This window comes from Onychomys torridus, chromosome 7 (genome assembly GCF_903995425.1).
Source record: "Onychomys torridus chromosome 7, mOncTor1.1, whole genome shotgun sequence".
Lineage (NCBI taxonomy): Eukaryota > Metazoa > Chordata > Mammalia > Rodentia > Cricetidae > Onychomys > Onychomys torridus.
In genome coordinates, this window is record NC_050449.1 from 32,571,750 (window position 1) to 32,643,838 (window position 72,089).

Genomic DNA, 72,089 nt, shown 5'->3' on the forward strand with positions numbered 1-72,089 from the left:
TCTGTTTGTTGTCATTGTATCTCCTGTAGTCTCCATCATGAAAAGGAAATAATTATTTGACAGGCATATATATTTGTCACTTAATTTATGTCTGCATAAATACACACATTATATATACCTGAGACACAAAGAGGATTTCATATTTGATTTCAAATAGCAAATATGGCCAGTTTTCCACATAAGCATGCAGACAACTTAATATTACTTTAATTAATATAGGAAAACTATTCAGTTTTCCATTATCTCCAGTGATAATGTCTATAATAACAAACAGCAAAAGAGAACTACTTCATACATGTGTATATATATAATGTGTGTGTGTGTGTGTGTGTGTGTGTGTGTGTGTGTATGACAGCCTTAATAAAAATCTCATTTCACATTTGTATATTAAGGATACTCCTGACAAAGAAACAACAGTTAAAGAAAAAGAATACTTGAATTTTAAAGAGAGTAAATGTGGGGGTACATGGGAGGATTTAGAGAGAGGAAAGAAAAGGTAGAAATGTGGTGATATTAAATTTGTGCACCTCAATAAAACTTATCTGGGGATCAGAGAACAGACCAGCCACTAGATTAAACATAGAGGCAAGGCTGTGGTGGCACACACATTTAATCCTAGCACTTGGGAAGCAGAGATCCATCTGGACCTCTGTTATTTCAAGGCCACACTGGGAACAGAGCCAGGTAAGGTAGCACATGCCTTTAATCCAAGCACTTGAGAACTCATGCCTTTGCTTGGGAAGCACACACACCTTTAATCCCAGGAACTGATGGCAGGAAGCAGAAAAGAATATAAGGCATGAGGGCCAAGAACTAGTGGCTTTTAAGTAGTACAACTGAGACCCTCAGGGGTGAGGACTCAAAGGCTTTCAGTCTGAGGATTCGTGGAAACTGGATCAGCTGAGGAGTTGGTGAGGAGAGGTTGGATGTGACGTTCTTTTCCTCTGATCTCTCAGTTTTCACCACAACATTTGCCTCTGGGATTTTTATGAATAAGACCTTTTAGGAATTTGCGTTACATAGAAATAATATAACTATATTATAATCTCAAAAATATTATTAAAATAGAACATGAAATAATTTATATATGCTTTTTTTATTTCTCCTTCCTCTAGTATTTGTTAAGAACATTCTACTCCTACTTATTTTGAACTTTACAATCATATATATATATATATATATATATATATATATATATATATACATATATATATATACATATATATAAACACATATACATGTGCATATATTTTCATATCTGTACACATATATAGACATATAAACACATAGGCATGGAGAGACACATTTAAAACCTTATATTTTATGAAATGGATGTGTAACTTTAACTATATGTCATAGGGACCCATTTCACCTCTGTCTCAGCACATTAAGTTGAAGATAATTGTCAGTTTTAGCCTTGGATTCCATAGAAACTACATGCTCATTGCAAGAATAAATACATATTGACTCAATTACTCACTGTCTCTGAATAAACATTGGATCAGACATTTACATCAGAGAAAGAACCAATTGTACACCATTTAAGCATTTGTAGGACATAAATGACTATGAGATTCTACCAATATGCTATGTGTACACAACAAAATATATGCAAAATGTGTAACAATGTGAAAGTTTGAGCTTGGCATATAGAATATTTACATTCTATATAATATAACTTTCAAAGATATATAGTTAAAAATCATCCCCAAATTGAATTTGTAGAAATGTCTATTATTGAGATCAACATGGAAATTTTCCATCAGTTGACAGATTTGCTTTTTCTGTGATGTCAGTGGGACGTTTCACCATTAATTTATATGGGTCCTTGATAAGGGAAGAGACTAATTTATTATGCCTTTTGTAGAAAATATGCATGTGTGAACACTGAAATCACAGTAAACATAGAGAACTCAGCCTATAGTTCTCCAAGTGTGTTGCAGAGTGGTGACAAACATCTTTCTCAATTGGAGTCACTACTGTCAAAGATCTATGTGGAGATACATGCTAATGGTACAATTGATGACAAGGAAGTTGGTATGTAATATTTCTTAACAGTTTTTTTTATGTATTGGTCTCTTTGCTCCTCAAGAAACAATTGGAAACTCAAAGAGAAAATTATTTCCTCCTTGGTAATACACTGGCCCCAATGCTTAGAGACTATGTTTACACATAGTTTGAAGTCAAATTTTAAAAGTTGTAAAAAAGAGGAGAGTTCCAATAAAAGATAGTCCAGATCAAGTTGGCCTGTGGGCATACCTGTAGGAATCAGCTTGATTATGCTAATTGATGCATATGCCACTGTGGGTAGCACAATTCCATTGATTTGGGTCCAGGACTGTGGAAGAATGGACAAAACAAGATGAATATAGAGATACATGCATTTGTTATTTCTTTGCTCTTGAATATGATAACTAGCTGCCTCTAATTCCTATTATACTCACCCACAATGATAAGCCTTTGTACCTTAAAGTTTCCTTTTGTTAGTATGTTTTATAAAAGCAACTGAAAGGACACAAAGACAAAATGGTGTAGTGCTTAAGGTACAGATAGAGTGCAAAATCTAAAGGGCATAGAGACTGCCATTGTGTCCAGGGTCTCAGTGTGTTCCTTGACTTCAGAGAGCCACCATAATCAAGGAATGAAGACATCCCAAGCATTTTAACCAAACAAGAAAATTTGTGATGGTTTCCAAAGTTTTGGCATACCTCATAACCTCAGAGTGAAACCTGAGGTGGCTTCTAAAATCTCAGAGTGTTCAAGGACTCAAAGGATGACTTGGGATAGGGGATGGAATCTTTTCAAGCTCCCTGACCTCAGAGACTCACTAGCAGTGAGTGCAAAAGACTCAGCCTTCACCTTGACCTAAGAATGTACCCAGGGTAGGATCTGAAGTGTCAGTGGACTCTTCAGAAGGTGAGTGGCAGTGTGGGCAGAGTTCTTGATATATTTCCTGATATTCACATCTTGTTTTGAATACATTGATCCACTCTTATTATTAGAAGAGTTGATGATTTCCATCACTAGTCAAGTAAATGTACTTGCTAAGGACCCATGAGAAATGAATGAATTCAAGTTTCTAGAACTCATATGAAAAACCAGGTGTGGCCATGCACATATTATATCTCAAAGATTTTGGGCCTGGCCACCAGCCTACCTCTGTGATTAATTAGTGACACTGTCTTAAAAGACAAGATGAAGGATGATAGAGCAGGACATGAAAGGTCTTTCTGTGCCCTTCATGCATATATACAGCCCCACACCACAAATATGTGTATAACACGACATACCCACTTGTACCCATACATACAAAACTTTAAAAAGTAGTCAAATGGTTGAGATCCATGTAATTATATCATTGGCTGATTCATTCTTTCTTTCCTTATCCCCCTGCCACTTTGTGTTGCTCATTGACTCCCAGGCTCCATTTGTGATACAAAATATCTACACAACTGTGGTATAAACTCAGTATCTAAAAGTAAAATTTGGTAGAAATTTGCCCACACTCATTTTCTGTTTGACAAAAACAGACTTTGTATACAGTAATGTTCTACAGACCATAAATTATGTACTATCCTACTTTGCAGAAAAAGTTTGACAATTCTTACTATAGTGTGTGAACTATACTTTGATTCAGTATTTAATTTATTTTGTTTCTCCAGTTTTTAGGGAGTATTGCATTTTTGATATTGTCTCATTATGTAGCTCAGTTTACCCTGAAAGTTTTTGGACATGACACCTGGCATGGAATTTATAATCATTTGGAGGTGATCTCAAAAGATTCAGCCTATAAGAACATGCCTCTTCACCAAGATTTAAATGATTCATAATGTATTTTACCAAATATACTGACATATAGACACAATATGGATGGCTATATGAAACCAATGGACAATATTTAGATAATGTGAGAGTCATTTTCTGGGCCATAAAGTAGAGTCCCAAAGACCACAAAATATGTGCTGACTCTTATAGTATGAACAAATATAAATCAAGGTAGCAAGGTAGAATGATATTGTACTAGTTATTGTGTCTTCTGCAACTGAAAAGATGTGACAAGCATATACCCACTGTAATCTCATCTTTAATTTATTACCAGTACAACATCATGGCTGGTACCTGACAGATAGGAGAAGTTATAGTTTGCAAATTTCCAGAATTTCTGTGTCGAGTATTCTTAGTAGCACCAACACTATAATTTAAGCACAGGATTTAAATACACTTTGAATTTAGAGCATTTTAAACTCATGATGAAATAATTTGGCTATAGCCTTTCATCAGTCCAAGAGCTCATTTATGTATGAAATTTCATTATTTCTCTTATGCATGGTAATATTAGTTTGACATAATAATCCAGGAAATGTCATAGTTTGTTTATCCTCCATAAGTTAACAAGAAGAACCATAGGCAAAGAAATATAAAGTACCTTTTCCAACTTATTATATTAGTGAGAAGGTATATACTGAGGATTCAAACACAGAAAATGCTACTATGGGTGAACTATTGTTCTTTACATCTGAAGGGGTTACCAAGCAGTAATTAATGCTCATGTAAAACATGTGGAAATGTACAACATATAAATAGTGGTTTTGGAGGCTGTAGAGTAGCCAGCCGAGTGGCAAAGTATTTGTCTAATATGTACAAGGTCCTGTTGTTCATCCACAGACTAGCAAACCAAAGATAATTAATATTCTAGCAAAATGATTAAGGGAGATCATGCATAAAATGTGTTACAACATTCATTCAAATATTTTGATAAAATAATAAAGCCTTGGGAATGGGCTTTTGAAATATTATCATTAAAATATAAACAGAGATAAAGAAACAAGAAATAAATTTCTTTATGATAAGAAAGTATTGAAAGATGGGAGTTTAATATCGGCTCAAACATGAAGAATGTAAAATCCCCAAAGAGAAGTTCATGTCTGGTTTAAATATTCAATCTCTAAGGAAATAAAGGTACATCATGGTCTAGCATATAAATGTAATCACCTCATTGCCTGCTTTTATGTATGTGATGTACTTGTTGAAGAGACTGAGAAGCTTGTTACCTTGGTCATTTCAGTGGAAAAGGAAATGATCCTGTATGACTTTTCTTGAGTCTCACCAATTGGCGTGTGTGACAAAAGGAACAGTGACATTTTTGTAGATAAGATAGAAGCTTATGAATTATGAGCAACAGACCAGAAGGCAACCTGTAATGAGATTTTTTTTTTAACATCAAGCTTTTAAAAATCAAAAGAAATAAAGGCTCAGAGCTCAATATTACCCTCCACGGAAAACTGATTAATAACAAAAATTAGGTATCAACAAGTTTTTTGTCTTAAACTGGGTAAGTTTTAAAATCTATTCCTAATCATGTTTTACTTTTTATTTAAGATGATTATTATCATTAATGTGTAAAAATAACATGATAAATAAGTATTTTCTATTTTGCACTTAAGTTGTATCCTGTAGCAAACACAGGTATAGACTATAATATCCTCAACTGTTGTAATAATGCTGAATTCAGATACCCTAGAAACTGTTTATAATATACAATTGAATTTCCTTTCCGTTTAGCCCAGGTATCAGACTGTCATTACACAGGGGCCAACAGCCATAGTCCTTGGTTTCAGTTTACACAACTCTTCTAGACTGTATATATACAGAATTTTATGGAGAATTTTTCATCAAGTGTGCTGAATTTTAGGTTCACATATGACTTCGGGTTGAGAAGAATCTGAGTATCTTGATGTACTCTTTTCTCACCATTTTGTTCAATCCTAAGATACAAATGCACTTCCTGGAAAGATGATCAATATGTCCAGAGAATAAGTAGACGCTCCATTTGTGCTATCTTACCGAGTGATCTGCTTCTCCATGGGCAGATCTCATATTGCTTTATATTCATGAGGATTTTTGAGACCTGGAAGTAGCTTAAGCATTCCCAGACTCTGGTTCTTTCATTTTTTTTTTTTTATTGAAACAGAGTTCTTGATATTAACTTCACACAGTTCACACTGTGGTCAGCACCAAGTTTTTATAATTTCTAACAATGTTGAGGGCAACCTAAAGGAATAAAGAGAAGAGAATATAAGGAATTCTGTCCTTGACAATTCCATTTCACCTTTCTCTCTAGGTTAATTAATCATATTAACACAAAAGATCCCCAGGCTCAGTAATGGACACAGTGGACACAGCTATGGATATTTTCAGCTATATATAACTGAGATTCTAACATGGGGAAGTGATTTCCATTTCACTTTATGATGGTATGAGATGGTTTCACTAATATCAGTTTGTTCTTTGCAGACACTTCTTGTATGTCAGCTTGGTGAGAGTAGATATTATTGAAAGATCTGTGAGGTTCCTGTGTCTCTGCAGATTACTGAGAGAAGAATGTCTCTGGCGAATGGCTCTTCAGTAACCGAATTTATTCTCCTGGGCTTAACAGACCAACCTGACCTCCAAATGCCTCTCTTCTTCATTTTCCTAATAACATATTTAATAACTGCAATTGGAAATCTGGCCTTGATCATTTTAATTGTGTTAAATTCTCATCTTCACACACCCATGTACTTTTTCCTCTTTAACTTGTCCTTCATAGACCTCTGTTATTCTTCTTTGATCACACCCAAAATGCTGATGAACTTCATGCTAGAGAAGAACATTATCTCTTACATGGGGTGCATGACTCAGTTCTACTTCTTTGGCTTTTTTGCAATTTCTGAATGTTATGTGTTGACAGCAATGGCCTATGATCGCTATGTGGCCATCTGCAATCCACTATTGTATAGTGTTGTCATGTCTCCAAAGAAATGTTCCTATCTTATGCTTGCTTCATACTTCATGGGGTTTTCTGGTGCCATGATCCACACTGGTTGTGTCCTGAGACTGACCTTCTGTGATGGGAACACCATCAACCACTATTTCTGTGATGTCCTCCCTCTGCTGCAGCTCTCCTGCACCAGCATTTACATCAATGAGATAGAGCTGTTCATTGAAACAGGAAAAGACATTATTGTGCCCACAGTCATCATCTTTACCTCTTATGGCTTCATCCTTTCCAACATCCTCAAAATATGTTCCATTGCTGGCAGGTCCAAAGCCTTCAGCACTTGCAGTTCCCACATAATAGCGGTTTCTATGTTCTTTGGATCAAGTGCATTTATGTATCTCAAACCCTCTTCAGCTGTATCTATGGATGAGGCAAAGTTCTCTTCCATATTTTACAGCATTGTGGTTCCCATGATGAACCCTTTAATCTACAGCTTAAGAAACAAAGATGTCAAAGTTTGCCTTGAAAAAAACCCTGAACAGAATGTTTAGTCACAACCCAATCTCCATATAGATACAACACAGACTGGTTCAGTATGTGTACTTTTGGTGGCAGCTTTATTTCATTGTGATTTCTTCATATGGAGATGGAAATTGGATATTGAATTGTTTGTAATTTTTTTACAGTAGACTATTCATATTTTCAATATGTACAATTTTTACTCATCATTACATCATCAAACATATTTTTGTTAATTATAATTATGATATTGAACAAAAAGTTTGGGTATTTATACTTCATTGCCATCATATGTTTGTGAAATTTATACTTCCTTGCAAGATCAATCATATTTGCTACTTGAAACAGTCACTTGATATCTCTTTTTGTCTATTTTCTTGTCTTTGTCCACTGGGTGAGAAAATCTTTTAGATGTCTGTGTTGAATACATGTATATATTTCCATCCTGACTTTTAAAACATTTGCATTTCATTTGTAAATACTATGTGTAAACACTCATCTGTCAGCTGTGTGACATTAATTTAGAAATATAAACTCACACATTTACATTTTAAAAAATATTTTCATTATGTGAATGGGATACTGAAGCTCAGGTAAGTTAACAATTTACAAAATCATACAAGGATCCTTAATCACGGTATGCATCTTCAGACCCTTGATTTCATGCCTACCTCTTTCCCCCCAATATATATTTAGTTTTATTACACCGAAATGAAATATGAGGCAACATGTCTTCCTTGAAGTTGGTCTGTTGTGTTTTGCTTTAGGATATTTATATCTACTGTGCTTTTGTCACATCATTATTTTCTCATGACACAAGTTTATGCTTCCTTTTCTGGGAAAGGAAGATGGCCACTGAGTCTGTGGATGATTGGATTAAGTAAGAATCTGAGTTCTCATACAAAAATGTACAATATGCTTTAGGGAGCTTTTAGCTGAGTGAGCAGTGTGTTGGTAGAGAATGGATTGTACAAAGTTTACTTACTATGAAGAAACTATCACAAGATAGAAAGTAATTTGTGAGAACAAATGTACTGAAAACAGCCTGTAAGAGCAGAAACCTAAAATAAGAAGCAGTCTAGTAACTCTTCTCCATATTTGTATTTTTAGATTTACTATTAACTGAAAATGAATGAATGCATTAATAACTTCAGCTGGTCTACTAAATAAATGGAAACAGTAAAGAGTGATCTATGTCATCCTTCTTGATTTTGATACCTATACTGTAGTCTTCGGTTGAACAGTAGATTTTTACATACCATATCTGGTTTAATCCCAGGTCACTGCTATTGCAGCAATAGGATCACACCATTTAGGAACATCTACCCCTCTCCTCTGGAACACATGTTCCCTAATTTGTCCTCAAGACATTGCCTGTGATAGTTTCAGACATTAGAAGACACCATTCTATGGCCAGTTGTGTTCTTCCTACTTTCTTTTCATATATGTGGTTTGAAAGAAAAATGGCAAGGACCCATTTATGTAGTTAGAGTTTTCCTGCCTGGCCCAGTCAGGACAAATCTCTCTTACCCGCCAGTCCCATAGTCGCTCAGACCCAACCAAGAAAGCACACAGAGACTTATATGATTTACAAACTGTATGGCTGTGGCAGGCTTCTTGTTATCTACTTTTTCTATCTTAAATTAACCCATTTCTGTTAATCTATACTTTGCCACATGGCTTGTGGCTTACCAGTGTCTTTACATGTTGCTTTTCATGGTGGCGGTAGGCGGTGTCTCCCCCCAACCTTTTACTTCCCAGAATTCTCTTCTCTCTTGTCCCGCCTATACTTCCTGCCTGGCCACTGGCCAATCAGAACTTTATTTACACAGAGCAATATCCACAGCACATTTAGATCATGAATCTATAAAATACATGTAGAGATTGCTTCCAACAGAATCAGGGAGGGGCCAGGAGAAGTGGGTGAAGCCACATTCACAGAGAACAGAGAAGGCTTTGAGGTGCTGGCGGTACTCAATTTATAGAAATACATGGTGCCTTTAAGATAATTGCCCTATGAAGATTAAAGTGTACATTATTTATATTTATGTTTATATTAACAGTGACTTTAACACTCTAATAAGATACCTACTTTGGTCAGGGTCTCTATCAAGTAAATAATATTCTGACCCCTAATCAAAGACACAAAATAACACTTCAGTATTTTGGATTGTTGTCCAAGGATAACTGTCTCATCTAAGTAATGACCCACTGAGAAAATAAACTGAGAAATCTAGATTTCCACCAAGATATGAACTATTCATTTTAACAGATATAAAATTCTACATTAAATATGGTTCTGTTGAGTAAATGTCAGTCATTGTTCTGTACATGGTGTGCTGGCTAGTTTTATGTCAACTTGATACAAGCTAGAGTCATTTGGAAAGAAGAAATCTCTACTGAGAAATTGCCTTCACCAGACTTCCCTGTAGACAAGCCTGTTTGAATTTTTCTTTTTGGTCTGATGGTTAATGCAGAAAGGCTTTGTTCACCTTGGGCAGTGCCACTTCTTGGCAGGTGTTCCTGGGTTCTTCTATAAGAAAGCAGCTGAGCCAGCCACGAGGAGCAAGCTAGTAAGTAGTGATCCTCCTTGGCCTCTGCTTCAGCTCCTGCCTCCAAGGTCCTTCCCTTATTACTCAGCAACAGATTGTTATCTGGAAGTGTAAGATAAAGTAAAACCTTTCCACACTAAGTTGCTTTTTATTTAAATACGTGTGTGTGTGTGTGTGTGTGTGTGTGTGTGTGTGTGTGTGTGTGTGTGTTTAGCCAGTAGCAGCAGTGATTACTTTTATTGGGGACTTGGGTTTGCTTTCTAGCATCCACATGGAAGCTCACAGTTATCTTTTTTTTATTTTATAATTTAATTTAATTTTACATACCAGCCACGGATTCCCCTGTCCTCCCTCCTCCCCACCCCACCCTCATCCAAGCCCACCTCCCATTCCTATCTCCTGCAGGGCAATGACTCCCCTCAGGGACCTATCCTTAGTTCATGATCTGGCTGTTTGGAACTTAGGGCCTATGCAGGGATACTTTGCTCAGCCTGGGAGGAGGGGACTAGACCTGCCTAGACTGAATCTATCAGGTTGAGCTAGTGTTTATTCTTATCCTCTTGAGTTCATTTTTAATGTACTTGAATTATTCGATAAAGAAATTGAGTTTTTTAAATCCTTTGTTTTACAGAAAGAGAAACATAGCATGTACTCACTCATAAGTGGATACTAGATGTAAAGTAAAAGATAGCCAGACTACAACCCATAGCTCCAGAGAAGCTAGATAGAGAGGAGAACTCTAGGAGGGACTGACTCGTGGATTGCCCTGAGAAGGGGAAATAGATGAGATCTCCATGAGCAAACTGGGGTTATGGGACAGACTGGGAGAGCAAGAAAAGAGACACCATGATAGAGGGAGACATCAAGGGAACAGTGAGAAAAAGAATGCTAGGGAAGTTCCCAGGAATCCACAAGGATGACCCCATCTTAGACCACTAGCAATAGTGGAGAAGGTGCACAAACTGGCCTACTCCAGTAATTACATTGGTGAATATCCTAAGTGTCATCATAGGGACTCCATCCAATAAATTATGGAAGTAGATGCAGAGATCCACAGCCAAGCACCAGGCTCAGCACCAGGAGTCCAGTCTAAGAGAGAGAGGAGGGATTGTATGAACAATAGGCATCAAGATCATCATGGGGAAATGTACAGAGACAACCAAACCAAACTAGTGGGAACTCATGAACTGTGGACCAATAGTTGTGGAGCCTCCATGGGTCTAGAGTAGGTCCTCTGCAGTTGAATGAAAAGTGGTCCTAGACTTTTAATTCAATGTAGATAGATTTAAAGATGATAGACACAAAGCTAATGGTTTTTATAGTTCTAATTCTATTACATTTTTAAAAAATTTTTGGTTGTGGATTAGTAGATCAAAATATATTCTATATTCAAAAGTAAAAAGGTAAAATCTAAAGTGAAGATCCATAGCTTCAAAATGCCTACTCTAACTGTTTAGAATTTTATTGAGATATATGGACTTTGGGTTCGGTTAATTTCAGTGTGTTATTTGTTTTATTCTCAAGGTTTTGTGATAAAGCTATTATTTTTAATTTTGAAAAATAAAGACATTGATAATATCAGATGATGATAGATAAATAATAATAAGATAAATAAGTGTATCAGTTTCTAAATGCCTGAAAACTCTAACAAGATACATCCAAAGTCAATATCTACTTTTTCCACAAATATCCAAGTATAAAACCCTTCATGGAAGGATAAAGCAATATCTACACTTTGTAGAACTGGTAACTGTGGAATTCCATCTAGATCATGTAAAACATGATAATTCCGGTGATGCATCAAAATTCTCAGTAAACACCACCCTTCATTATCATTGTCTATTATGCTAAAATGTATATTAGCATTTTTTTACTATATTTGCTTATACATTCTTTTATGTGGTGGGTGGCAATGGAATATTCCTTTCATCCATTTTCTTTTCTTTAATACACATTCTCAAGGTTTCTCACTACAAATATATAATGGCCAATTTGTTTAAAAAGAATTAGCTTTCATTTGAACTTTATTCATATATATATATATATATATATATATATATATATATATATATATGAATTAATAATAAGTTGAACAGATGTTAAAACAGGAAAAACTAAACAATGCAATGAAAACCTATAAATAAAACTCTCTTCAAGTCTTAGGCAATACAATGGTATTTCCAGGAAGATAGGACTGGTAAGTATTGGACAAGAAAGGATAGTATAATACAGTCAGAAAGAGGGAAAAGTAGCCAAATGATTACAAAATGCATAAGTTACAAAATAACAAAGATATTACTTTCTAGTTACACTTTCCCTTCAACAAAAAATAATTTTATTAGGACAAGAGATGTGGCTCAGTTGTTGAAAGCATTTGCTGCTCTTACAGAAGACTTGGGTTCAGTTGAGTGAATCCACATGGAAGTGCACAGTATTCAGTAACTCTAGTCCCGTACTTCTCGTGCCCTCTTCTGGTCTCTGTGGGCTCCTGCATGTCCACAGTGTGCCAAATCTTATACAAGCACACATACATGCTCATGAAAACATTTTTAAAAATGAAAATGATAAACAAGAAAAAACATGAAACAATAATTTCCTATATTTATACACATTTTATATCTAATATTTGTAAATATATGCATGAATAAAATGTTAAGGAAAAATCAAGCAGGTTAATATTGGTTTGAGATGGATAATTGGATAGTTTTTCTGAAGTGTAAATCAAGGATTTAATAATAAGAAACCAACATAATAGATGAGTGGATTACTTATGCTAAAATTCAAAATGTTAGATATTTAATGAAGTTTAGAAAAATGAAATAACAAAATATTTACAAGTCATCTTTAAAATGTTCAAATTGTAGTTTGATAACATCAGATTTATTTTCTTAAATAATTTTAGTAATTTTTTGCCCTTTTCTCAAAAGAATAAGAATTAAGCATATTATTCAATAAAAATATTATCATAACTTAGCTTATTCCCCAAATACTACTTTGAAGTTTGAACTCCCCATTTTAGTCAGGCTCAAAAAAGCATGCCTACTGCTCCAGAAAAAATAAAAGACTCAAATTAACAAATTAACTACGAGAGTTCTTTGGTGAAAGATGTTTAGTGATTTCATATATGAGTGTGCAACTTGAACTCTACTATGGAGCCTTCCATCTCTGATCTCTAGAGTATCCAGTGGAGGATGGACTGGCCTGAGTACAAACATACGGACCCGAATGTTTCTGAAGGCCATGTGAGTTCTCCCACTTCCTTGACACATTTATGTAGTGTGTCATTATCAAATCTTAACCTTCCTACTTAGGAAGAAAAGGTGAAAATCATTTCAAATACATACATTTCTCCACTAAAATTCTTAATATACATGTGAAAGAAAAAGATAAATTAATCATGCCAATGGTAAAGAATGGATGTCATTATCTTTAAAAAGTAGAAATGAATTATTGAAAGGAAACTCAAATTTTATTCACCCTACTAACAGCAACAATGAAAAGGGGAAAGATAATGGCCACACAAATGGAACTAATGAAACTGAACTTCCAAGTCTTGTAACTACATGGCAAGGATACTCTTTCAGATGAATACTTTCTCTTACTTAGTGTCTTTATCAAGGCACTTTTAAAATCTTTGTTCCTCAAGCTGTATATTAAGGGATTCAGCAGAGGAACTATATTAGTAAAAAAGACAGAAGAGATTTTACCTTCATCCATTGACATGGCAGAGGATGGACTGAGGTACATAAATGCACCCAATCCAAAGAACAGAGAAAGAGCAATTATATGAGAACTGTAGGTGCTGAAGGCCTTGGACCCGCCCTCAGTAGAGCTGATATGGAAAATACTAGAGAGGATGAGGCCATAAGATATAAAGATGGTAATGCTGGGCACAATTATATTGATGCCTATAACAACAAAAGCCTCCAGTTCATTGCCATAGGTGCTGGTTCTGGAAAACTAAAAGTGAGAATGTCACAGAAGTAGTGATTAACGCTGTTTGTTTCAGAGAAGGTCAGTCTCAGCATGCACGCAGTGTGAGCCAGAGCACCAGAAAATGCCATCATGTATGAGCCAAACATAAGGATTAAACATAATTTAGGAGACATGACAGTATTATACAAGAGTGGATTGCAGATGGCCACATAGTGATCATAGGCCATTAAGGTCAGCACATAGCACTCAGAAATGGAGAAAAAGCTGAAAAAGAAAAGCTGAGTCATGCGCCCTCTATAGGAAATAATGTTCTTCTCTGATATAAAGCCCATCAACATTTGGGGTGAGAACACAGAAGAATAACAGAGGTCAACAAAGGACAAGTTAGAGAGGAAAAAGTTCAGTGGGGTGTGAAGGTGAGAATTCAGTCCAATCAAGATAATCAAACCCAGATTTCCCAACACAGTGATCACATACATCACTAGAAACAGGATGAAAAGTGGGCATTGGAGATCAGGTTTCTCTGTTAATCCTTCCAGGATGAATTCAGTCTCTGAAGAACCATTTCAGGACCCATTCTTCTTTAAAGTAATCTATGTGCATAGCCAAGAGGAAAAATGTTAGAGGAAAATGCAGCCATGACCACAACAGCTTTTCACACTACATAAAGTATCACCAACAGAACTTATTCCTTTAATTGCAATGTTTCTCTTATCTAAGTTCTTGAAACACACAAAATTATTTTACACCTCTTTTAATCATGTTCCCCTCCCTCTCCCTACCCTACTTGCCCAAATTTGTAACCTATTTTATTCTTTACCAGGCTAAATCTTCTACCCATATATTTGTGGAAGTGTGGTCTTCCACTGGAAGATGGTTAACTTACCAGGGGCTACCTTCTTAGAGAGGAATGACTCTCTCCCAGCAGCTTATAATATCCAATAGCTCTTGGTTGAGGGTGGGACTTCTTGAGCCACTCCCCTTTCTGTGGTAAGATTTATTCTGAGTTGGGTTTCTAGAGGGACTGTACATGCTGTCACAACCAAACTAATGGAAACACATGAATTATGAACCAAAAGCTATGGAGCCCCCAACTGGATCAGGCGCTCCAGATAAGTGAGACAATTGAATAGCTTGAACTGTTTGGGATGCACCCAGGCAGTGGGACCTGGACCTGTCCTTAGTGCATGAGCTGGCTTTTTGGAACCTGGAGCTTATGCAGGGACACTTTGCTCAGCCTTGAAGGAGAGGACTGGACCTGCCTGGACTGAATCTACCAGGTTGAACTGAATCTCCAGGGGAATCTTTGCCCTGGAGGAGATGGGAATCGGGAGAAGGGGTGGGGAGAAGACAGGGGAGGGAGGGGGGAGGAGAGGGGAACCCATGGCTGATATGTAAAATTAAAACACAAATATCCATATGAAAAAAATATTTTTTAAAAAAGTTTGTATGTGCAACTCTCCTGCTGTATCCAAAAAGCACTTCTCCTTTATATTCATCTGTCTCCTGGCTCTTATACTCTTCCTGCCCTCAATTACGAACAAGATAAATAACAGAGTACAATATCAAGCCCATCCCACCGATGACTGTCAATACGTCTCTATGAAAATATGATTCCTAAAAGCCAATTAATAAGAAAGGAGAGAACTGAACCAAGAGCAAATCATTGTCCCCTGTGTTGGTATTGTGTTCCCCAAAATTTGTGCACCCTAATAAATTTATCTGGGGTCAGAGAACAGACAGCAACTAGATATAGAGGCTAGAAAATGGTGGCACTCACGCCTTTAATCCTAGCATTTCAGAGACAGAAATCCCTCTGGATCTCTCTGAGTTCAAGGTCACATTGGAAACAGCCAGGCATGATGACACACACCTTTAACCCCAGAAAACAATCCTTTAATCCCAAGGAGTGATGGCAGAAAGAGAAAGATATATAAGGCATGAAGACCAGAAACTAGAAGCATTTGGCTGGTTTAGCTTTTAGGCTTTGGAGCATCAGTTCAGCTGAGATTCATTCTGGATGAGGACACAGAGGCCTCCAGTCTGAGGCTTTTTCTGCCTACCCGAATGTCCCCAATATCTCACACCCCACTTTGAACAGATTCTTATACCATTTTCACTTGAGTCTCAATATTGCACAATAAAATAGTACATATATCATAGATCTCTGGGATTTTGTTCAAGGAAAAAATAATGTGAATTGAATTCAAAAATTTCACATTTATTAAGTAAGAAAAATGATGTTTTCTCATTGGCCATGTACTTAGATGGTCCTGAAAGAATAATTACATCATAGATACATTTCTGGTATGTTCAGCCAATGTTTCCAATCTAAATAATTTATTAATATAACTTAAAGACATCTTAAGCAGCAGAGCAAATTTTTTTTATTACATTTGCCTTTGATAAGTTTAATATGCTATTAATGTTATAATACTTTCAGTTATAAACAGGGAAGATGAGCACTTACATTTCTCTAGGGAATAGTTTCTATGTATAATAGGGAGATAATTGGTTTACAACTATACCTAGGACACTAAATATCATTACTTCCTTAGGGTCTGATGTTGTATTCAAGTATTCCTTCCCTTTAGAGATTAGATATCCTACAGGGAGAATGGAAAGTAAAACATTTTTAATTCAGCAAAATGATGGAACAGGAAATACAGAATCTTACTTCATTAACACAGCAACTGAGCCACAAATATGAACTCACTCAACCTGTGAGGTAATTATGAGAAATCTGAAAATTAGGCATGAGGTCCCTGCATTCTGACCTGCCATGAAACCAGCCACACTGGATCTGGTAGGTAAAAACAAGCTACCCTCTTCCCATGCACTGTTCTTGATATAGCAACACAGAATAAGGATGAAAAGTTAACCCCAGGGAAATGAATGTAATGCACATACTCACATACAATGCCACATTGTGTTCATAGGTTATCCATACGATCATTTTCTATCTAGCCTGTCTCACAGGTCTTTCAGGACAACACAGAATGTACTCTGATCCCAAATGCCAGTGAGAAAGGGAGGGTGGCTGAGACTGGCAGTCTGCATAGTTAACAGTCTTAAGTCAATATAGGGGTAAGAGACGAAAATCTCACTTCACCCTGGTTTCTCCTTATGAAATAAAGAGGTTCATTGTACTTCTAACACTCTTTAATTTTCTAGGGGGTTAACCAGGTGTTTCACTAGTATCTATAATGCTATACTATACTGAAGTGTTAAAAGAAAGTAAAATGCAGTGGCCTGGTTTTCAGTTCAATGTAAAAATAGATATATGGATGTGGACTGGTGATTACCCCAGATATGAAAACTCCTAGCCACACTACCCCTAGAACCTCGCCAGAACAGAAAGATATATGGGACATGTCATGATGCAACTTATTTTGATACTTCTGTGTGGTTGGTTTCTGACTTTGTTGTTTTGGAGCACTGACTGGGTCTGTCATATTCTAAACACCTGTCATAAAAAAAAAAGGGTGAATGTTATATTCAAGCATATACACATAATTAGTGCCAATATTTTTCAAACTCTTCCCATAAGTTGAAGAGAAGCAAAGACATCAAAATTCATTTTATTATTCAAGCATATACAAATAATTAGTGCCAATATTTTCAAACTCTTCCCATAAGATGAAGAGAAGCAAAGACATCAAAATTCATTTTATAAGTCCAATGTTACTAAAGTAAAAAACAAACTTCCCATGAATATTTTCAAAGTTTTTCTTTAACTCAGCTAGGCATGTATGGGCTAATTTGGACATTATTGTTTAAAAAATAAATATTGTTTTTCAACCTATGAATGAGGATGAGGATATGTTTCCTTATATTTATGTCCTACTAATTCCTTTCAACAAAATTTGGTAAATTGTGTTGTACAAAATATTCTACTCTCTGTTAAAATGCATTAGTATATATGCATATTTTCTTAATTTCCTTTTCATATTATTTACTGTTAGCATATGAACATGCAAGTGCTATTTGTGTGTTGACATTTATACTTTTTAAAAAATTATCCACAAATTAAAATATTTATTTATTTTTGTAACAAATGGAATATATATTTGCCTAACACTTTATTTTTATTAAAAAATATTCTTCTCTCATACAATACATCCAGCCCACAGTTTCCTCTCCCTTAACTCCTCTCTGCCCCCATCTCCATCTCCCCATATCCACTCCACTTCCATCTCCTCTTCAGAAAGCATAGGCCTCAAAGAGAAAACAGCTAAACAGGACAAAACATGGCAAAAGCTGTCTTCTTGAGGCTGGACAAGGCAATCCAATAGGAGGAAATGAGCCCTAAGAGCAGGCAAAAGAGTCAGAGATATACCTTCTGCCACAATTAGCAGTCTTCCAAAAACATCAAGCATAACTTATATGCATAGGACCTGGTGCAGACCCCTGTAGACCCTTGTCTGAAGGACAGAAAGTTTCTCTCTGAAAACTGACTCTCTCTTATGATGTGGGCGTTAAATTAAACCAAATGATTGTTGGCCCCTCCCACAAGTTCTGTGCCACCATTGTCCCCAGAACACTTTGCAGGCAGGAAAGATTGTAGGTGGAGGGCTTTGTGACTGGATTGGTGTCCAGGTTTCTCTTTCCATAGCCTGCTGAGTACCTTCTCACACTAAAGAGATTAGAAGTTAGAAGTGAAGGCTTTGTGCCCTGACTGGTTTGATCTCTCTATGTTCAATGAGCTGTATGGGTGTGGTTCTCAGCAATGGAACCCCATTGTCAGTTTTCAGAGAGCAACTTTCTGTCCTAGCATCATCCTAGGTTATTTAGGGATCTCCACAGGACCTCCTTGGCCAACAACTCAAAAGATTGTAACATAGTTCCAACAGTGAGAGCCTACCTGGCTACAAAGAGGACCAGTTCAGATGCTTTATCCTCCATTACTAGGAGTCTTCAATATGGTCACCCTCATAGATTGTAGGAAGCCTCTATTGCACTAGGTTTCCACACTATCCCTCAAATGCCCCCCAATTCCATCTGTCTCTCTCATCACCCACCTGATCCCTCCTGCTTCCATCCCTCCCCTCCCCAGTTCACTTGTAGAATATATTTTCCCTTCACTTCCCATGCTTTTGCCTACAGCCTTCCTAGTTACTGAAGCTGTCTGGATCTATGGATTGTAGATTGACTATCATTTACTTAAGAGGTAATATCCACTTATAAGTGAATATCATATTTGCTTTTCTGGGTTTGGATAACCAGTCAGGCTGATTTTTTTTTTACTTTCATCCATTTGTTTGCAAATTTATGAATAATTTTTTTTTAACCTCTAAGTAATACTTCTTTGTGTAAATGTACCACATTTTCCTTATCGATTCCTTGGTTGAGAGACATACAGGTTGTTTCCAGTTTCTGTCTATTATGAATAAAATCACTCTGAATGTAGATGAGCAAGTGTCCTTGTTTAGGACAGAATGTCCTTTTAGTATATGCCCAAGGGTGATACAGCTGGGTGTTGATGTAGATTAATTCAATTTTCAGATAAACCATCATACTGATTTCCAAAGTGGCTGTGAAAGTTTGTACTCCTACTAGTAATGGATGAGTGTTCCCCTTGATTCACATCCTTGCCAGCATGAGCTGTCACTTGTGTTTTTGATCTTAGCCATTCTGACAAGTATAATATGGACTCTCAAAGTAGTTTTGGTTTGCATTTCCCTGATGGCTAAGAGTGTTGAACATTTCTTTAAGTGTTTCTCAGCAATTTGAATTCCCTCTGTTGAGAATTCTTTGTTTATATCTGTACACCATATTTAAACTGGCCCATTTTGTTTTTTGATATCTAATTTCTTGAATTCTTTATATATTTTGGATATTAGATCTTTATTGGATATAAACTTGATAAAAATCCTTTCCCATTCCATAGACTGAATCTTTGTCCAATATAATGTCTCCTTTACCCTACAGAAGATTTGCATTTTCATTTATTAATTATTCATCATAATATCAGCACTACCTGTGGTCTTTTCAGAACGTTGTCTCCTATGCCGATGCTTTCAAGACTATTCCCAACCTTCTCTTCTATCAGGTTAAATGTACCTGGCTTTATGTTGAAGTCTTAAATACACATGGACTTGAATGTTGTGCAGGGTGATAAATATGAATTTATTTGCTTACTTCTACATGCAGGCATCCAGTTTGACCAGCACCATTAGTTGAAGATGCTCCTTTTTTGCATTTGTCTTCTTTATCAAAAATCAGGTGTGTGAATTTATGTCTGGGTCCTCAATTTTATTCCATTGATCAACATGTCTATTTTTATGCCAATATTATGTTTTTATTACTATAACTCAGCAATATAACTTGAAATCAGAGATGGTGATTCCTCTAGAGGTTCTTCTATTATTTAACATTGTTTTAGCTATTCCAAGTTTTTTGTTTATCCATCTGAAGGTGAGAAGTATTCATTCAAGGTCTGTAAAAAAATTATGTTGGAATTTGATGGAAATTGCACTAAATCTGTAGACTGTTTTTGGTAGGATGGTCATTTTTTATTATACTAATCTTACCAATCCATTAGCACAGGAATCTTTTCATCTTCTCATATTTTCTCCAATTTCTTTTTTATTAAGAAAATGTTTTTACTAATTTTACAAACCAAAGACCCCCCTCTTACCTCTTTCCACCCCTCCAGCCTCCCCCTCCCAAACCACCCTCATTCTCTCCTAAAAGAAGGTAAGGTCTCACATGGGGAGGTACATTTAGTACAGGCAGGTCCAAGCCCCTCTTCAAAGACTTGAAGTTCTTATCACACAGATCTTTCACTTGCTCGGTTAGAGTAAGACCAAGACATTTTATATTATTTGTAGCTATTGTGAAGAGTGTTGTTCCCCTGATCCTCCCCCTGAGATGCTCAAGATCATTGCCACATGGTATTTAAACTATACCCCAGAAAACAGACACATAGTTTTTTAGTCTCTCTTCCCCATCTCCTTTCTGGGGCTTGGAAAATAACCTGGGAGAGTTTTACCCATAAAGCCTGGGTTTTTTCTTAATTCAGTTTGATTTTGTCTGATTTGGATTGCTGCATCAGTGGAGAGACCTATTGGGGTGCAGAAACTTTGCATCTGGAGGTCCTACCAAGGGGGCTGATTTTTTCCCCAACCAGCCAAGAACTAGCTACATGGTGGGAAAACACCCTGTTCCCCCATACCTGTTCTCCGTCAGACTAAGATCAGCTTTCAGATATGTAAGTTGTCCTTTCCGAGTGATTGCCTTAGAGGCCCAGGGCCTCCTCTGATTTTTGGAATGCCCTGCCAAAGACATGGCTGTGCCAGGCCCCTGACCCTTTCCAGAGCAAAGACCTGCCTTTGTTCCATGGGACCCCTTATTCAGAAGATATACTGTTCAAGGGAATTTCCCACACATGGCTCCTTTAAGAAACTCTGCCTTACAGCAAAGCACTTACACAGCCTTTTTCTTGCTAAACAAACATAAAAAAAAAAAAAAACTAAATAAAAAGTGCCTTCCACAGTGCAGGGTACTGGCATGCCATAGCTGGGGGATTGAATGCAGTTCCTTGTCACACACCTCCGACCAGGCCATGAGCTTTAAGCTTGGCTTTTACAACCAGAGAAGTAGGCAGAGCCAGTTGATAGAGAAGAGCTGAGGACCCAGCTTTAGCTTAGCAGTTTAAAGTTTACTCACATGCTCAAAAAAGGCTAAAAGATGCACAGTAAAAAAGGCCTAGACAGAAAAAAAAAATCTCTAAACAGGTTCCAATGTCATTTGCAATGTTTGTAGGCTTAAGAAAGAAAGGCTATAGATAGTCATAAAAAGAAATAAATAGTTTAAAAATAATATAGTCTCAAGAGAGAGTAAAAGTAACATAAAGGAAAAATGCCACAGAACAATGGAAAATACACAGGGCGTCCTGATCCTATATAGCACTGCATTGATTTTGATTTTTTTGAAAGCTAATAAGCAAACAACAGCTGCCAAGAGACATGGGATTAAAAGAGGGACTGATAAATAAACCAGCCTAGATATTTTTAGAATGCCTTAACTTTAAAATGGAAGTCAAAAAATGTATTTGTCAAATGGAAGTTAAAAAATGCTAGCCGGGCGGTGGTGGCACACTCCTGTAATCCCAGCACTCAGGAGGCAGAGGCAGGAGGATCTTTGTGAGTTTGAGGCCAGCCTGGTCTACAGAGTGAGTTCCAGGAAAGGTGCAAAAGCTACACAGAGAAACCCTGTCTTGAAAAAACAAAAACAAAAAATGCTTTGGAGAAGAGGTTTTTGCTTTTGTTTCCAAAGGAATTGAGAGGCTGTGGATTTCTCTAGGATTAACACGGATCAGATTTGATCAAGGGAGACCTCCTGAATCTTGACAGGTGATATATCACAACAAAGACTACCCCTGGTCTTCCCAGGACTTGACCATTATCTCAATTTTCTCAGGGACCCCTAGTGTCTTCACTCACAGACAATAGGAAGCAATCAATCTGGAGAACATGATACCCACATTCCCAAAAGATGGTGTGTGGGTAGTGTTTGGCTATTCCATGAGTTATGGATGTTTGTTATCACTTAGGGGAATATAGGTCTAGGGTAAAAGAACTAGCCAAAGAAACACACCCTGACCCTGAAACCAGAGCCAAAAGGTTAAAAGGGGCCAATGAAAGAAACACAATTTGGCTCCGAAATCAGACTAGCCAAAGAAACACTCTGCCCCTTAACAACTGAGCATGAAACCAACCAATCCCTGAGCATGAAAACAACTGATCCTTGAGCATGAAATCCAGCAAATTTCAATCCTGAAAACCTCTCTGGAAAAACTCTGCCCCTAAGAAGCCCTATATAAGCTGTGTACCTGTTCAATTGGGAGATGCTCTTTTCCACCCAGGAAGAGGCAGCCACTCTCCTGGATTCCTCCCCCAGTAAAGAGAATGTATTACAAATTGCCATATAGAGATCATAGGCCATTGACGTTAGAATGTAACTTTCAGAAATGACAAAAAAAGGAGCTGGTTCGAATATCCCATATAAAAGATGATATTCTTACTCAAAATAAAGCTCACTAACATTTTGGGAGTGAACAGAGAAAAAAAAGCAGAGGTCTATAAAGGACAATTTAAAGAGCAAAAGTACTTTTTAGGAACATGTGAATTAAGCACAATTAGACTTATCAAAAACATATTTCTTACTACAGTAATGATAAATATTGTTAAAAACACAAAGAACAGGGCTATTTGGGGATCAGGCTGGTTTTTAAACCTAACAGAATGAATTCAGTCACCAAAGAGACATTTGCAGAGGTCATTTTTTTAAAGAGAATTTGTAGATACTCTAAAATGATCTCATGAGAAAATGATACCCTCTTCCTGTCAAGGTTCTGTCCCTAGGAGTGAAGTGTGGGTTGAGGATGTGTAATACTAGCCATACCTGTGCACATGTCATATTCTATAGAGTACAGCCAAATTTTCTTACACAGGGAAGTAAAGAAGTAAAAAAAAAAAATCTATACTTTCTAGATAAACATGATAAATGATAATGGATGAGGACAGAAACATTCTTCTATCATGTAATTTATTCCTCCGCTAGAGTACTCCCCACTCAATAAAACAGAAGGCCGAGGACCTGGACATTTAATGTTGGCTATGAACACAGATTTATCCCTGGCAGAGCTAGAAATGAGGCTAGGAGATTTTTTTTTTAATCACTCAAAATCAGAGGCAAAATAATGATCCTAGAAGTGTAGAAGTCCTGCCCATGGAGAAGTGAACCTGAAAATTGGGTGGCCACTACAGCTCTTAACTTTCCTGAATACCTTCTTGGTCAATTTCACTTGAGCCTCAGGATTACACAAAATACTGTAGAAGTTGAATGTTGTAGTTTATGATATTAAGGAGGAGCTGCAAATGTGGGAAATCAGAAAATCTGTGTATCAACAAAATTCAGAGATTCCTTACTTTTGTTATAAAGTTAATACTGAGGAGAAATTTTTGGATTCCAAGGTCTTGGATCCTTCAATTATAGAAAGAGAATGTAGTAAAGACTTAATTCCTGATACACTGTAGAAATACTTCTGAACTACAGATTTTATGATTAGAACTTTGAGTGTTCTCCAACAGCATAGGAAATTCACATTACTATTATCCTCACAATGCCACTAGATAAGGCAATGTTTTTAATGTGACTTAAATGGTTTCATATACTTGCTTATAAAATGGGATAGAATTATAGTTACTCCCTTCCTAAGAGGATAGCATTTGAATATAAAAAAAATTGAGATAGTTGCATATACAACTTGGACCATGATATACCTTTGATTTCCTAGAAACTCAAAATGTTATGCAAATTTTCTTTTTTTTCTTTATTATTATGTGTTTTAAGTTTTATACATCAGCCATGGATTCCCCTGTCCTCCCCCCTCCCGCCCCCACCCACAACTTCCCCCCAGCCCCTCCCTCCATTCCCATGTCCTCCAGGATCAAGACACCCCTGGGGATTTATTTAAACCTGGTGGATTCAGTATAGGCAGGTCCTGTCACATTAGAGACTGAGCAAAGTGTCCCTGTGTAAGCCCAAGATTCCAAACAGCCAGCTCATGCACTAAGGACAGATCCTGGTCCCACAGACAGGGTGCCTCCCAAGCAGATCAAGCTATTCAATTGTCTCACTTATCCAGAGGGCCTGAACCAGCTGGGGGATCCACAGCCTTTGGTTCATAATTCATGTGCTTCCATTCATTTGGCTATTTGTCCCTGTGCTTATTCCAATCTTGGATTCAACAATTCATGCTTTTGCAGTCCCTCCTCCCTGTCAACAGTTGGACACCTGGAGCTCCACCTGGGGCCTGGCTGAGGATCTCTGCATCCACTTCTATCAGTTATTGGATGAGAGTTCCAGCATGACAGTTAGGGTGTTTAGCCATCTGATCACCGGACTAGGTCAGATCAGGCTTTCTCTCGACCATTGCCAGCAGTCTACAAAGGATGTATCATTGTGGATTTTTGGGGACCTCTCCAGCCCTCTGCCAATTCCTGTTCTCATGTCATCATTTATCATGGTCTGTTATTCCTTGTTCTCCCTTTCTGTTCTTGATCCAGCTGGGATCTCCTGCTCCCCTAAGCTTTCTTTCCCTCAAATCCTGCCCTTCATTACTCCCACTGTCGTCCAAGTTGTTCATGTAGATCTCATCCATTTCTCTGTCATTGGGTGATGCTTGGGTCTTTCCTAGGGTCCTGTTTTCTAGGTAGCTTCCCTGGAGTTGTGTAGCAGTATAGTCATCTTTGTTTTACATCTAGTATCCTCCTATGAGTGAGTACATGTCATGTTTGTCCTTCTGTGTCTGGGTTACCTCACTCAGGACGATTTTTTCCCATTTTTGTTTGTCTGTTCCTCTACTTTATTTTTGATTTCTTGTATATAAGGCTCTAGCCTCTTCATGATGTTACTTATAAGGTTGTTTTCTTCTTCTTCCATTCCGTGATGTTCAGGTCTAGCTGTTGCAGAAGGGCTAGGTTCTGGTGATGCTGTATTGCTCTTTATTTTGTTGTATGTACTTCTGCCTTGACGTCTGCCCATCTCCTCTTGTGCTTGTTCTTGGTCTTATCAGTGTACTTGGTCCAGAGAGAGCTGACAGATTTAGGGAGCCTCTCTCTGGTCTAGATGGATGCTCTGGGCCATATGTGAGTGCTGTTCCAGATGAGAGTGCTGGCCAGATAGGAGCTGGGTGGCTGGTCTCTGAGTCTCAGGAAGTGGCTGTGATCTCGGGCAAATGGGTGTGGGGGCAGGTTGTGGAGACTGCAGTGTCTGCCTGCAGTCTTGGAAAGGGGGAGCCTTCCCGCAGGGCAGTCGATTGGCTGCAAACTGGGGCCAAGTTGGTCACGTCCTCCTGGGGTGGCCTGTGTCCAGCGGTGGGACCCAGGTGCATTTGCCTCTCTGACTATAACCCAGGCACTCACCTCTGGTCCAGATGGGAGTTCCCGCAAATTTTCTTTTAGGAAAAATACACCCTCTTGTGAAGATGGGAATGTAAGCCCCGTCTTCCCTAATTATCTTTTTTTTTTTTTTTTTGGTTTTTTGAGACAGGGTTTCTCTGTGTAGTTGGAACTCACCCTGCAGAAAAGACTAGCTGCCTCTGCCTCCTGTGTGCTGGGATTAAAGGCATGTGCCCCCACTGTCTGGTTCCCTCAATTAACTTTTTAACATGTATTTGTGTATACAAATGTATATATTCACATATATTATCTTTCTTTATTCTTCTCCAATACAATATATCATGACTGCAATCTTCCCTACCTCCCCTCCTACCATTCCCTCTACCCCTCCTTTCCTTCATATCCACTGCTCCCCCTTTTCCCTTCATAAAAGAACAGTCTTCCCAGTGATATAAAATGAATGTGTCATAGCAAGATGCAATAAGACTAGGTATAAATCTTCTTTATTTATTATTGAAAATATATTCTTCTTTCATTCTGTATATTGTGACCACAGTTTTCCTTCCCTCCACTTTTCCCAGGCCCCTCACACTTTACCTCTCCCCCAGATCCACTCCCTCTGTTTCCCTTTATAAAGGAGTAGCCCACAATAAACATCTAGATCTCTGTATAGTTATCAGCTGTTGACTTCTTTGTCTCTTTATCTTAATGAATATGCACCAAGCTTTCTAATTACTTTCTCTGAAAATTTTTAGTCATAAAAATAAGCCTTATAGCTTATAGACTACCAATGATGCTTATTTTAATGAGATTTAAAGGATCATAATCTTCTAAACAAACACTGGAAACTTCTAAGAACACTACTAATTCAGTAATTGGACTTATAATTTCATTTTTTCAACATTCTGTTTTAGAAGAAAATTTTTACCTGATAAAATACAACTTAATTATTTTTCTCTGATATATTTTTCTTTTAGTATCCTACCATATGTTTTCTAACACTAAAACACAAATCTTTTCTCTTTTTATTGTCTTCAGTAAGTCTTAAATTTCAGTTTATATTTATATTAATAACTCACTGTGAAATATTTGTTAAGGGTTGAGGCAGGTGTTCATATAGATTTTTTTTCTGTTTTATTCATATCTATGTATTTACTTCATTCTCCTTATTTGAAAATATTGCCATTTCTTCACTAATGTATGCAACACAATCAAAATCAATTGGCTTAATACATTAGCATCTGTTCTTGTCCTATGACACTCGGTGTCACAGTTCCATTAAAACATTCCAGGAACTAAACAAACACATGTAACTGACTGTAGACATCTATGCTCATTTGAACACCGAACATAAGATGTTATTGAACACAAATGTTAGTGACTGAAACAAGGAATGAAATTTATTATGGTTATAGACGAAAGCATATGCAAAGTAAAGGAAAGATGATGAATATTTGCAGCCACAGAATATAACCTCTACAAATATTTTAGGAGCTCAATTTAGATTAGGAATGTAAACCTCCTCTTGGTAACATTTTTTATTCTTTGAGATTTTGCACACATTTATACACTGAAATATTTCCCCCTGCCACCTCCTTTATAGCCTCCTAACACTCCCATCTCCTTCCCTAATGTCTTTTCCTTATAGTATACTAAGTCTAGTTATTGATGCCCTTGTTACATGGGTGTAGAGTTATTCACTGAAGCCTGGGAAACCGAACAGTAGCCACTCTCTCAAAGAAAAATATTCTTCCCTTACTAGCGTCTATCATAGATCCTTGGTAAGATATGAGGCTTGAAGTTCTTCTCCCCCATCTAAGCAGTAATTTTGGCTGGTTTATGTATATTTTGTGCAGGCCATCACAGCTGGTGTGAGTTTATGAGTGCAATAGTCATGCTATGCCCATCAGACAGCATTTCATATCACTCATCCTTATGTTCCAGCTTTTTTATTTTTTTTACCTTCTATACATTAAGAAATACATATGTATTTCTTAAGCTTTGGCAATATCTTGGAGAGTTAATAAACATGTTAATCATGCATGTTCCACTATTCAGTTTCTTCTTTTAAGCACTTTGGTCACTTATGTTTCTCTGCGTTAACTGCAGTCCACATCAAAATGAAGCTTCTATGACCTAATTGATACATTCTGGGTCTAGCATATGTGTGTGTGTGTGTGTGTGTGTGTGTGTGTGTGTGTGTGTGTGTGTGTGTGAATTTCACTACATGACTATTTAGCAAAATACTAGGGCTTTTCACCAGAGCTATAGTGTCAGACATCACATTCCTCCTCTCAAAGCTCAGGAATCCCTGAAGAAGAGGAAGGTGAGTCAATGGAGATAGAAGACACCAAGGAAACTGAAGTCTTCTACACACAACAGGACCCAGAGACATATGAAGTCACAGAAACTGTTGCAGCATGAACAAGTACTGGAAAGGTCTAAACCAGATGGGATCCCAGTACTGAGACAAGCCCTGGTCCCTAGCCCAGAAACTATCTCCAACTGATAACTGCTTGCAAAGGAAAATCCAGTTTTCTTCAACCTTCTCACTTTCTATACAAACTAAACATGGGTACAGACCCCATGAGCAACTCAAAACAAGCTTGATGGTATTTTGAAGGTTTTTATTTCATAATGCTGTATCTGAAAATTTTTATGTCCTACAAGTCTTTTGTTTATATATTATGGTTTTAGATTTTGTGTCTTGATGGTCTTCATATATGTATAAGTATGTGTGTCTCTCCATCTCTGTGTATTTCTTGTGCTTTTTCTTTGGCTCTTTTCTTTCTGTTCCTTTGTTTGTCTTTTCCTATTCAAGTTATTTAATTTTATTTGAGATGCCTGTTTGTTTTCTATTGAAAGAGATCAAGAAAGGATATGTATTGAAGTAAGTGTAGAAGTAATAATAATCAGGGAGGAGTTGGGGGAGGAGAAACCATAATCATCATATATCATATGAAAAAATACATTATTGAACTGTTATCAAAAGGAAAAATACAAGTATAAAATACTGCAAAAGTATTCAACATCCTGAGCTATGAATGCAGACTAAGACTCCTTTAAGTTTCCATTTCTCACCAGTCAGAATGGTCATCATCAGAAATACAAAGGCAGCAAAGGCTTCCATGGTTATGGGAAAGGGAAAACCTTTATACATTGTAGACCAGTGTAGCTGATGTGAAAATCTAAACTGATGATGTGAGTATAGACTGGTACAGCCAATGTGGAAAACAGTCAGGAAGTTTCTCAACAAACTACAAACACATCTACCATATGACAAGTAATATTGCTTCTAGGGATGTCTCCAAAGAGTTTACATCTTTCAATTGTGATAATTGTGCAATAACATCCAGTGCTTCTCTCATCACAATGTACAGGAAATGGCATCACTAGATGTCTATCACATGATAATTGGATATTAAAAATATGGTATGTACACATGATGGGATAGTGCATAGGTGAAAGAAAAATGAAATTTCATTTATCTTTAAGACTAGAAATTTTTTTATAATTTAATTTTACATATAGCCATGGGTTCCCCTGTCTTCCCCCTCCTGCCCCCACCTCCACTTCCCCCCCCAGCCTACCTCCCATTCCCATCTCCTCCAGGGCAAAGACTCCCCTGGGGATTCAGCTCAACCTGGTAGATTCAGTCCAGGCAGGTCCAGTCCCCTCCTCCCAGGCTGAGCAAAGTGTCCCTGCATAAGTTCCAGGTTCCAAACAGCTAGGTCATGCACTAAGGACAGGTCTGTGTCCCACTGCCCAGTTCCTTCCAAAGAGTTCAAGCTAATTAACTCTCTCACTTATCCAGAGGCCCTGATCCAGTTGGGGGCTCCTCAGCTTTTGGATCATAGTTCATGTGTTTCCATTAGTTTGGCTCTTTGTCCCTGTGCTTTTTCCAATCTTGGTCTCAACAATTCTTGCTCATACAATCCCTCCTCTTTCTCACCAATTGGACTCCTGGAGTTCCACCTGGGGCCTGGCTATGGATCTCTGTATCCGCTTCCCTCAGTCATTGGATGAGATTTCTAGCAAGACAGTTAGGGTGTTTGGCCATCTGATCACCAGAATAGGTCAGTTTGGGCTTTCTCTCAACCATTGTCAGTAGTCTACAGTGGAGGTATCTTTGTGGGATTTCTGGGGACCTCTCGAGCACTTTGCTTCTTCCTGTTCTCATGTGGTCTTCATTTATCATGGTCTGTTATTCCTTGTTCTCCCTCTCTGTTCTTGATCCAGCTGGGATCTCCTGCTCCCCTAAGCTCTCTTTCCCTCAAACCTTGCCCTTCATTACCCCCACTCACATCCAGGTTGTTCATGTAGATCTCATCCATTTCTCTGTCATTGGGTGATCCCTGTGTCTTTCTTTGGGTCCTGTTTTCTAGATAGCCTCCCTGGAGTTGTGAGTAGCAGTCTAGTCATCTTTGTTTTACATCTAAGACTAGAAATTTTTATGTATCATATTTTGCTTATCTATTAGTGAAAGGGCATTCAGTTCCCTCCCATGTTTTTATCTACTGTAAATAAGGTACTATAAAGTTTTTACATATTCAATCTTATGACAATTAATACATTAATTTTTGTGATTCTGAGTATCAAACTTGGGGTCTTAAACTCTTACAAAAATGCTCTATCTTCAAGTTACTTCTTTAGCTATGTTTTTTATTTTTTGTGTAGCTTCTCCTCAGCTTTCCAATGAGTGTTCGACATTCATCTTCTTGTAAACATTAAGATGAGGCTCTAAAATATTGCATCTTTACCAACATTTGTTGTGCCTGTTTTAATAGTAGGCAACAAGATCTGCAGAACTAACATCTGAGGGTAGTTTTGATTTAAATGTTCCTAGTGACTAATGGTGATGAGCACTGTTAAACTGCTCATTGAAAATTTGCATATTTCTTTGTAGACATGTATGTGCAATCCACACTCTTTTCATTAGCAGATTGTCATTGTGAGGTTGGAAGAGTTACCTGTATATTCTATGAATGTAAAATATTTTCTTCTACTCAGTGCTGCAGTGGCTACTTTTCTTATTGCTCTGACAAAATACATGATAATAGCAACTGAAAGGAAAGGGAGTTGTATGGTTCACAGATCAAGGGAAAGAGCATCATGATGAGGAATGGAGGTGGTAAAAGTGAAGGGCAATTGATCACCCTGTGTCTAGAGTCAGGAGAGAGAAAGGATTGATGCTGCTTGGCTTTATATCTCCTTCTCATTCAGTCTGAAATGCCAGCCCATGGAATAGTGCAACCTAGAAGCAGCATGTATCTCTCCAACCTGCTATCTCAATCTAGAAATTCTTGGACAACATGACTAGGAGGTTGACTCCCAGGTGATGACACAAACTCCCAATTTGATGGTATAAACCCTCAGAAATGGAGAGTTTTACTCACCTGAAAAAAAAACCCTCCCCATGCAGAGATGTCTGTATTTTTCTGCTCCTGCCTGTGTTTTGCACATTATTTAAAGAAGTCATTACTGCATGTGTGGCTGTGAATTTTTCTTCCTGTGTTTTGTGGTAAACACTTTTATTTTTAAATATTGACTCTGGGTATTTGACTCACTTGAAGTAAGTAATATATAGTGTCTGTTATGGTCCAATATGTATTTTTTTAATGTTTACACTCAGTTTTCCTAATTGAAGTGACTGTCCATCCCCCTAAGACAGAGGGTCTTAGGAATGTCTTCAATTCCTTTATTTTAACCTGTTATCTATGATATTGTTTCTGGGGTCTCTATTTGATATGATTTCTCTGATTACTTCCCTTGATGTTCATACCACAATGTTCTGATTCTTGGGTTTTGACGAGTTTTGAAATTTAGAAATGAGAGAAATCAAGTTGTTTTTTTTTCAATATGTCTTTGCATATTCAGATTTCATTGAGGTTCTTTGTGAATATTAAGATCAAATATGTAATACACTGGGATGTGATAAGAATAGCACAGACTCTACAGATGGCTTTGGAAAGTATGGACACCATAACAGTGGTAAGTTTTCAGACCAGTTAACAAAGGCTCTGCTTCTAGGTGCTCATAGCTCATTAAATTCGTTAAGCAGTATTTTTTGGTTTTCTTCTACAAACTTCTCAGCTTCTTGGTTAATTTTTCAGTATTTGTTTATTTTTGTATGTGGGGTGTGTGCATATTTCAGTGGGTGTGGGTACACAAGTGTGTGCAGGCACACAGGTGTGCAAGGGCATGTGCATCTGTACTTGTATGACTGTGAAAGCAAAGCATGTCTAAGCTTTGAGCAAAGGAAGTTTTGTGTATTTATGTATCAACTTCTTTTAGCAATGTTATGAAATTTTCATTGTACCAATCTTTCAGGTCTTTGATTATGAATAGTATAGTAATTCTTCAGTATTTTATTCTTTGGGGTTTTTGGTATATATAATTATTACAGTCCTTATTAAATTTTCACCATTAATAAATGGAAATGGAAATTAGTATGCTGTTTATGCAGTTCACTGGTAAATGACTCACAGCACAAGTGAAGGTATGGGTTTGACCCCATCCTGTAATCATATTTTCTCTAAGAAGCATTTGAAGCATTTAATTGAGAGAAGACTTCACTATGGTTAAAAATGAAGTTCTATAAATAGAATGAAAAATATACTCTCCTTATACAGTATTAATATGAAATAATTTTATAGCACTTCACAAATTTCTACAACTGGACTGAACATTGCCTTCCCTCCTTTAATAGACATAACTGAAAATCCCTCATTAGGTGTGGTCAACAGGTTGTTTCTGCCCTGGACAAGTCTAGGTAACTCTATAGTTTTATATGGCATCTATCAGTTTGCTTCTGTGAGATCCATGTTTGTATATAAAGGTTAATTACATACAATTGGACCTTTATTCTTTATGTTTGCTTAAGTTTGTTCACTGTTCATATACATAATATTCTAATCATAGATTTGCAACATTTCATTGGGAAATCAGGATATATGCATGAGTATATAAATACTATATATAGTTATATATAAAGGATACAATATACATTTTGATAAGATGGGAAGTCTATAATGGTCCTGTGCTAATATGTATGTAAAGTTTCCTTAGCACTACTAGCCTGTATTCCTTCTTAGGTTTTGTTTTTTGGTTTTTGGTTTTTGTTTTTGGGTTTGTTTGTTCGTTTGTTTGTTTGTTTGTTTGTTTGTTTGAGTAGCCAGGTTTTACCCCAAGGATTAACACATATTAAGCAAGAACTCACAATTGATGTATTTCCTCAGTTTTTTTCTTGCTAAATTACCCATGGTGGCCTTAGTCTACTGAGTGCTTGCTCTATTAAACATGGATACATATATATTTTAATGACTATTTTATGTGCTAATCTCTTATCCTGACTATGTTGAAATAACTTCCTTGTAACATGAAAATTTAAAGGTCTTATAATAAAAAACCTAGAGCCAGATATCAGGGTGAAGGCTGAAAAATCAGAGAAGCATAGCAAGCCACAGCCAACACCAATTCAGCTCCACAAATCCTCAGACTGAAAGCCTCTGAGTCCTCAACCGAAAGGGTCTCAGCTGAACTGCTTTAGTTCCTGTTTCCTCACACCTTATATACCTTTTTCCTCCCTGCCATCACTTCCTGGGATTAAAGGCTCCTGTGCTTCCCAGTAATGGTATTAAAGATGTGTGCCCCCACTGTCTGGCTCTGTTTCCAGTGTGGCCTTGAACTCACAGAGATCCAGACAGATCTCTACTTCCCCAGTGATAGGATTAAGGGTGTGTGCCACCACTCTCTGGCCTCTATGTCTAATCAAGGTCTGGCTCTGTTTTCTGATCCTCAGGCAAGCTTTCTTAGGGTACAAAATACATCACCACATTTCCTGGCTTTCTTTACAGTTGCATGATCTAAGTGAGGCTACATTATTTGCAAATTGCAAAAGTAAGGCTAAAAAGCAAGTGTTAGAATGATATTTATTTTGTCTTAACCTATTCTGGGACACCTTGCTGCAACAAAAAACTGGCAAATGGCTCTTCTACAGTAGTGTACTCAGTCATCTCTGCTTGCTGATATAGGCATTTATACCATGGATAAATTTTACTACTGTTCATAATGCTGCATTAATATATAAAATGCAATCATTCCCCTTAGACAGAGAGACTTGTTTTAAAAAGTGCTCAGGATTCATCTGTCCTCCCAACCAGTGTGCAGGACAGCCTCTGTTGAGAATGGAAAGTCTTGCCAGAATTATTGCAATTTTTCATGTTTCAGGTGAATAATTTAAAATGATTCCTGTCTATAAACACTTCACCTTTTCATTTCATTTTACAAAGAAAATAGCCAACCCTTTAAGAGTTATAGGGACATAAGGTCTGTCCTTGATACCTTTATTGTGACAACAAAGCCCATTTTGGTGATACTTTGTTCATTTTGGACAGAAGTTCCATATGTGAATCTTGTATGAAAGTCAACCACAATGGAATGATTTACTTGTTTCCAGAACTTCCTTTGGCTTATTTTCTTTATTGTCAATTAACTTAAGCTTTTTAGCCTATCCAGAGAGATGTTTCAGCCTTCACAATATTTCCAGGAAGTTCTAGAAAAGATAAAAGAAGCTGTACAAAGAGGCTTCCATTGTTTGCCCTGCATCATCTAATGCCTTCTTCCTAACTAGTGTCTCAATGACCACTTGGTTTTTATTCCTTGGCTTATCTGTCTTTACTAGTACTCAACAAATATATATATAGCCTGTCTTCATTTATCAATAAAACAATCTTTATTAATCAAAACACTATTAGTGCATATTCATTGTGGGTATGAAGGATCATGTGAGATTAACAAAGCCAGGGAAATAATTGCACTGATCTACAGAGGAAAGTTAAGATTCAAATAGTAACATGATTTTCAGAACCTCATCAGATTCTTGCAGGGAAATACTCTTATTTGTTCATTGTCTGTCTTATTGGATCCCACTTAATAACTTTTGTTAGCACTGTTTCTTTTCAATTTCTTCTTTTCTTTAATTAGCAGGTCCTTAAAACATTCAAATTATTCCATTTTTAAATCTGTAGATGAACTCCACTTGCTACTACACAAACAAAAATAATAAGGAAAAGAATAATCCAAAATAAAGTAACCACTGCAACAATGATAGACACATTTATACCCCATAGACAAATCATAATAAAATGTCAAAGCTTAAATATACTCTTATGATCATATTTCCTAAATAATAATACCAATATGCAAAAAGTTATGTTAATAGAATTCTTGACATATGCAACCATAAGGTAATTCTACACTTTTCACTAAGCTGTTGATTACCAATAAATCATTCCTATCACTTTGACAGTTGAGAGATATATGTTGCTTTCCAACGGAATATGAATCAAATGTTTGAATTACATATTTAAAGATACACATTCAAAATTAGAAACACACATACAGTAAAGAATGGCATCTTAAAGTTACTTCATTTGACATTTTGAAGATGTCCTTTAATTTATAAGAGGAAAAAAGTATGTAATGAATGGTGGATAATAAATAAGTTCTTTTAGTGGCAGTATATTTAGATAAGAAATAAAATAGAAAAAGGTGGAAATGATAAAAAATGAAGAAAGCAAACTTTAGAAATATTAAAATAATGTTTCAATTATTTTTATGATTAAATTACTTTTTATGATTATTTTTATAATTATAACAAGGATTTCTGCCAGTGCAAAACTAAAAATAATAAATATAAAAAGGAGAATATTTTCTAGGGGAAAAAATAATAGTAAAGTCTTCTGCTGAAACATTGCCCACAATACAAACTCTCTCTGTGCCCAAAAGAAGAGGCATAAAGACAACCCTGTACAATCAAAACTTCTTGTTGTTCAGGGATTTCATCAGAGCAAATTTAATATCTCTGTTCCTCAAGCTGTAGATTAAGGGATTCAACATAGGAACCACATTGGTATAAAAGACAGAAGAGATTTTTCCTTCATTCATAGACCCAGCTGAGGAGGGTTTGAAATACACAAATGCACCTGAACTAAAGAACAGAGAAACAGCAAGAATGTGGGAGCTACAGGTACTGAAAGCCTTGGACCTGCCCTCAGAGGAACTGATGTGGAAGATGCTGAAAAGAATGAAACCATAGGAGATAAAGATAGTTGAAGTAGGAACAATGATGTTGATGCTCACGACAATAAAAATAACAAGTTCATTGACATATGTGCTTGTGCAGGAGAGCTGGAGCAAAGGAGGAATATCACAGAAGTAGTGGTTGATGGTGTTGGCATCACAGAAGGTCAGTCTCAGCATGCATGCAGTGTGAGCTACAGCATCAGAAAATGCAATAAAGTAGGAACCAAGCATGAGGCTCAAACATAACTTAGGAGACATGACAACATTATACAACAGTGGATTGCAGATGGCCATGTAGCGATCATAGGCCATTGAGGTCAACACGTAACATTCTGAAATAACAAAAAAACAGAAGAAATAGACTTGGGTCATACATTCCACGTAGGAAATTGTATTCTTCCTTAAAATAAAGTTCACCAGCATTTGGGGAGTGAACACAGAACAATAGCAGAGGTCTATAAAGGACAAGTTAAAGAGAAAAAAGTACATAGGGGTGTGGAGGTGAGAGTTCAGCATAGTCAGAATTATCAAACACAGATTTCCCAATGCAGTGACCAGATACATTGCAAGAAACACAAAGAACAGGGGCAGTTGGAGATCAGGCTGGTCTGTTAATCCTACCAGAATGAATTCGGTCACCAAAGAGAGATTTACTGAGTCCATTCTTCTCTAAGGGAACCTGGGGGCACAGAACATTGAACTGCATTAGAGGATGATGCAGACCCTTCATGAGTCCTTTGTAACTGTGACAGGTATGTTGGGAATGTTTGTTTAAGCCTAGACTCATCATATAGAATCAGCTTGTGCAGCCACAATCAATCTTGAGTCACAAAGCAATTGCTGTTGACTTTCATTTTTGAAAAGTATCACAAGTTAAATTCAACATTCTCCCATCTCTAGTCTTTCCTCACTAGAGCCCTCCCTACAACAATAAAGTTGGAGGGAGATGCCTATACGGTCAGTCTTGGTGGCTGGTGCACATTCATTTTGCTGTGCTACTAATGAAAAACAGATGCCTAAATTAAATATAAAATGTGAAGTGTGGTGAGAATGTTTCCTGTCCTCTTGTCACAGAATCATGAATCTAGAATGTCTGAGTTCTAACCATGAAGGAGAACTCCAGTGGAGATGCTGCAAGTCCAGTGGCCTCTAACACCTCTTAACACTCTCTGGTCGCCTTGAATGCTTTCATCTGCCTGTTTCACTTGCCTCTCATTTTGCCCAAGAAGAGGAAGAAACTTGCTGAAGCCCATCCTATATTTAGAGAAACAAAAAGGGTTTGGATTCGTATGGAGGGGGAGTGGGGAAGATCTCAGAGGAGTGTGGGGACAGGAAACTTTAATCAGAATATACCATATGAAAAAAAATCTGTTCAATAAAATAAAATAAGTGAATATTTGTTTTTAAAAAAGACAGAAAAAAAGGATGGTTATTAGTATACCTGGAACTCAGAAGATCACAATTTTCTCTCTAAGCTGAATTGCAGTCTTACTTTCCCATTTATTCCTGTTACCTGGATAAATATTTCAGATTCAAAGGTTTTAGGTCTTTCAGTTAAAAGAAGATGTGCTCAAGACTCAGTTTTCCTGGACCAATTTCTGAATTGTAGAACATTATTTGAAATTAAGGTTTTGAGTCTTTTCTGGAAGCAGAGAAAGGGGGCCTTTAATCTCAGGATGTGTGTGCTTATAAGCAAGGCAAAAGAATGTCTAGGCTCTTCCTCAGAGGAAAGCATTTAATCAGAGAAGGAACTGAAGAAACTGCCTTACACCTTAGTTCATGATCCCTGTTTCCTGAGGGACCCACAATTATACTCATTCTTTCCACTTACTCTAGAGGATGTACAGCCCCATGTGTAGACAGACAGACTCTTGCCTCTCCCATTATCTTTGGATCTGAAGGGAAATCTGTGTCTAGGGGATTTTCTCTCTTGCTTCCAGCAGTTAAGTGAGAATTGCCCACAGATCTTTCTGTTGACTAAAGTGTGTATCTGAAAGTTGCAGTGTTGTAGGAAGTCACTTCCAGTACTGTGCTATCAGGAACATCACAGATGCTGTGTGCAAAGATATATTTCTGAACAAGAGTGATAACAGCAGACATGCTAACATGGAAGGGGGAAATCCCAAGTGACCTCAACCCCTGATGAGGAAATGAGCGATGCTGGGAGTGTGCAAATAGTACTTCCTTCCGGGAATCAACCTGCGCCAGTTGGTCAGCCAGTATCCACTGGTCATCCGTGAATTCATACAAAGAAGCAATATTGTATGAACTAGAGCTTGTATTTGTATATTGAGCATGTATATAAATATACATATACATATATAAACAATAATCAAGCATAGAAGGCCTGAATTTTAGAAGAGTAAAGAGGTGTGCACAAGAAGGGCTAGAGGCTGGAAAAGGGAAGTGGAAAAATTATGTAATTATACTTTAGTTGAAAGATACGAATATTAAAATAAATAAAAAACTTTAAAATTTTTTATAAAATTTTAATAAAATGAAATATGACTGCATCACTTTCCCAGTTACCTTTTCTTTCTCTAAGCACTCCCATGCTTCCATGCTTACTGACTAAATCCCTGAAAATTAATGGACAGTTTTCTTTTATATGTATACTCAAATATATAAAATAATCCAGTCTCAGTAAGACAAAAACCATGTCTTTTCTCCTTATTCTTATTAGATTCTATATGCATAAATGCAAATATATGTACATATGACAGAAATGTAGGGGAACAAAGAGACCTAATAAACACTGGGATACAAAGATGAAAAATGAGATATGAGTAGATATGGAGGAAATATGCATAATGAGTCACAGGTTTTATATAAAAAACTAATGTTACTTAATACTATTTAAAATGAATATAATTGCCAATTTTGAAGGTTAATAATCTTGACTTCAAGCTATTTATTTAAGGGCATTACATATAATATTCATATATAAAATTTCAACAGGAATAGGCAGAGTGCTGGAGAGGTCCCCAAAAATTCACAATGATACATCCTCTGTGGACTGGTGGCAATGTTTGAGAGAAAGCCTGATCTGACCTAGTCCAGTGATTAGATGGCTAAATACCCTAACTGTCGTGCTAGAACTCTCATCCAATAACTGATAGAAGTGGATGCAGAGATCCTCAGCCAGGCCCCAGGAGGAGCTCCAGGTGTCCAACTGTCGAGAAAGAGGAAGGTCTAAAAGAGCGTGAATTGTTGAATCCAAGATTGCAAAAAGCACAGGGACAAATAGCCAAATGAATGGAAGCACATGAATTATGAACCAAAGGCTGTGGAGCCCCCAGCTGGATCAGGCCCTCTGGATAAGTGCGACAATTGAATAGCTTGATCTGGTTGGGAGGCACCCAGGCTGTGGGACCAGGATCTGTCCTTAGTGCATGAGCTGTCTGTTTGAAACCTTGGGCTTACACAGGGATACTTTGCTCAGTCTGGAAGGAGGTGACAGGACCTGCCTGTACTGAATCCACCAGGTTTAAATGAATCCCCAGGAGTGCCTTGATGCTGGAGGAGATGGGAATGGAGGGGAGGGGCTGGGGAAAAGGTGGAGGTGGGGGCAGGAGGGGGGAGGACAGGGGAACCCATGGCTGATGTATAAAATTTAAAACACATAATAATAAAGAAAAATTTCAAATGCTTTTGTCAAATGTAAAATATACAATTTATTAAAAATAAGCCCCTTGTTATTTGAAAAGGTACAAATTTACAAAATGTGTGTATTCTACTAGGAAGACTGCAGTCAAGCATTATACACTTGGAAACACATATAAACAAGATGCATTTCAAATTTATGTTGCTCACACCATTGAAGAAAAGTACATTAATCAGGATTCACAAATAAGCTTTTGTATGTTCTAAACTGAAGAGCATTTTCTTTTGTCTCTGCAGAATATATAAAATCATGACACTTAAAATTGTTTTTTTTTTTTTACTTGAAAATAAACTATACACAACAGTGATGAAATAGATTGACAGGTGCTGTGTCCATTATGAATTATTCCAGGCTTCTTCAATAAACACACATGTTCTCATTTATTTTTTGGATATAGCTTTCTCCACGGATATTGACTTGACACTTTGGCTGTAGTTCATCTAACTGAGACTACACTGAAATTAAGAGAGACGATGCAAAATGTGTTAGATTTCATTCACTCAAAGCATCTAAATGTGCTCCCATTGGCATACACATTTCAATGAAGTACTTTTAATAAAAACTTAACCATTTGTGGTTTATTTAGATATTGTCAGAAAACTGTATTACTACTTTAAAAATACTATTTTCAAAAGCTGTCTCTTCTGGTCCAATGAAAACTGCACCCCAGTGAATGCTGCTGTTTTTAGATGGTACACCAATAACCCCCAAAGGTATTTCTCCTTTTACTCGATACTGTATGAGACACTTCGAGGGTTGCAAGATTTATAGCTGTTCCATGTAGAAAATGAAAAATTTCAACTTAAATTGATTTAAGAAACCTAACATGAAAACACAGAAGCCAAGGAATTATTTGGTCTAACTGGCAGTCTCAGACATTTTGTTCAAAATAGTCAGAAAGTTGAAGGACAACTAGGTTGTTTCCAGGTTCTGGCTATTACAAACAATGCTGATATGAACATAGCTGAGCAAATCCCCTTGTGATATGATTGAGCATTCCTTGGGTGTATGCCCAAGAGTGCTACAGCTGGGTCTTGCGGGAGATGGATGCCCAATTTTCTAAGGATGTGCCATATTAATTTCCAAAGTGGCTGTACAAGCTTGCATTCCCACCAGCAGTGGAGGAGAGTTCCCCTTGCTCCACATCCTCTCCAGCATAAGCTGTCTTCTGTGTTTTTGATCTTAGCCATTCTGACAGGTGTAAGGTAGTATCTCAGAGTCATTTTGATTTGCATTTCCAGGATAATTAGGGATGTTGAGCAATTCCTTAAATGTCTTTCACCCATTTGAACTTCCTCTGTTGAGAATTCTCTGTTTAGTTCTATAGCCAATTTCTTAACTGGACTGTTGGGCATTTTGATGTCTAATTTCTTGAGTTCTTTATATATTCTGGATATCAGCCCTCTGTCAGATGTGGGGTTGGTGAAGACCTTTTTCCATTCTGTAGGCTGTCATTTTTTCTTGTTGACTGTGTCCCTTGCTCTACAAAAGCTTCTCAGTTTCAACAGGTCCCATTGATTGATTCTTTCTCTCAGTATCTGTTCTAGTGGTGTTATATTTTCCGGTGCCAATGCATTCAAGACTACTTCCTACTTTCTCTTCTATCAGGTTCAGAATAAATGGATTTATGTTAAGCTCTTTGATCCATTTGACTTAAGTTTTGTGCATGGTGACAGATATGGATCTATTTGCAGCCTTCTACACATTGACATCCAGTTATGCCAGCACCATTTGCTGAAGATGCTTTCTTTTTTCCATTGTACATTTTTTTTTTGCTTCTTTGTCAAAAATTATATGTTCATAGGTGTGTAGGTTAATGTTAGGGTCTTCAATTCGATTCCATTGGTCCACATGTCGGTTTTTATGCCAGTACCAAGATATTTTTATTATGGTAGCTCTATAGTAGTGCTTGAGGTTGGGAATTATGATGCCTCCAGAGGTTGTTTTATTGTACAGGATTCTTTTGGCTATCCTGGGTTTTTCCATATGAAGTTGAGTATTACTCTTTCCAGATCTGTGAAGAATTGTGGTGTTCATTTGATGGGGATTGGATTATATTTGTAGATTGCTTTTGGTAAGATCGGCATTTTTACTGTGTTAATCCTGCCTAACCATGAGCATGGGAGATCCTTCCATTTTCTGACATCTTCTTCAATTTCTTTATTCAGGGACTTAAAGTTCTTGTCATATAGGTCCTTCACATGCTTAGTTATGTAACCCCAAGTTACTTTATGTCATTTGTGGCTATTGTAAAGGGTGATGTATCTCTGATTTTCTTCTCAGCCTGTTTGTCTATTGTATATAGGAGGGCTACCGATTTTTTTAGTTGATCTTGTATCCTGCTATGTTGCTGAAGGTGTTTATAGGCTGTACCAGTTCCTTGGTTGAATGTTTGGGGTCACTATCATGTATACTATCATGTCATCTGGAAATAGGGAAAACTTGACTTCTTCCTTTCCAATTTGTATCCCCTTAATCTCCTTATGTTGTCTTATAGCTCTGGCTAGAATTTCAAGTACTATATTGAACAAGTATGGGAAGAGGGGATAGCCTTGCCTTGTCCCTGAATTTACTGGAATCTCTTTGAGTTTCTCTCCATTTAATTTGATGCTGGTTGTTGGCTTGCTGTAAATTGCCTTTATTATGTTTAGGTATGTTCCCTGTATTCCTGATCACTCCAAGACCTTTATCATGAAGGGGTGTTGGATTTTGTCAAATGCCTTTTCTGGGTCTAGTGAGATGATCATGTGTTTTTTTTTTTTCTTTGAGTTTGTTTATATGCTGTATTACATTGATGGACTTTCATATGTTGAACCACCCTTGCATCCATGGGATGAAGCGTATTTGGTCATGGTGGATAATTTTTTCGATGTGTTCTTAGAGTCTGTTTGCCAGTACTTTATTGAGTATTTTTGCATCAATGTTCATGAGGGAGATTGGACTGTAATTCTCTTTCTTTGTTGCATCTTTGTTTGGTTTAGGACTCAGGGTAATCGTAGCCTCATAGAAGGAGTTTGGTAATATTCCTTCTGCTTCTATTGTGTGGAACAATTTAAAGAGTATTGGTATTAAGTCTTCTTTGAAGATCTGCTCGAATTCTGCACTGAAATCATCTGGTCCTGGGCTTTTTTTGGTTGGGAGTCTTTTAATGACTGATTCTATTTCCTTGGGGGTTATTGGACAATTTAAATGGTTTATCTGGTCTTGATTTAACTTAGGTATGTGGTACCAATCCAGAAAATTATCCATTTGTTTTAGATTTTCCAGTTTTTTTTGGAGTAGAGGTTTTTGAAGTATGACCTGATGATTCTCTGAATTTCCTCATTGTCTATTGTTATATCCCCGTTTTCATTTCTGATTTTGTTAATTTGGATGCTCTCTCTCTCTGTCTTTTGTTAGTTTGGATAAGGGCTTGACTATCTTGTTGATTTTCTCAAAGAACCAACTCTTTGTTTCATTAATTTTTTGTATTGTTTTCTTTGTTTCTATTTAATGATTTCAGCTCTCAATTTGATAATTTCCTTGCATCTGTTCTTCCTGGAAGACTTTGTTTGTTCCTGTTCTAGAGCATTCAGGTGTGCTGTTAAGTCACTAGTGTGAGATTTCTCCAACTTCTTTATGTGGGCATTTATTGCTATGAAGTTCCCTTTTAGCACTGCTTTCATAGTGTCCCATAAGTGTGGTATGTTATGTATTCATTTACATTGACCTCCAGGAAGTCTTTAATTTTTTTCTTTATTTCTTCCTTAACTCATTGGTGATTCAGTTGATGATTCTTCGATTTCCATGGGATTGTAGGTTTTCTGTAGTTTTTGTTGTTGTTGAAATCTACCTTTAAACCATGGTGGTTTGATAGAACACAGGAGGTTATTCCAATTTTTTTTTTTGTATCTGTTGAGATTTGCATTGTGGCCAAGTATGTGGCTGATTTTAGAGAAGGTTCCATGGGGTGCTGAGAAGAAGGTATATTCATTTTTGTTTGGGTGGAATGTTCTGTACACATCGATTAAGTCAATTTGAGTCATAACATCAGTTAAGTCCATTATTTTTCTGTTATGTTTCAGTTTGGCAGATCTGTCCAGAGGTGAAAGTGTGGTGTTGAAGTCCTCCATTATTAATGTGTGGGGTTTTATGTGTGATTTAAGCTTTACTAATGTTTCTTTTACATATGTAGATGCCCTTCAACTGAAGAATGGATAAAGAAAATATGGTACATATACACAATGGAGTACTACTCAGCAGAGAAAAACAATGACATCATGAGATTTGCAGGCAAATGGATGGATCTAGGAAAAATCATCCTGAGTGAGGTAACCCAGACTCAGAAAGACAAACATGGTATGTACTCACTGATAGTAGGACACTAGATGTAAAACAAACATGTCTAGACTGCTACTCACAACTACAGGGAGGCTATCTAAAAAACAGGACACTAAGAAAGACACAGGGATCGTCCAATGACAGAGAAATGGATGAGATCTACATGAACAACCTAGGTGACAGTGGGAGTAATGGTTTGAGGGAAAGAAAGCTTAGGGGAGCAGGAGATCCCAGCTGGATCAAGAACAGAAATGGATAAAAAGGTATAACAGACCATGATAAATGAAGACCACATGAGAATAGGAAGAAGCAAAGTGCTACAGAGGTCCTCAGAAGTCCATATTGATACATTCACTGTAGACTACTGGCAATGGTCGAGAGAAAGCCTGGACTGACCTAGTCTGGTGATCAGATGGCCAAACACCTGATGGTCATGCTGGAACTCTCATCCAATAGCTGATGGAAGTGGATGCAGAGATACTCGGAGTCTAATTGGCGAGAAAGACGAGGGACTGTAAGAGTATAAATTGTTGAGACCAAGATTGGAAAAAGTGCAGGGACAAATAGCCAAACTAATGCAAACACATAAATTATGAACAAAAGCTATGGAGCCCGCAACTGGATCAGTTGAGACAATTAAATAGCTTGAACTATTTGGGAGGCACCCAGGCAGTGGGACCCAGACCTGTCCTTAGTGCATGAGCTGGCTTTTTGGAACCTTGGGCTTACTTAGGGACATTTTGCTCATCCTGGAAGGAGGAGACTGGACCTGCCTGTACTGAATCTACCAGATTGAATTGTATCCCCAGGCTAGTCTTGGCCCTGCAGGAGATGGGAATGGAGGGGAGGAGCTGGGGGGAAGGCAGCGGTGGGGGGTGGGTGGGGTGGACCGGGGAACCCATGGCTGATACATAAAATTAAAACACAAATATAATTTAAAAAAAATAAAAGAAATAGTCAGAAAGATGGGTTGATAGCCAGATACAAAACAAAGAAACAGATAAATAGATATGAAGATACAATTATGTCAGAATATTAATTCCTGGTAACCATAAAAGCCCACATTGACTTTCCCCCATGATATCAATGTATACACATGGCCTTCACAGTACAGCTAAGCCAGTATCTTTGCCTTTTGGGTCCTGCCAATATTGGTGGATTTCCTACACTATGTGAGAAAGATCAGGGTTGGTAGACCTTCAGAAGGCTCAGTCCAACATCTCCCACTGTTCTCAGTGGGGAGATACATCTGCTCTACTCAAAAAGACATATGCTACAAGATTTTCTTTTGTTTTCATTGTCTTCTACAGTAACTTAAGAGAGTATGTTGCATTGGAACATAGTTTTCTTTAACTTTCTTTGCTTTTTATAAATAAACTTAGATGTTCTTTGTATAAATTACAAAGTTCCATTCACTCTAAGAGTTTCAAAAGAATCATCTTTCATTGGTACTTTATTAACATTAACAAATATGCATAGACAGAATCTGGAGTACAGTTGGATAAATTATAATAAAACTTTACTATTTTCACAATTTCTTATCCTATGTAACATGTATACTATTTAAGAATAATGTTAATAAAATCCTGGGCTGTTTTCTCTCATTTTATCATTAACATGAATGTATTTTTTGTAAAAGAATGGAAATAGTCATTCAAATGATCAAGTAAATCCTCACTAGAGTTGCATTTTTCCATTGTTAATGATTTTTGTTTTATTTTGTACTGGTAACATGTCTTTGAAAGTGTAATTTAGAACATGTGCTCCCTTCTGTACATCTTCTACCTGGGAGGAAAGTATTTCCTTTATTTGCTAATATGACAGAAAGCCAGGCTCTTTAAAGACAATCACATATACCTTATTTTGCATCAGCATGCAATGTATTATGTTCCCGTTGCAAGCTTTGCATGTCTATATGAGAGTATACCAGCATCAACTGTACAGTTACCATCTGTAACTATATGTGCAGGACACCAGTGTGATGAGAAACTTAGGACACTGAATAAGAAATGAAGACACCAAATGAGGTAAGGAACTCCGAGGCTCATGAGTTGGTAGTTTTAATATTGTAAAAGTGGTTATCATACCAAAGGCAATCTAAAACTGCTATGAAATCCTCATCAAAATCCCATCGCAATTTTTTATAGAAATGGAAAACCCATGGGCACCCCTCCCATATACAAGCATATAAAAAAACTCAAATAAATGTTGGCTTGGGTTTTTTTGGGTAGAATTTATGGCAATTTCTGAAATGGACTTAAATAAAATTTATCAATTTTGTTTAACTTACACAGAGGTGATTGCTGTAAAATAAAAATATTTATTAACTGACTTGTTAAATTTTCCTTTATTGGGATAGTAAACATTCACTTAAGATTATGTTTGTTGTGTTAAAATAAATAAGCACACCTTTGTCATAAATAAGTTTACCTTTTAAAAACTGAGACAAATAGGCTGGAGAGATGGCTCAGAGGTTAAGAGCACTGACTGTTCTTCCAGAGGTCCTGAGTTCAATTCCCAGCAACCACATGGTAGCTCACAACCATCTGTAATGAGATCTGGTACCCTCTTGTGGCCTGCAGTCATTCATGCTGTATACATAATAATAAATAAATAAATCTTTAAAAACAAACAAAAAAAGCCGGGCGGTGGTGGCATACACCTTTAATCCCAGCACTTGGGAGGCAGAGCCAGGCGGATCACTGTGAGTTCGAGGCCAGCCTGGTCTACATAGCGAGTTCCAGGAAATGTGCAAAGCTACCCAGAGAAACCCTGTCTCAAAAAAAGAAAAAACAAAAAACAAACAAACAAACAACAACAACAACAACAAACTGAGAAAAATAATCTACATTTCAAAAAACTGTTTCAGGGGTTCAGTGAGTAAAACCCTTGCTGGACAAGTGTGAGGACCTGAGGTAAGATCCCAAGAATCCATATAAAGCTAGATTAGCTCAAACCTGTCATCTCAATGTTCCTAAGGTGAGAGGAGAATTCTCAGAAGTGAATGGGCTGGTAGATTGGGCAACTCGTCAGTGAACAGCAAGGTATCCTATCCTAAATAGATGGAAAAGGAGGACAGATGCCCAAAACATCCACAGATTCACACACACACACACACACACACACACACACACACACACACACACATACTACAAACACAAAGAAGTGACAGATCATATTAAAATAAATTTCTTTATATTTTCAGTAATTCCATTGTAAGTCTTCTTTAGTTATATGTTTTAAATACCTATGTCTAAGATTGTGTAAAAAATTTCTCAGTTAAAATAATACTGCAAAGGGAGAAGCTTGAGAATCCCCAATCTAGTGCATGTTTGAGCATTAGAGTCTATAGTCATGTAATTCATATATGCTGATTAATTTTTCCTTCTTCACACAAACTAATGTCACCTGGAAAGAGAGAACCTTGGTTGAGGTATTGCTTCCATGAGATTGGCTTGCAAAATTGAGTACAGAGGCAATTTCTTGGTGCATGATTTATGCTAGAGTGTTTAGTTCATTGTAGGGAGTAATATTTCTGGGAGGATGTAAGCAGAACAAACTTTCGAAAGCAAGTCAGTGAGAGTAATCCTGTCCTTTTCTCTGTCTCATTTCCTATTCCTTGTTTTGCATTCACTATCCTTGCTGATGGACTGTCTGGCTTCTTAGCTTCTTGCTTACTGTGTGTTGTTGGCAGCCTTTCTGTATCAGATCTACTTTTCTTGAATTATCAGACTCTTAAAACATTAAAATTATTTCATTTTCAATTTTGTAATGAACTCAACTCCCTATTCATATATAGAACCATTATGAAATCTATAATTTTCATTAACCTCCTGATTACTACTAATAATATCTATCACATTGACAGTGGAAAGGAATATGTTGTTTCCCAATGGAAGATACATATAACAAACAAAATCAAATGTTTGAATTACATGCTGAAAGAAGTATCTTCAAATGCAAAACCCCTACATAGAGTGGAAAGGGGCATCCTAGTGTTATATCAGTTGTCCAGCTGAAGAACTGCTTTAGAGAATGACTGGAAAAGGAGATGATTTTGTAATGAATAAGAGGAAGGGTGTAACTTGTTTCAATGGCATTATTTTAAAATAAGAAAGAGAAAAAAGGGGATAAAAATGATAAATGATGAAGAAGGCAAACTCTCAAAATATTAAAATCAAATCTAGAAGACTCAAATTTCTTTTTTATGATAAGTAAAAAAAAGACTAGTTTTCATAATTACACCAAAAACCGAGAAAAAACTTGAATATAGTCTATATAAACAAATAAACAAAAAAAAGGTAAAGTCTTCTGCCAAAATTTGCCCATAAATTGAAACTCTAAATGAGAGGCATAAAGACAACACTGTAAAAACAAAGATTCCCTCTGCTCAGGATTTTCCTAAGGCCAAATTTAATATCTCTGTTCCTCAAGCTATAGATTAAGGGATTCAACATAGGAACTACATTGGTATAAAAGACAGAAGAGATTTTTTCTTCATTCATAGACCCAGCTGAGGAGGGTTTGAAATACACAAATGCACCTGAACTAATGAAAAGAGAAAGAGCAAAAATGTGGGAACTGCAGGTATTAAATAGTTGAAGTAGGAACAATGTTGTTGATGCTCATGACAATAAAAATGACAAGTTCATTGACATATGTGCTTGTGCAGGAGAGCAGGAGCAAAGGAGGGATATCACAGAAGAAGGTTGATGGTGTTGGCATCACAGAAGGTCAGTCTCAGCATACATGCAGTGTGAGCTACAGCATCAGAAAATGCAATAAAGTAGGAACCAAGCATGAGGCTCAAACATAACTTGGGAGACATGACAACATTATACAACAGTGGATTGTAGATGGCCATGTAGCGATCATAGGCCATTGAAGTCAACACATAACCCTCAGAAACAACAAAGAAGACAAAGAAATAGACTTAAGTTATACATTCCATGTATAAATGATGTTCTCCCTTAATATGAAGTTCATTAGCATATGGGGAATGAACACTGAGCAATAGCAGAGGTCTATAAAGGACAAGTTAAAGAGAAAAAAGCACATAGGGGTGTGGAGGTGAGAATTCAGCACAGTCAGAATTATCGAACACAGATTTCCCAATGCAGTGACCAGATACATTGCTAGAAACACGAAGAACAGGGGCATTTGGAGATCAGGCTGGTCTGTTAATCCTACCAGAATGAAATCAGTCACTAAAGAAACATTTACTGAGTCCATTTTTCTCTAAGAGAATCTATGGACACAGAAAATAGAGCTGTATTAGATGATCCACACCAGTCATGAGTCCTTCCCACCTGTGAGGTGTATGTTGAGAATATCTCTTCTAGCTCAGACTAATACAGAACCTACTGGTGCAGCCACACACACAAAAAAATGTTAAGTCAGAAATCCAGTAGTACAAAGTTTTAGCATTCCTTACAAAAAAGTAGAAGAGTATACTGAGTATGATTTAACCCTTCCCCATCTCCTGTCTTTCTTCACTAGAGCCCTCCATTCTACAATAAAATTGGAAGCAGATTTCTGGATACTATACTGTTGGTTGCTGCTGCAGGTTCACCTTTGTTGTGGAATGAATGAAAAATATGTGCCAAACTAAAACTAAAGGAAAAAGAGAGAGGCATGGAGATAATGTCTCCTGTCCCCTTGTCACAGAGTCATGACTCTGGAAGACTTGAGTTCTGATCATGCAGGAGGACTCTAGTGTAGATATTGCAACTCCAGTGGCCACCAACAAATCTTACCACTCTCTGATCTCCCTGAATGCTTTCTTCTGCAGGTTTCACTTGAGTCTCATTTTGCACAGGAAAAGAGAGACACTTGCTAAAGCCCATCATATATTAAGAAAGACTTAAGGGGTATGGATTCAGAAGGGATGGTGGGTAGGGAGGATCTCTGAGGAGTTGAAGAGAGGAAACTGTAATCAGAATATAATATATGAAAAAATAATCTATTTTCAACAAAAATGAAAGACAAATATTTAGCAAAATAATAAAAAAGAGAAGACCGTCTGTTAGTATACCTGAAATTCAGAAACTCACAATTTTTATTCCAAACCTTGGAGCTCTCTTAGTTTCTCATTTATCCCTGTTCATATATACATTTCAGATTCAAAGTTTTCAGATCTTTAATTCAAAGAAGATATACTCGAGCTTTAACTTTATTGGACCAGTTTCTGGATTGCAAACATTATTTGTGATTTGAGTCTTTTCTGGAATCAGTGAAAGGGGCCTTGAAAAGTGTGGGCTTATAGGTAGGGCAGAAGAATGTTTAGGCTCTTCCTCAGAGGAGAGCATTTAAATCAAAGTAGGAGCTGAGGAAATTGTATTACACCTTGGATCATGATCCTAATTTCCCAAGGGACACACAATTATACTCATCCTTTCCATTAACTCTAGAGAACCTGTATCTACTGGTGTAGATAGAGAGATGGACTCTTGCCCCCCAATTATCTTTTGATCTAAAGGGAAATCTAAGTTTAAAAGGTAAAAATATTAAATAAATAAAAACTCTAAAATGTTTTAATAAAAATAATAAAGTAAAATATAAATGAATCATTTTGCCAGTACCCTTTCCTTACTCCAAGCATCCCTCTGTTCACCAACTCACTCCCTCCAAATTAACTAAATTAATGACCTCTTTTTTTGTTTGTTTGTTTTTTGTTTTAAGTTTTTTGAGATAGGGTTTCTCTGTGTAGTTTTGGTGTCTGTCCTGGATCTCACTCTGTAGACCAGGCCAGCCTCGAACTCACAGAGATCAGCCTGGCTCTGTATCCCAAGTGCTGGGATTAAAGGCGTGTGCCCCTGCCATGTGGCATAATGACCTCTTTTTTTATTGCTACATATTATGCAAAAATGTATAAATTAATCCAGTATCAGTAAGCAAACACCATTTTCCTTCTTGTGATTAATAGATTTATATACATGCATGAAATTTTATATGTACATATAATATGAATGTAGGGGATCAAAGAGGACTAATAAATGCTGGGGTACAGATATGAACAGTTGGATGTGAACAGGTATAGTAAAAATATGATCAGTGAGTTGAAGGTTTTATACAAAAATATTTATGTTACATATTACTATTTACAATAAATATATATAATGCCAAATTTAAATGTTAATAATCTTAATCTCAAGTTATATATTGAACAGCATTATATTGAATATTCATATAACAAACTTCAAGAGTTTTTATCCAATGTAAAACAATTTCAAAAAGCACAGATTTGCAAAATTTGTGTATTCTATTAGCAAGACTGAAGGCAAACACTATATACTTGGAAACAAATGTAAATAGGATGTATTACAAATTTATATAGTTCAAACCATGCAATAAAAAGTACACTAATCAGGATACACAGCTTTGGTATATTCTAAGCTGAAGGGCATTTTCTTTTGGCTCTACACAATTAATAAAATATGACACTTAAATTGGAATTTCTACTGGGAGGTAAATTATGTATATTACAACAATGATGAAACAGATTTACAGATGGCTTGTCTATTATAAATCATTCCAAGTTTATTTAAGAAACTCGTACGTTCTCATTTACTTTTTTGGAAATAGCTCATTCTGTGGCTATTGACTGGAGAGTTTGGCTTTAGTTCATTTAATTGAGACTGAATTGAAATTAAGAGAGGATATACAATATATGTTGGACTTCATTCATTCTAAAGAGTATCTAAACATGCTCCCATTGACATACATATTTGGATGAAACATTTTTAAGAAAAATGTAACAGTTTGTGGTTTTTTGAGATAGTCTCAGATAATTGTATTACTATTTACACATACTGTCATCAAAAGGTATCCTTTCTGGTCCAACCAAACTGCACTCCAGTGAATGCTGCTGTCCCTAGATGGTGCACCACTAACTCCCTAAGTTATGTCTTTTTGTACTCACTTGAAATCCTGAATGAGACTCTTCTAGGGTTGCTAGATTTGTAGCTAATCCATGTGGAAAAATAATAATTTCAACTTAAATTGATTTATTCCATTTGAAATGTATGAGCTTCTTTTGAAAATGTATGAAGCTCAGTAGCTAAAGAAGATCCCTTACTGTTTTAATGTTTAAAAGAAAATTAAGTTGATCAAATCAATATACTACCAATTTAAACTTGAAATCACAGAAGCCTATGGATTGGTTGGGCTAACTGATAGCCCCAGACATTTTGTTCAACATAGATAAACAGAAAGATGGATCGGTAGCCAGATACTTAAACAGATAGATAAATAGATAAGAATATATAATTATATCAATTTATAACATCTGGTAACCATCAAAGCCAACATTGACATTTCCTGTGATATCAATGTTCACATTCTTTCCAGTATCTATACACTTTGTGACCTACCAACATTGGTTGATTTCCTACTCTATGTAAGAAAGGTCAGAATGTGTAGTGCAGCTGGATGAATTACAACAGAAGTTTATCACTTCCACAATTTCTCATTCTATGTGTTAGGAGTAGTTAGTATTTAAGAATCATGTTAGTAAATACCCTGGCTGGCTGATTTCCCTCATTTTCATTAAGAACATGAATATATGTTTTTTGTCAAATAGTGGGAAATAATTATTCAAATACTCAATTAAATCCATACTAGAGTTACATTTTTTTCCATTGCTCATGAGGTTTCTTAATTTGCACTAGTAACATGCCTGTGAAAGTGTAATTTAGAACATCTGCTCTCTTCTGCACATCCTCTACTGGAGATAAAAGTGTCCCCTTTAATGGCCAATGTGACAGATACATTGGCCTTCTTCAAAACTATGACAAATGTCTCATTTTGTGCCTGCATGCAATGCGTTATATTTGTGTTGAATGGGTTTTTCATACCCAGATGCACCAATATCAGCATATATTGCCCTGTCACCACCTGCTTACTCTATGTGCAAGACTAAAGTGTGATGATAACTTAAGACACCAAAAAGAAATGAAGATACTAGGTAATATGATCTCCCATGCTCATGGATGGGTACTTTTAATATTGTGAAAGTGGTCATCATAACAAAAACAATCTACAGACTCATTAAAATCTTCATCAAAATCACACTGTAATTCTTCATAGAAATTGATAGCCCATGAGCACTCCTCCCATATATATCCTATACAAAGTAACTTAAATGAATATTGGCTTGGATTTTGGGTAGAATTTATATTAATTTCTGAATTGGCCTTAAACAAAATTTGGTAATTTTGTGTAATTTACACAAAAAGGTGATTATTATAAAATAAAAAATATTTATAAGCTCTGAGGTTTTGAAGATTGCCTTGCTATAGAATAGTAAATATTCACTTAAGATATAATTGGTTATGTGAAAATAGATAAGCACACCTTTGTCATAAGTATGTAAATTCCCCCTTTAAAAGCTGAAAAGAATAATCTACATTTTAGAAAACTGCTTCGTAGCTGAGAGAATGTATCAGTGAGTAAATAAATGACTTATTGCAAAAGTGTGAGGACCTGAGGTCACATCACCAGAATCCATATAAAGCTGGATATGCCAGCTAAAAATGTTATCTCAACTTTCCTAAGGTAAGAGTGGAGGAGATGAGAGAGGAGGAGAGGACAGGATTTATTGGAATTGAATGGGCCATTAGCATGGGAATCCTGTCAGTGAACAACAAGGAACCCTAATCCCCACAAAAGATTGGAAATGGAATACTGACACCCAAATCCAAAGATTACCATAGTTATGTGCAAGTACATGCACACAGACACACAGACACACAGACACACACACACACAGACACACACACACACACACACACATACACTTTGTATTTTGTATCTCTCTCAATCCACACACACCTCAAACACACACACACACACACACACACAAATAAGAACTAATTGTATTAAAATAAATTTCTTTAAATTATTATCAGTAATTCCATTGCAATTCTGTTTTATGTGTTTTATACAACTGTATGTCTGATTGTGTAAAAATCGTCTCAGTCAAAATGTGATTGAAAAGGAAAAGGTTAAAGAATCCCTGATTTAGTACATGGTTGCATGAGTAGAGTCTATAATTATGTAATTCATGTATGCTGATTAATTTTGTCCTCTTGACACAAACTAAGTCACTGGGAAGACAGGACTTCACCTGAGGGACTGGCTTGTGAACTTGACTTTGGGTGCAATTTCTTAGTACAAGGTTTAATGATAGGGTCCATCCCAGTGTAGGGAGTAATACTCCTGGGCAGGTGTAAGCAGAGCAAGCCTTACAAAACAAGCTAGGGAGAAGCATTTCTATATTCCCTGTTCAGTTCTACTTCCATGATCTTTGCCTTTGCTTTGCTCACTGATGAACTGTAAACTGTAAGCTAAAGAAACCATTACCTGCTCCAAGTTGCTCTTGGCCAATCTTTTATTACTGCAGTGGAGAAGCACCCTTTGATTGCTTAAGACCAGGAAACAGTTCCCTTCTGTGGTTTCTTTTCAGTAATTTCTGTCTTGTAATGTGGTGAAAAAAAAAAGACAGAAATTTTGCTCTATCACCATATCATACATACACATTTCAGTACATCATGCTGAATCTTATACTTTCTGTCTGGTAATATTTTCTGCCTGTTTCATAAGTTGAAAAAAGTTAAATTAAAAATATAGCATTTTCTAAGAAGGAAAGGTAGACTTCAGTGCTGCCAATCAAGTGTGTTAACTAAATAGAGATTATTCTTGCACCAAATGTACAGGAATGAAGACCTATGTATCCAGTCAACCTTCCACCTTGTCAAGGCTTTTCTCAGGACAATGTGAACACCCACAGCCTTTGAGTATATTCCTACTAAGGTGGGCTGTTGCATCTCTTGGTAGTATATCCAGAATTTGTATTCTTGGTTTACTCTAATAAAAATTCCTTTAAAAATTGTGTGTTTTGTGTTTCTTTCACAATTCTGTGAGCAAGATACCACAAATCTGAAAATGCTCTGACTGACAAACAGTAACCCTGAAAGAAGGCAAAATAATGGAGTTGGCTTATACAAGGATAAAGAAGTTTTAACTCTGGTGTCTTCGGAAACAAATGTTTCCTCTCTGTCTCCCTCTCTCTCTACCCCCCTCTCACTCACTTGCTCCCTCTCTCCCCTTCCCTTCTTTCATTCCTTGCTTCCTTCATTTCTTTTTCTTTTTCTTTTTTTGCACTAGGAATTGAAGATTTTCTGTAAGATAATAAGGTAGAAAAATGTTCACCATACTCTTTCTCACAACACTTCTCTTTGCTTTTAGATGTTGTCCTGGTTATTTTCTGGTTACTGTAATAAAATACCTAACAAAAGCAAGTTGAGCAATGATTTATTTGGGTTTAGAGTTTTAAGGTATAGTCAATCATGGTAGGGAAGCTATGTCAGTAGGAATATGAAGTAGCTGGTAACATTGAATCAATGACCAGGAAAGAGAGATACAAATTCCACTGATCAGCTGGGGTTCTTTAACTTCAAGAGCAACCTTGTTTTTAAAATTTTCTTTTTATTTATTTGTGTCCTTCACATCATGCCTCCCAATCCAATTCATCTCCCTCCCCCACCAGAATAAAACAAAATAAAATTTAAGAGAAAAATGGGAAAAAAATGGGGGGGAAGATAAAGAGACTATCTGCTCATGGGAGCTGCAGTGTGACACTGAGTCATGTAATAAACCCCTTTATCCACACATTTTTTACAATCAGGCAATCCTCACAAAGGATCATTGGTCTAGGTTGAGGCCCCTGCTACATAATCAAATATGGGCCCTCACTGTGACCCTTCCTGGATATTCTATTGATACCTTTTGTTCTGGAGATACTGCAACTCTGATCTGAAGGATGACCCCAAACACTTGCCCCCCACCTCCCAGCTCCAGCAAATCACAGATGGGGTGAATACTGAGGTGGCGCAAAGACATAACCCTCTTTCTGGGCCTGGGAAGTGCAGAGTTGGTTAGCCCAGGAACTGGCAATCTTTAGAGTGTACCTTCTCAGGTCCTCATTCTTGGGAACCAAACACTTTACTCAAAGTTATTTCTCTGGCCCCAGTATTTTATTGTTTTTAACATTCTGGTAAGTAGATTTATTTTCTTAATTTCCTTTCAGACTGTTCATTGTTAATACCAGGAAATTCATTTTTTTAGTGCTGATTCATATTTTGTGAGATTCCTTTTCTAATTATATGTATTTTTTGAGTCAGTACAGTTTTCTATATAATACCACATTCTCTGTGAAAATATATCATTACCATTCATACTTTCTAATTTAGTATATTTTGTTTGTTTCCCTTGCCTAGTAGCTTCATCTAGAACTACTCATACTCTGTTGAATAAAAACAACACAAATGAAAGGGTAAAGAGGCAGCTCATTGGTAAGAGCACTTCCGGCTCTTGTAGAGGACTTGGGTTTCTAGTACTCAAGTCAAGTAACACTACCAGCAGTCTCCCCAACATGCTTGTGGGTACACAGGCATATGCAAATATGAAGGAAGTGAGGACGGCTTTGATTGGTTTGGAGGGAGGAGAGGAACAAAGGAGATGATATAATTATAACCTCACAAACGAAATAAAATAAAAAGTATGCCTTTATAATCCTGAGTACAATAGGGGCATGTGTACCGTTGTGGTAACCAACAGCTCTCTAATTGAACTTAAGACCCACTCAACAAGACAGGAATCATGCTTGGTAATGGAAACTTAGCCAACTACCCAGGAGAGTGAGACCATAGTTCAAGGAGGAGCAGTTGCAACTGCTACTTCCCTAAACCATCACAATCCCTTCGTATATTAATATTTTCCTTATACCCACAGTTAAGTATAGACCTCATGCTTCATTAAGGAAACATCTCTTTGCAACGGGTGCATAGAATTATGGAAATCCACAACCAATCACTATGCAGAGTTGTGGAGCCCGGTCCCTACAGATATATATTTAGAATACATCAGACTTAAGGCACAGGGAATCTTTGGGGGAAAAGGGGAGGAAATATTGTAAGAGCCAGAGAACCAAGAAGTTTGCTGTGAGATTGTCTCCTTGGGATATTAGAAGCTACACCATAAACTCTCTCCAACATAACCACCTGCCTAAACATGAGCTGAAAGAGGACAATAATAGACATCTTAACATGGATGGCCTCAGCCCTACACAAAGAGCTATAGGCAACTAAGTATTGCTGAGAATGGGAGAAATAGTCTTTCGTGGTGGATGACACAACAATTGGTCATCCAATACCACATGATCAGCTCTGAAAACATACATACAAGTAAAATCATATGTACAAGTAAACTTATAAAAGTAATATACAGATGAAGCATGTTGTATGCTTATATTATGAATTACTCTGAACATACATAGGTATGTATGTATGTAATAACAATTAATGGGAAAAAAGACCATGAATTTGAAAGAGAGCAAGAAGTAGTGTATGGGAGGTTTTAGAGAAAGGAAAGGGAAATGATGAAATCATATTATGATCTAAAAAATACAATAAATGATTTTTAAAAAAGAAGTCTTCATATCTGTGACAATGAAATTGAAGGGGATATGTTGACTTTAATAGATGGTATGCAGAAAGAAGGTGCATTAATTCTGAATAATGATGCAAAGGCACATTGCAGACAAAATGAGAAATCACACAGAAAATAGCAAGTTCCAAACTAGTGTTGCTATACCTGGCCATGTGAAGGACTTATTTTCATTACTAGGGAAAGAAATGTAAGTTTATAATTAAAGTAAGAAAATAACAAAGTTTTTCTTTAGAATTATTCTTAAATATGATATGTTATAGGCATAGAGTATTGTATAAATGGTCAAGAATAAAAAAAGACAAACTCCAGAATCATCATGAAGAGATTTTACAAGACACATATTTCCTCTATTGTAACAGAGAAGACATAAGGTTAGTTTTCATTACTACATGTTTTTATATCTTAAAATATCTTGTTTTATGTTTTAAATGTCCCTCATAATACTACTAATTTCGTAACTTGAAAATATTGAGAATTTAAAAATACAATAAATATAAAGAAAAATGAATAGTGCCTGGGTCAGATTCACATAGGCTTACTGATTGTCAGTTCAGTCTCTGTGGGCCCTGTGAGCCCAAGTTAGCTGATACTGTGCATTTTCTTGTGGTGTACTTGACCATTCTGGCTCCTACAATTTGTAGCTGGAGTTATCTCCAGTCCCGCCTGGGCCCGCAGCCACTCAGACCCAAATAAACACATAGATGCTTACATTATTTAAAGTGTTTAGCCTTATGGATCAGGCTTCTTGCCATCTAGTTCTTATATCTTAAATTAATCCCATTTCTAATCATCTGTAAGTTGCCATGGGGCTTGTAGCTTATTGGTACTTTTACATCTTACTTCTCATGACGGTGGCTGGAAACACCTCCTGACTCAGCCATCCTGTTCCCAGAATTCTCCTCTCTTTTTGTCCCACCTATACTTACTGCCTGGCCACTGGTCAACCAGCACTTTATTTATTAACCAATCAGAGCAACAAATTCACCGCATACATAAAGGCACCCCCAGCAACAATTCTGTCTCCCCATCTCTTGCAGGATTCCCCAAATTCCAGGTAATGATGGGCTGTCAGTCTTCATCTACTTCTGTCAGTTGCTGGAGAAGTCTCTCTAACGGCAATTGGCCTCAATATGGTCAAATGAGATGGCCAGTTCAGGGTAAATATCTGCTATTGCTGGGGGCCTTAGCTGGTGTCATCCTTGTAGAATTATGAGAGATTCCCTAGTGCCAGGTTTTTATCTAACCCATAAATGCTCCCCAGTTCCAGTGGTCTCTTTCAGTACTCTCCTGCTCTGCCCCACAACATGATTTCTCATGTTTCTATCCCCACATCCTCAACAGAGAGTTGTTTTTTTTTTGAGAAAATCAACAAGATATACAAGATCTTATCCAAACTAACCAAAAGGCAGAGAGAAAGCATCCAAATTAATAAAATCAGAAATGAAAAGGGGAACATAACAACAGACAATGAAGAAATCCAGAGAATCATTAGGTCATACTTCAAAAACCTGTACTCCACAAAATTGGAAAATCTAATATCATATACCAAAGTTAAATCAAGACCAGATGAACAATTTAAATAGATCTATAACCCCTAAGGAAATAAAATCAGTCATTAAAATCTGCCAACAAAAATGCCCATGACCAAATGTTTTCAGCACAGAACTCTACCAAATTTTCAAAGAAGAACTAATATCAATATTCTTCAAATTGTGTGACACAATAGAAACAGAAGGAACATTACCAAACTCCTTTTATGAGGCTACAGTTTTTCTGAAACCCAAACCACACAAAGATGCAACAAAAAAAGCATTACAGACCAATCTTCCTCATGAACATTGATGTAAAAATATTCAAAAAAATACTGGCAAACAAAATCCAAGAACACATAAAAAAAATTATCCACCATGATCAAGTAGGCTTTGTTCCAGAGATGAAAGGATGGTTCAACATACAAAAGTCTGTCAATGTAATACACCATATAAACAAACTGAAAGAAAAAAAAAACACATAGTAATCTCATTAGATGCTGAAAAATTCTTTGACAAAATCCAGCACCCCTTCATGATAAAGGTCATGGAGAGAACAGGAATACAAGGAACATATCTAAACATAATACAGACAATTTACAGCAAGCCAACAGTCAATATCAAATTAAATGTTGAGAAACTGAAAACAATTCCACTAAAATCAGGAACAAGACAAGGCTGTCCACTCTCCATATATTTATTCAGTATGGTACTTGAAGACCTAGCTAGAGGAATGAGACAACAAAAGGAGATCAAGGGGATGCAAATTGGAAAGGAAGAAGTCAAACTTTTACTATTTGCAGATGATATGATAGTATACATAAGTGACCCCCAAAAATTCTATGAGGCAACTCCTACAGCTAATAAACTACTTCAGTAATATGGCAGGATACAAATTTAACTCAAAAAAATTAGTAGCCCTCCTATGTACAAATGATAAATGGGCTGAGAAAGAAATCAGAGAAACATCACCATTTACAATAGCCACAAATAATATAAAATACCTTGGGGTAGCACTAACTAGACAAGTGAAAAACCTGTATGACAAGAACTTTAAATCTCTGAAGAAGATATCAGAAAATGGAAAAATCTCCTACGCTCACAGAAGGTAAGATTAACATAGTAAAAATAGCAATCTTACCAAAGCAATCTACAGATTCATTGCAATCCCTATCAAAATCCCAACACAATTTTTTTCACAGACCTGGAAAGAACAATACTCAACTTCATATGGAAAAATTAAAAAAAAAAACTAGGATATCTATAACAATCCTTTATAATAAAGCTATCTCTGGAGGCATCACCATCCCTGACATCAAGTTCTACTATAGAGCAGTAGTAATAAAAACAGCTTGGTATTGACATAAAAACCAAAATGTGGAAAAAAATGGAATCAAATTGAAGACTCTGACTTTAACCCATAAACCTATGAACACCTGATTTTTAACAAAGAATCCAAAACTGTACAATGGGGAAAAATGTACCTTCAACAAATGGTGCTGTCATAACTGGACTTTAATGTATAGAAGATTGCAAATAGACCCATATCTATTGCCATGCACAAAACTCAAGTCCAAGTGGATCAAAGACCTCAATATAAAATCAGTTACACTGAACTTGATAGAAGAGAAAGTAGGGAGTAGTATTGAACACATTGGCACAGGACATTACTTCCTAAATATAACACCAGTAGCATAGACACTGAGAGCAACAATTAATAAATGGGACTTTTTGAAACTAAAAACTTCTTTAAGACAAAGAACACAGCAAATAGAACAAAATGACAGCCTAAAGAATGGGACAAGATCTTCACTAACCCCACATCTGACAGAGGGCTGATTTCCAAATTATATAAAAAATTTTAAAAAACTAGATATCAGAATAACAAACAATCCAATTAAAAAATGGGCTATAGAGCTAAACAGATAATTCTCAACAGAAGAAACTCAAATGGCTGAATGACATTTAAGGAACTGCTCAACATCCTTAGTCATCAGAGAAATGCAAATCCAAATGACTCTGAGATACCATCTTACACCCTTCAGAATGGCTAAGATCAAAAACACTGAAGACATCTTATGTTGAAGAGGATGTTGAGCAAGGGGAACACTCTTCCACCTTGGTGGGAGTGCAAACTTATTCAGCCACTTTGGAAATCAGTATGACAGTTTCTCAGAAAACTGGGAATCGATCTTCCTCAAGACTCAGCTATATCACTCTTTGGCATATACCCAAGGAATGCTCAATCATACCACAAAGACACATGCTTAACTACGTTCATAGCAGCATTATTTGTAATATCCAGAACCTGGAAATAATCTAGATGCCTCTCAACCAAAGAATGGATAAAGAAAATGTGGTACATATACACAGTGGAGTACTACTCAGCAGTGAAAAACAATGACATCATGAAATTTGCAGGCAAATGGAGGGAACTAGAAAATATCATCCTGAGTGAGGTAACCCAGACCCAGGAGGACAAACATGGTATATACTCACTTATAAGTGGATACTAGATGTAAAGCAAAGGACAACTTTCAGCTCTAGAGAAGCTAGCTAACAAGGGAGACCCAAAGACAGATGAATGGATCACCCTGGGAATGGGAAATAGATGAGATCTCCATGAGTAAACTGGGGATGAGGAGGGCGATAGATGGTAGAGGATGGAGGATATTTAAGGGAATATGATGATTGAATTGGAACAGAGATGGACTTGGAGAACAATGAAAGAGATACCATGATAGAGGGAGATCTCATAGGGATAGGGAGAAACTGGGTGCTAAGGAAGTTTCCAGGAATCCACAAGGGTGACCCCAGCTTAGACTATTAGCAATGTTGGATAGGGTGCCTGAACTGGCCTACCCCAGTAATTAGATAGGTGAGTACCCTAACTGTCATCATAGAGCCTTTCTCTAGTAACTGATGGAAGCAGATGCAGAAATCCACAGCCAGGCACCAGGCCAAGCTCCAGGGGGCAAGTTGAGGAGAGAGAAGATGGATTCTGTGAGCAAGGGTGTAGACTAATTTCTAAGTGGGCTTATTAAATAAAGAACATGGAGCTAAATATAGGGGTGAAAGCCTTAGAGATCAGGGAAATAGTGACTGCCACCAACCACCTTACCTCACCAGCTCTGTAGCTTCCAAAATGCAAGCTATTTTCTGTCTAATCTGAGCCTTTATTGCCTTGCTTTTCTGTCCTCTCATTGTCTGTTAGCCCAGCTGCCTCACTTCCTTGTCATTGTCCTTTTATAGACCTCCAGGTCTCTATGATTGGTACTGAGATTAAAGGCATGTGTCACCATGCTTAGCTCTGTTCCCTAGTGTGATCTTGAATACACAGAGACCCTGACTGCCAAATGATTGGATTAAGGGCGTGTGCTACCACTGCCTGACTTTTGTGTTAATGGCTTGCTATTTCCTCTGATCTCTAGACAAACTTTATTTATTAACATACAAGTAAAATATCACATTTCAGCATAAATAAAGTATCACCACACAAGGGGCATCAAGGTCATGCTGGGGAAACCTAGAGAGAGAGAACCAAACCAATCTAGTGGGAACTCATGAAATTTAGATCAGTGGCTGTTGGGCCTGCATGGGAACTAGACTAGGCCCTCATATAGCAAGATAGTTGTGTAGCATGACCTGCTTGGGAGGACCCCTGGCAGTAGAATCAGAGTTCATCCCTGGTGCATGAGCAGGCCTTTTGAAGGCCACTTGTATGATGGGACACCTCACACAGCCTTGAGGCAGGGGAAGGGGCTTGGACCTGTCTCTATTAAATAAATATACCTCCCCATGGGAGGCCTTACATTTGTGTAGAAGGGAATGGGGGGGACTGGGAGGGGAAACTAGGGGAGGTAGCGGGATCTTTGGTATGTAAAATGAACAATTTTTTTTTTCTTAATAAAAAATACAAGGTTAAAGAACAGGAAAAAAAGAATTCTATAGTTAGATCTGTACCTCATTTTTAATTAGATTATTTGGTTTGTTGATCTCTAGTTTCTTGAGTTCTTTATATATTTCAGAAATTAGTACTCTGTCAGAGGTGGTGTGGGTGGAAATCTTTTTTCCATTCTGTTGGCTGTTGTTTTGTCCTGTTGATGGTATCCTTTGCATTACATGGGGAACATGAAACCTACACCAATCATCTTCTGTAGTGACATGGCTTCCTCCAGTGGAGGGACTGGGACACCAATCAAGTCGCAAAACTTTCCACTTACAATTGGTACTGCCTGAAAGAGGTAAAGGTGGCTTAGAATTTGGGGGTGTGACCAACTAATGACTAGTCCAAATTGAGACAAATGCCAGCAGGGGGAGTCCATGCCTGACACTACCTGGAGGGCCAGGAACCAGAGACTGGATAGTCCAGAGACCCAAGATAAAACCAAAGATAGACTTTCTGTTCTGCTTTCTCATTGGTTGTAAACCCAGCCGCATGACCTCCTCGTCACTGCCTGTCTATACAGACCTCCAGGTCATCTCTGGTTGGTATTGAGATTAAAGGCGTGTCACCATGCTGACTGTATCCTTGAACTCACAGAGATCCGCCTAGCTCTGCCTCCCAAGTGCTGGGATTAAAGGTGTGCACCATCACCACCCAGCTTCTGCTCTGGCTTGCTCTGACCCCAACAGAAAGTCTATAAAAAAGAAAAAACACACAGAAGTAGCGCTCGGGCGAAGAGGAAAGACAGAGCAACAATGAAGGGTAAGGTTTTCAGCTCTCAGCTATTGCTCTAACCTCTTGGCTTTTAACTCTGAAAACAAAACATAGAAGGCAAAAACAAAAATAAGCAAATAAACAAAAACAAAAAGCAAAACAATGAACAAATCAAAGAACAACAACATACAAACAACAACCAAGAAAACACCCAATGCTAATGAAATAATTCCTAATGATATGCTGCTATATTTGTACACTGATGTCTAGCATTAACATCATCATAGAGGCTTCATACATACAGCAACTGATGGAAGTAGATACAGAAAACCACAAGCAAAAATGTGGAGCTCAGGGAATCCTGCAGAAAAGGGCAAGGAAGGATTAGAGGAGCCAGAGGGGTCAAGGGCCCATCAAGAAAAGGGCCCACAGAATCATCTACCCAGGGATCATAGGGGCTCAAAGTGACTGATCCAACAATCAGGGAGCCTGTACGAGTCTGACATACATCCCATGCCTGTATGTTGTGGTTGTGTAGCTTGTTGTTCTTAGGGAACTACTAATAGTGGGAGTAGGGCCTGTTTCTGACTCTTTTAGTTGCTTTTGGGACCCCTTTCCTCATACTGGGTTGCCTCATTCAGCCTTAATATGAGAGGATGTGCTATTTTAATGTAACTTGATATGCCATGACTGGTTGATTTCCCTGGGAGGACTGCCCTTTTATGAAGGGAAAGAAGAAAGAGTGTATCTAGGGCAGAGCAAATGTGTGTGGGAGGGGCTGGGAGGAGAGAAAGAAGGAGAAAATGTGGTCAGGATGCAATATAAAGGAGAAAATATATAAATAAAAAGAAAAACAAAACAACAAACAAATAGACAATCTCACAAAAATAAGAATGTTTGTATACTCCATGAGACTCTGTTGGAAAGAACTAGTTTCTCATTTGTGAGTGGTTATCAGTTATAGATAGATTCTGAGTTAGGAATGGTGGCTTGTGTGTACTTCTCTCAATGTGGGGACCCCATCTAGAGCAAACCCACTAAGGCCCTGTGCATGCCGTTGCAGTCTCTGAGCTCACATGAGCACTGATCCTCCTGTTTTTTGAAGGACTTATTTCACTGGTGTTCTCCCATCACTTCTTGTTCCTAAAAATCTTTCTGCCTCCACTTCTGTAGGGTTCCTTGAGGCCTGAGGGAAAAGAATTGATGGAGACAGCCCAATGAGAACTGAATGTTCTAAGGTTTCTCACTCTTGCACCTTGTCCAACTCTGAGTCCTTGTCTTTGTTCCCTATCCTAGCAGTCCCCCTGACACCCCATTGACCCACAATCCAATTAGATATAACCCACCCAATGAACTGGAGGCTTACTTGATGAGAGATGTCCAATAGGGGCTCTACTTCCGTGTTATATCGTAATCCTGTTTAGACTATCTTCACACACACACACACACACACACACACACACACTTCAAATGACACTTAGTTTTAGGTTTTCCTCTACTTTTTCCCTTCCTATCCCACTCTCCCCTCCGACTCTCTGGTTGACTCTCCTGTTCCAGTGGCCCCTAGTCCATCCATAACTACCTATTCTCTTTCTCCTTCCTAGGGTGTTCCAATCCTCTTCACAGTCCCTTACCCTGTACCTAACATCTGTGTTCCTATATTATAGACTTCTTACTGAAGACTTAGCAGCTAATACTGACAAAGAAGCAAACACACACCATTTTGTCTTTTGGGATCCATGTTACCTCACTCAGGATAATCAGGAGGCTACAGAATTGGAAATACTTTTACCAACTCCATATCCAGTAGAGACCACATAGCCAAAACATAAAAAGAACTCAAGAAACAAAACATCATTAAAACAATCAAATTTATAAATGCAGTACAGGTCTGGTAGGGTGGCACAGACATTTAATTCCAGGACTCTGGAAACAGATGCAGGTGAAGCTCGGTAAGTTTGAGGCCAGCCTGGTCTATGAGATTTCCAGGATAGCTATGCATAAATAGAGAAACCCTACCTTGAAAAGCCAAAATAATGGAAAACAAAACAAAACAGAAACAAACAAACAAACAAAATCCCAAAGCACAGAGTACCAATATAAACAAAGTATTCTCAACAGAGGAACATAAATGACTGAGGAACACTTAGAGAAATGAGATCTTCTGGGTAAACTGGGAGTTGGGAGGGTGTAAGGGGAAGGCAGGAGGGATGAGAACATGAGGGAATGAGATGGAGATGGTCCTGCTGAGGGAGGGATGAAGTGGGAGAGCAATGAAAGAGAAGTCTCAGTTGAGGGAGCCATTAAAAGACTAGGGAGAAACCTGATGCTAGGGAAATTCCCAGGAATCCACAAAGATTGCCCCAGCTAAGACCCCTAGCAAAAGTGGAGAGGGTGCCTGAACTGGCCTTCCCCATAGTAATCAGATGAGTGACTACCCTAACTGTTATCATAGTACCTTCATCCAGTAACTGATGGAAGCAGGTACAGAGAGCCACAATCATGCATCAGGCTGAGCTCTGGGAGTTCAGTCAAAGAGAGGGAAGAGTGATTTTATGAGCAAGGGGCATCAAGATCATGATGGGGAAATCTACAGAGACAAGTGAACCAAGCTTTTAGGAATTCACAGACACTAGAGAGACGGCTGGGGAGCCTGCATGTGATCAAACTAGGACCACTGCATGTGGGTAACAATATTGTAGCCTAGTCTGTTTGTGTGACCCCTAGCAGTGGGACCAGGATCTATTCCTGGTGCATGAGCTGGCTTTTTCAATCCTATTCCATATGGGAGGATGCCTTGCTCAGCCTTGATGTGGGATGAGTGGGGTATGGATTTGGTCCTGCTTCAACTGAAGTAGCCAGGCCTTGTTGACTCCTTGTGGGAATCCTTACCCTTCCTGAGGATGGAAGTGGGTTGGGGAGGTGGAGGGGAGGAAAAGAGGGGAGAGAGAGGAGGAAAAGCAGAGGAGGGGAGGGAGGAAGAACTGTGATTGGTATGTTAAATGAATAAAAATATTAAATTAATTAAAAAGAAATTTTCAACATTTTTAGTCACCAGGGAAATGCAAATCAAAATTACTTTGAGATATTTTTATAGAACTCAGAACACAAGCCCAGATGTGACATCAGCCACAATGGGCTAGGTTCTCCTCCATCAACTACTAACTAATAAAATGTCCTCCAACCAGGTCTTATGGAGGTATTATTTTTTAATTGAGGTTCTCTCCTTTCAGATAATTCTAGCCTTGTCAAGTTGACACAGAACTAGCCAGCACAGAATTTACTTTCAGTGTCTTTTCCATTTGCATATGAGAAGACTGTTGTTGTGTTAATTTTGTGTCTTGAAAATTTATGGATACTGTTATCAGCTCTTAAGAGTCTGTGGGCTCTTTGTACTGTCTTATCTGTGAAGTCTCATCTGTGAATAGGTATAATTTGACTTCTTCATTTCCAATTTACATATTTTTTATTTTTATTTCCTTCTTGTCTTACTGCTATTTCTAAAATTGTAGAATTTTATTGAACAGGAATCAAGAGAGTAAGTAAATACCCTATCTCATTGATGATCTGAGTGGTAATGCTTTCACATTTTCTCTTCTCAAGTTTTATCATGATGTTGGCTACAGATTTGTCATATACAGATGTTATTATTTTAAGTCATGGTTGTAGTGAGTAGCCATTCCAGCCTTCGCCTGGAAGTTCCAACCCCAGTTGAGGTTTCGGTAATGCTCACATCTACAAGGCAGGGCTGAGAGAGGACCCTGAAGACCCAGGATCAAGAGGAGAGGCTTCTCTTGGTTCCAGGACCCTGGACACTGGAGGTAGACCAAGCAGAGTTCTCCAGAGAACACCACCAGACTGCGCCATACCTTCCCCAGACTCTGCAACCTATTCCTTCATTTGTAAGTTACCCCACAAAATAAACCTTCCTTTTAACTATGTGGAGTGGCCTTAATAATTTCACCAATATCTGGCGCACACATGGGGCAAATTCCAAAGGCCTGGGCGGCTCCCACCTTCAGCCTCCTCCCCAGCTGGCGGGTACCTAAACCTGCCTGAAAAGTTCCATTTAACCAGGGAACGCCTACAGGGTTCCATTCCTGAAAAAGGGAGCAGCTAATACGGTCTCAGTTCCCCAGCTTAGCCCCCAGACCAGCGAAAAATAATGCTTTCAAGTTTTCTCTTCTCAAGTTTTATCATGATGTTGGCTACAGATTTGTCATATACAGATGTTATTATTTTAAGTCATGGTTCTTCCATTCTTTGCTTTTTCATGACTTCTCACTTTCAATCAATCCCCTCCCTCCACTCTTCCTAACTCCCCAACCCCTATGCTCTCCCCTCATCCACTCCTCTTCTTTTCATCCTTCAGAAAAGAGCAGGCCCCCAAGATACTAGAGATAAACAAAACAAGATCCAATATGACAAGGCAAAAGTCCTAGTATCAAGGCTGAATAAGACATCTCAATAGCAGAAAAAGAGTATCCAAAGCAGACAAAAGTATGAAAGAAACCCCATTCTCACTGTTAAGAGTCCTGTAAAAACAACAAGATAACAGTCCTAATATATATTTATAGAACCTGGTGCAGATCCCTGCAGGCCTTGTGCTTGCCATATCAGTCTTTGTGAGCCTAAATGAGTTCTGCTTTGTTAATTCAGTGACCCATGTTCTCCTGGTATCTTCCATTCCCTCTGATTCCTATAGTCTTTTCTCCTTGTCTTCCTTCCATGGAGTGCCTGGATCTCCAAGGGCAGTAACCCAATGGAGACCTCCAATTTAGATTCACTAACTACCATAAAGTCTGGCTATGAGTCTCTTCTGCACCTGTTCTCATCTTCTTCCTGAGTAAGTCTCTCTGGTGACTACTGGACCGGAAGCCCATGTATGTGTGTAGCAGAATATCATTAGGAATCATTTCATTGGTTTTTTACCCTCAATCATGTTTGGTTCTACCCTAAGTCTCTGGACTATCCAGTCTCTAGTTTTTTACTATCCAGGCAGTAAAGGGCATAACCTCCCTCTTAGGGCCTGGACCTCAAGTTAAACCAAACTTAGGTTGGCCACTCCCACAAGCTTGTGTGATATTGCCCCAAGACAGCTTGCAATCAGGACAGATTGTAGGTGAAAGGATTTGTAACTGGGTTAGTTTATCTCTTTCTATAGCCTGCAGAGTAACTTCTCATGCTAAAGAGATTAGAAAGTAAGAGATGAAGGCCCTAAGCCTGTACTAGCTCAAACTCTCTATGTTCAATCAGCTATATGGAGGTTGTCCTTGTCAATGGGGTCCCACGGTCAGTTTTCAGAGAAAGGCCTTTTGTACTCGCATCAGCCTGGGTTGTGTAAAGATCTCTACAGGAACTCCTTGGTCAACAAATATTGAAAATTCTTGCATCTACATTCAAAAGAGATTGGTTCTATCATGTTTATTTGCTTTTTTATGTTTTTATTTTTTCCTCATGACAAAAGTTTTATGCATTATTTTCTAGAGATTTTTTTTTTATCTAATCATGATGCTCCATAAAAGCATTTGTTAGGTCATCCTAGTCAAATCTGTTAAGACATTTCATCCTTCCTAACATAAAATTTATTCTGACTAGTATCCAATTGTGTTCTTGAGAAAAATGTGCTGTTTGATGCAATATCTTGTATTCTAATGTAATTTTTTTTTAATTTCATTCTACTGTGATCTTCACATTCTTGGTAGTGCTTTATTGATAATTACATTGTTTTCTTTCTTTTTCTGTCCCTATAATTTCATACTTTTAATATTTCCCTAATATTTATATTTTCTATTGTTGTTTGGTAACGAGGTAGGCCAAGACAGAATCCCTTAAGAGCTGAGATCTGGATGTGCCCACTCTCTGGGTTCCTGGACCCTGGACACTGGAGATAGACCAAGCAGAGTTCTCCAGAGAATACCGCTGGACTGCACCTCACCTCTCCTGGACCCTGTAACCTAGCCCTTTACTTGTAAGCTACCCCATAAAATAAACCTCCCTTTTAACTATGTGGAGTTGCCTTAATACTTCCACCAAGTATTCAATAATATATCAAAAAAGTCTGTATCAATAATGAAAAGCTTACTGACTTCATTCAATCTTACTACTTTTGTAGCACTTAATGTAAGCCAAAATAAGTACTCTGAAGCAGTTCATTAAATAATTTAGTTATCAAGTTGAAAGTTTATAAATGATCATAAAGCCACTGTGGCTTGATGTGTTATACCAGATGCTGAAATATAATAGGTTTTAAAAGGGTTTAATTCACATGGTGAACTTTTGAAAAGAAGATTTACTGTTTGGGTTTGAATGTAAGGATCATTTTCTAAGTGCCTACAAATCATAGAATGCCCAATGTCTACTAGCTTTCTTTTCCTTCATTTGTATTTTCACTGTGTTTGCATTTTTCAGTGTTAGACTTTAATTCTCAGGCTGCATGTGTTCTAGAAACAGACATACTCCTAGTTGATAAAATACAGTTTATTTGGAGTTTATCTACACAAATATTTGGACCAAAATATTTTCACAACCAGCAATCAACTTCTATCATTTACAAATTCAAAATTACACATTCTCTAGATTTTTGCAGACATATTTTAGTAATTTTTATTACAGTATAAAGAAAACCACTCTATTCTATTTTTTTACTTTTAATATATTGTTGCTTTGGAAAAGAGTCTCTGCTTTTGTTTCCACAGAAAGCCAGAGGCTATGGATTTGTTCCAGATTAAGATACATCAGGTTTGATCAGCCAAGACCACCTGAAAGGTCTCCAATGACACCATGGCCCAGATGATCTGACATCCAGAATGGTTTCAAGGCAACTGGCTCAGAGGTTCACCCTAATGGACTACTCCATAATCCTATAATTTTCTTTATGTCCCCATAAGATACAGCGCCCCCCTCCAGCAGGAAGTAGTAAGAGAAACTACACCCAATTTCCCAAAATTATCAAGCTGGCTTTGGAGATGGAATTGGCTCAGTCCTTCTCTAAACCCAGACATATTGCTAAAAGAAAAGGTTAAGAGATTCTTGTGTCCCAAATCAGAAGAGCCCTCTGGTGTGGGACAGAGAAAAACCAATATTTTTATTTAAAACAGGTTGCTTATAAATGTGATCTCTTTCTAAAGAAAAAGAGGGGATATGATAGAGATATAATAGGATGAAAGGGTAGATTAAGGAACTTCTAAAGAACAACAACTTGTTTAAAATGTTTTACATTGGTATAGATTTTAGTCTATTTATACAAACTTAAAGTTAATTTTGTTATACTGTGTGCATATTTCTACTCACGTTTAAGGTATTATGTTTGTATAGCTCATTTAAAATTGTAATGGATAATTAAAAATAGATTAATAACTGGTCATCTATGATAATCATACTCATAGCCATGTTAGTTAAGTCTTCTAGGTATACACAGAGATATTTCAGATAGATAGGTAATCTTCAAATACTTCAAAGACCTTCAGAATATGGCATTTAAAATATTTTTAAAATTTAGACTTTCTGGACAGTGAGACATGTCTGCTCCTGGCAGCACCGATTTACTTCAGAGAGGAGGATGGGCATTGAAGACACTTCATATGGAGTTTATCTTCACCTTGGCAAAAATAGCCATTTGGGCAAGAAACTGTTCTTGTATGGACTGCTTGATCGACTGGACGTGCAGGACCCATAGAAAGGTGACCACAAAACTTTGCTTGACAAAATGGTCCTTCAGGTTCCTGCTTCACAGAGGAAATGGCCAGACATTCTACAGGACACTGAGAGAAGTGACCAAGAGACTCTAGCCCTGTTGGCTGAAGACAGATGCCCCAACTTTACAAAGGAACATTAGGTGACTGTCCAGGCTGCCAGCTGTCTCTGTCTACCCTGCAAGACTCCTGAAAGTTGCTTACACCCTTCTCCCATTTCTCAGGTAATATTATATCCTTCTGTGGTCTTTGATGTGGTTGAAGGCTAGATAGTTATAATTTTCCTCAGTTATGATAAAAGATAAGTTAGATATAAAACCTTAGACTCACAAATATAAGATAGATAGGATATCTTCTTTAATATTGTAACTGTAATTCTTGCTTGATAATTATTTTGTTATATGTAATTGTACTATGTAAAAGTTAAAACCTTCCTTAAAAAAAAAAAAAAAGAAAAGAGGAAGTGCTGTGGATATCGCTCTGTGTAAATAAAGTTCTGATTGGCCAGTGGTCAGGCAGGAAGTATAGGCGGGACAAGAGAGAAGAGAATGCTGGGAAGTAGAAGGCTGGAGAGAGACACTGCCCGCTGCTGCCATGAGAAGCAACATGTAAAGACACTGGTAAGCCACAAGCCATGTGGCAAAGTATAGACTAACAGAAATGGGTTAATTTAAGATAGAAAAGGTAGATAACAAGCAGCCTGCCACGACCATACAGTTTGTAAGCAATATAAGTTTTTGTGTGCTTTCTTGGTTGGGTCTGAGCGACTGTGGGACTGGCGGGTAAGAGAGATTTGTCCTGACTGGGCCAGGCAGAAAATCTCCAACTACAATATATTTCTTCCCAGATGAGTTTTGGGGTATATTTTATCAATATCTAGCCCAGAATTTGGTAGAAGGTTCTTATGTGTCTGGAATTAAAATTCCATTAGTCAGCACTACAGAAACCTGT

The 72,089-nt window shown here is 37.4% G+C and overlaps 2 protein-coding genes and 2 pseudogenes across 2 annotated transcripts; 1 reads left to right on the forward strand and 3 right to left on the reverse strand.

The window, feature by feature from the left end:
* The first annotated feature begins 6,366 nt into the window (after window positions 1–6,366).
* On the forward strand, window positions 6,367–7,327 carry LOC118587410 (olfactory receptor 147-like). Its single transcript, XM_036193342.1, has one exon. The coding sequence runs from the start codon at window positions 6,382–6,384 to the stop codon at window positions 7,309–7,311; it is 930 nt and encodes a 309-aa protein (XP_036049235.1). The 5' UTR covers window positions 6,367–6,381; the 3' UTR covers window positions 7,312–7,327.
* A 5,966-nt stretch (window positions 7,328–13,293) lies between these two features.
* Window positions 13,294–23,053, reverse strand: LOC118587547 (annotated as a pseudogene).
* Window positions 23,054–35,492: 12,439 nt separating this feature from the next.
* Window positions 35,493–36,425, reverse strand: LOC118587408 (olfactory receptor 8B8-like). Its single transcript, XM_036193339.1, has one exon. The coding sequence runs from the start codon at window positions 36,423–36,425 to the stop codon at window positions 35,493–35,495; it is 933 nt and encodes a 310-aa protein (XP_036049232.1).
* An 11,661-nt stretch (window positions 36,426–48,086) lies between these two features.
* Window positions 48,087–48,978, reverse strand: LOC118587548 (annotated as a pseudogene).
* Between the last annotated feature and the right edge of the window lie 23,111 nt (window positions 48,979–72,089).

Bases quoted from the DNA above. Each gene is read 5' to 3' on its own strand.
- LOC118587410 (XM_036193342.1), top strand. From the start codon at position 6,382: ATGTCTCTGGCGAATGGCTCTTCAGTAACCGAATTTATTCTCCTGGGC.
- LOC118587408 (XM_036193339.1), bottom strand. From the start codon at position 36,425: ATGGACTCAGTAAATCTCTCTTTGGTGACCGAATTCATTCTGGTAGGA.